The sequence below is a fragment of the Engystomops pustulosus genome, chromosome 11 (assembly GCF_040894005.1).
Source record: "Engystomops pustulosus chromosome 11, aEngPut4.maternal, whole genome shotgun sequence".
Classification (NCBI taxonomy): domain Eukaryota; kingdom Metazoa; phylum Chordata; class Amphibia; order Anura; family Leptodactylidae; genus Engystomops; species Engystomops pustulosus.
In genome coordinates this window covers 50,414,146-50,475,093 of record NC_092421.1, presented here as the reverse complement: position 1 = coordinate 50,475,093, position 60,948 = coordinate 50,414,146, and the positions used below count along the sequence as shown (strand labels likewise).

At 43.6% G+C, this 60,948-nt stretch overlaps 1 protein-coding gene and 1 long non-coding RNA gene across 2 annotated transcripts; both read left to right on the top strand.

Annotated features, from left to right (window-relative positions):
• The first annotated feature begins 443 nt into the window (after positions 1 to 443).
• Positions 444 to 15,874, top strand: LOC140106728 (uncharacterized). The gene is made up of 3 exons (XR_011850843.1): positions 444 to 549; positions 4,695 to 4,837; positions 15,706 to 15,874. It is a non-coding gene; the product is annotated as an uncharacterized lncRNA (long non-coding RNA).
• Positions 15,875 to 17,658: 1,784 nt separating this feature from the next.
• On the top strand, positions 17,659 to 41,505 carry HTRA1 (HtrA serine peptidase 1). Its single transcript, XM_072129463.1, has 10 exons — positions 17,659 to 17,833; positions 18,677 to 19,134; positions 28,371 to 28,470; positions 29,864 to 30,071; positions 34,626 to 34,820; positions 36,269 to 36,301; positions 37,483 to 37,597; positions 40,307 to 40,364; positions 40,452 to 40,547; positions 41,066 to 41,505. The coding sequence occupies exons 2-10, from the start codon at positions 18,732 to 18,734 to the stop codon at positions 41,232 to 41,234; spliced, it is 1,377 nt and encodes a 458-aa protein (XP_071985564.1). The 5' UTR covers positions 17,659 to 17,833; positions 18,677 to 18,731; the 3' UTR covers positions 41,235 to 41,505.
• Positions 41,506 to 60,948: the final 19,443 nt, after the last annotated feature.

The window sequence follows — 60,948 nt, the reverse complement described above, 5'->3', positions numbered from 1 at the left end:
TTGCATATGGCACTGTATGTGTGTGTATATGCTGTGTGTGCACATGACTGTATTTAGATGTGATTGTAACTCGCATGTGTGAGTATACTAATATGTATATTTTTTCTCTCCTAGTTACGCCACTGCATAAAAGAACAACATAATGTATAAAAATGGAGTAATATATATTCAAATTATATTGGGACAATCCTGTACATAGTTATATGAAGCAGAAGTTAAATATTTTACAGGGTCTCCAGAGACTTCACCCTTTAATGGAACATAAGTCTTTATGTATCTGAATTTATGATGGGAACCTTTTTGTTCTCTTCTTGTGCTTTCTTTTGATCTGAGTGTGAGTCTTCTACTTTAATTTACTGATAAAAGCTAAGGCTTTAATTTTCACATTTTTTTACTTTTTTGGTCTAAAGTGAGTAAATATTGAGATGTTTTCCCAGAATGCCCCGGCAACAGGACAGGTGGGAGCAGCCAGCCTCTCATGGACATTTGGCAAACCTTCTCATTTTTGTGTGGAAACGCAAGCGGAATAAAAAAAGAAAAAAGACAGAGGTGAGAAGCTTTTTAACTATTTAGGACCCTTCATTGCAGAGACGAAAAATACTTTGGTGCTATAGTCAATAGAAACCACAAAATGTTTTTGAAATAATAACATAATACTATGTATATAATAATATAATAAGCTTATAATCTTATTTGGGGTGTGTCTAACCAAGTTTTTGTATATTGCCCCTATACTGAGCTTTAGTTTAACATGATAACATAATACAGAAGGTCTCGCAAAACAAGCCCTTATATTGATAAAGGGATTTTAAAAATGAAAATCTTTAGAATGTGACAATGATTTTGTGATGACCTCAGGAGCCATTGCTAATGACTTTCACCCCTGCTGTGGATACGAGGAACAGCTCAGGGATATGTGCAGGAATCCTGCATCCACCTCTCACAGTAAGGCTTCCAGTTGGTATGAGTTAATGCCGTCCACCCAAGATAGCAAGGGCTTCTTAGGAATCTTAGGAATTATCACCAATGGAATTCATGGGATTAGCTGGCAAGCCAACTCCAGCAACCCAAAGACCCAATTTACAACATTTATGGGAAAATGTGATACAACACCGTGTGGAAATACTCCACACCCAACAATATCTATAGTCAGCCTAGTGGAGACCCAGTGGAACACTATACCTTCCACTGATGGGTGGAGAGTCTTCACACGCCATTCATTTCTATGGAAGCATGCTAATCCTACCGCGCCACACGTTAAAAAGAACAGGAACACCATTCTCATGATCCACAGGAAGATGATTGGAGGGGGTCTGACTCCTGGGATCCCCACCGATCATCCTGCAATTCCCTATTCTGAAAATGGGGAAAACTTCCTTAACCCAAAAACACAACAAATGAATCCTACTGTTCCATATGACTGTTTGTACTCTGCAATGCAATATTATGGGGGAGATTTATCATAAGTCTCTTAGAGCAGAACTGTTCTAGTTGCCCATGGCAACCAATCAGAGCTCAGTTTTCATTTTCCCACAGATGTTTATAAAATTAAAGCTGAGCTCTGATTGGTTTCCATGGGCAACTAGAACAGTTTTACCTCAGAAACTTGATGATAAATCTCCTCCTATATTTGTATATGTCCCCTATGATTTGTAAAGCGCTATGGAATATAATGTCGCTATATAATTAAAGATTATTATTATGTACAGAATTCTACATCTTGTAGTGTGTTATTTAGGCTGAATTTACACTGCCGTATGGGGGACGTATACACGCGCACCATGTTCCTCTATAGAGATGGGCGGGGGTGAGCAGCGATGTGTGCCCGCTGTTTCCCGGTGCCACTGTGTGCCCACCGTGCTACGATATGGCGGGCAACAGCAATATGAATGTAGCCTTAGTGTCTATAGGTTTGGTTTTGAGATACTAATTTTCATCACCCATCCTTAGGATAAGTCATCAATATTAGAATGAGAAGGATCAGACATGTAGCACCCCCACAGATCGGCAGTTCAGTCTCAAAGGTTGGCGAGAGATCTTTGGTCTCTCAATATCATAAACCCAATATCAGTAGCACTTTCCTTGTGTTTTTGGGCCATTAATGGTTACATGTATGAGCCATCTATAATTTGGTATTAATGGAGATTTACTGCCTCTTTGTCAACAGTCTAATAGTTTCCCCAATGTCCACCATAAATCTGTCACTTCCTGCAGTTATGTGGAAACTGAAACCTTTGATATATTCATAATATTCCAATCTAGACTTTCCACCATAACCAGGTCTTTCAGATGTATGTTATATGTCTTCATGTGTTCAGATTTGTTCCAGTCGAAAATAAATGGGCACTTTAGATGATGGAAACGATAGCTCAATATTAATGACCTCAGCTCTCACGTGGTGGACGCTTTCTGTATGTTTTGACAGCTAAATCTTCCTGACCGTAAACAGAGTCCTGCATTCACATTAATGACTTACAGTATTAAATTGTCCGTATGACCCTGCCCTTTCCTGTGTACTTTGTCCAAGTTATCACTTTGGTCTGGTGAACTTCTTCTTCTCCGCCTTGAACACATCCAGGTGTTTTCTTGTGTTTTTCCAAAATACTTGGAAATCAATGCACTAAGATCTCACTTGTAGTGTACATATATGTAAGGTGGCCAAATGGTGAAGATCAAACTGGTCCCTCTTTTTGGTGTAGATCATGGGTTGGGAACCTTTTTTGGCTGAGAGAGCCATGAAGCCACATATTTTAAAATGTAATTCCTTGAGAGACATGCAATGTGCACATGCCCCTCAGTAGAGCGGCATCCACAACACATGCCCTCCCAGTAGATAGGCAGTCACAGCACATGATCCCCAAGCGATAGGCAGTCACAGCACATGACCACCAAGAGATAGGTAGCCTCAGCACATGATCCCCAAGCGATAGGTATCAACAGCACATGCCCCCGCGGTTGATAGGTAGCCACATCACATGACCCCCAAGAGATAGGTAACCACAGCACATGACCCCCAAGAGATAGGTAACCACAGCACATGAACCCCACAAGAGAGAGGTGGTCACAGCACATGACCCCCAGTAGATAGGTGGCCACAGGACACGCCCCACTGTGTCTTACAAAGTGATCAGCGCTATGTGTCTTAGACGCACACAACGCTGATCGCTATTTATTAAAGATTTGTCTACAAGCCAAAGGCAGCCATCAAAAGAGCCACATCAGGCTCCCAAGCCATAGGTTCCCTACCCCTGAATTAGAGAAAATCTAGCGCCCAATATAGCCATTGCATAATTGCTCAATGGAGACATGGTATTCTGAAAAATTTCTTCACATGGCAGTCACTTTTGCTGAGAAATAAACCACAGTGCAATTAAAAACCGGTTGCACAATGCACTCCACCAAATTATATTGCTGATCACCAAGTCCAAGTGCAAGATTTTTTAAATGAAGATTTACTGAAGATTTAATGAAGATTTACGGCAGTTTTTCTAATATGCCAATGAGTATAGATGAGTTATATTCTGAAGAGAAGAGTCATGTTTTCTCCAGGCTGCCAGTGTACCACGCCTCCTTTTGAATTACAGCTCAGTGTCTCTTCAAATTTCAACCTGGGCAGATCGGAAGTGCTCTCCCTATCCTTACCAGAATGGCGTCGCTCCCATTACATGGTGAATTTAGCAGTGAGCACTGTGTGCGAAAACTGCAGATCTTCTCACCATTTCAGGCACTCTATGCTAGGCGGAGCCTGGCGGCACTGGGCGGAGCCAACATAGACCAAAGGCAGAAAAAGACTGTGCACTTTGCTTCTAGTGCACTATGTACTGTATTATATTTATCATTACTCACTGATGGCTGCGCTCAGAAATACAAATAACTAATGCATTACTATGAGAATACAGGCGGTCCCCTACTTAAAAGACACCTGTCATCAGGTCTCTGCCACTAGTCCTGTCACCTCTACCTGTTGGAGCAACTCACAAGGATCCATCCCAGCCTTTATCTAGTTATTTCATACATTATTCATTGTAAAATCATCTATTCTTTATCATGTAAATGAGGCTGGTCACATGGTCAGAGGCAGTGATGTCACCCCCGTTACCCCTCCCCTCTCCTCCCCCTGCTCATGTCTCTGTGTAATGTATAGTAAAGTATTGCTAGTGTGTGTGCTGCATCTGCTGACATGCTGTATCCTCCTAATATACAGGTGAGAGACACAGACATCAGGTACACATGAATCTGACATGTTCTGCTATAACATGGCTGCAGCCTGGAGCTGTTGTATCTCTCCTATACACACAATGAAGGGATAGAGGCAATGCTCTCTAATGGCAAACATATATTTAGTTTAGGGGGGTTATTTTGCATGACTGGTTCTCTTTAAGGACAAACCTGTATAAGGATATGTTTGTAACAAGAAAGAGTATGTGAAGGTTATGTGACATCCAGGAATAGAGCAAGATCCAAAACAAAACCTTGAACATAAGATGATGGAAAGACACAAGAAAGATAATAGTTTATAGTCAGCATGACCCTGAGTGGTGTGTAACAATACTGAATTCATAGAAACTATTAATATTCAGCACAATAAGGACTGTATGAATTCTGCCGTCAATATTATGTAAATAAATAACCAGAACAACATCATCTGCAACATTCTCATTGCCTTTGAGCTTCATGGTGACCTTCTATTTCAGGATCTCTGCTTGCCATCAATGACTGGAACATTCAGGATTTCATCCAGAGCTTGTACTTCTCACATCTGGAATTTTGCTAGAATGTTGTACAGACAATCTTCCCTGAGCTGAATATATCTGAAGCAATAACGCTGTGGGCACAGGTACAGTATTTAATTTTAAATCTTGCACCCAATAATTCTTTTAAACAAATGTGTATAAGCAGTTTAATGTCCCTTTTACTGGAAAATAACTCTTTTTCCATGTATTACCTTCTGTTCCTTCTCCATCTTTTCCATCCAGGTTCCCAAATTGCTTGCTCATATGGATTTGCTGTTCAATCCATATTGAGATTTTCAGTTCATTGAGGGATCAGGTTACACACTGCCCATAGAGGTCTATGGAGAGGGAAGGAAGAGAGCACTAAAAAGAGATAGAAAGCAACACTGACACAGCTGCTGAGGGATATAGATGGCAACTAGAAGAAATGTTAAAGGACACCTGTCATCAGGTCTGTGTCACTAGTCCTGTCACCTCTACCTGTTGGAGCAGCTCTCAAGGATCCCATCCCAGCCTTTATCTAGTTATTTCATACATTATTCATTGTAAAATCACATATTTTTTATCATGTAAATGACGCTCGTCACATGGTCAGAGGCAGTGATGTCACCCCTGTTCCCCCTCCCCTCTCCTCCCCCTGCTCATGTCTGTGTGTAATGTATAGTAAAGCATGGCTAGTGTGTGTACTGCATCTGCTGACATGCTGCATCCTCCTAATACACAGGTGAGAGACACAGACATCAGCTACACATCTGACATGTTCTGCTATAACATGGCTGCCTGGAGCTGTTGTATCTCTCCTAAACACACACACATGCACACACAGGCTGCAGGGGGCGTGGCCACCAGCACCAGGAAGCACATCATTATACAGCCTCACATCATTATACAGGCTGTCAGTCATGCACTGGGGGTGTGGCTGTGCCTCCCACTCATGAATAGAGTGGACAGCTTGAATATGCTAATGCTTCATTGGACATTTCACAGGTCATTTGCATACAGCTTTAGGACCTCATTGCTTAGGTTTACAGGCATGTAGAGGGACAATAAAGGGATAGAGGTAATGCTCTCTAATGGCAGTTTATGAAAATATATTTAGTTTAGGGGGGTTATTTTGCATGACGGGTTCTCTTTAAACTTAAAGCTGTGTTTATCACTCCAATATTGGGAACGTTGGCATAGACCATGCCATGTGGGTCTTATTAGTGTATTGGCACTAATTCTACACCACTTATTCATGGTTTTAAAGACTGTGATCAGGGAACTAAAATTTGGGCATTCAGGACCAAAGAAAAGATGTCCCAAATTTCAGTTACTATTGCAGTCCCCAAAGGGATAATTAAAGTGGACCACATAGTGGCTGCTTTCTTTCATCAACACTGCGGCACCTGTGTATGAGCTGTATACCAGACAGTATAGTACAGACATGGGGATGTTTCTTGAAACATTGCAGGTTTAATCCTGGGGAACCATGATATTGGTTACGTTATCCCTTTAACACATGGGGTCTTCACATATGTGGAGATACTGAACAGAGAGGAAAAACATGGCACACTTCCCTTTAGCTCTGGGTCTAATTAAATACAACGTCTCTACTCATCTGGATTCCAGATGGGCAACGAGAAGGCATTTAGTGGTTGTAGCTGCCCTAGTACAAAGTGCTAAAACACCACCTACAAACATAGTAGAAGCAGTTACTCATGGGCCGAGCTTGTGTGTATTAACATGTCTAATTAATAGGTCAGTCTGTATGGCAGGCAGAAGTATATTACATATATGGGCGGTAGCCCGGGGCCTAAGCCTTCTAGGGGGCCCATGGCCACCCAAACCACCCACCACAGTTTTTACTCAGAAGGACTTTCACCCATAATATCTTCATATATATATATACACTCACCGGCCACTTTATTAGGTACACCTGTCCAACTGCTCGTTAACACTTAATTTCTAATCAGCCAATCACATGGCGGCAACTCAGTGCATTTAGGCATGTAGACATGGTCAAGACAATCTCCTGCAGTTCAAACTGAGCATCAGTATGGGGAAGAAAGGTGATTTGAGTGCCTTTGAACGTGGCATGGTTGTTGGTGCCAGAAGGGCTGGTCTGAGTATTTCAGAAACTGCTGATCTACTGGGATTTTCACGCACAACCATCTCTAGGGTTTACAGTTAATGGTGCGAAATAGAAAAAACATCCAGTGAGCGGCAGTTCTGTGGGCGGAATGCCTTGTTGATGCCGGAGGTCAGAGGAGAATGGGTAGACTGGTTTGAGCTGATAGAAAGGCAACAGTGACTCAAATAGCCACCCGTTACAACCAAGGTAGGCAGAAGAGCATCTCTGAATGCACAGTACGTCGAACTTTGAGGCAGATGGGCTACAGCAGCAGAAGACCACACCGGGTGCCACTCCTTTCAGCTAAGAACAGGAAACTGAGGCTACAATTTGCACAAGCTCATCAAAATTGGACAGTAGAAGATTGGAAAAACGTTGCCTGGTCTGATGAGTCTCGATTTCTGCTGCGACATTCGGATGCCAGTGTCAGAATTTGGCGTCAACAACATGAAAGCATGGATCCATCCTGCCTTGTATCAATGGTTCAGGCTGGTGGTGGTGGTGTCATGGTGTGGGGAATATTTTCTTGGCACTCTTTGGGCCCCTTGGTACCAATTGAGCATCGTTGCAACACCACGGCCTACCTGAGTATTGTTGCTGACCATGTCCATCCCTTTATGACCACAATGTACCCAACATCTGATGGCTACTTTCAGCAGGATAATGCGCCATGTCATAAAGCTGGAATCATCTCAGACTGGTTTCTTGAACATGACAATGAGTTCACTGTACTCAAATGGCCTCCACAGTCACCAGATCTCAGTCCAATAGAGCATCTTTGCGGCATGGTGTACCTAATAAAGTGGCCGGTGAGTGTATATGTTCATTGGATTGTGCGTCACAATGCTAAAGCATTATCAAAGGGCTAAAGAAAAATAATGGTGCATTCTGCAGGGGGCGCCAGATTCATGAGAAGGTGAGACATATCGCATGAATCCATCGCACCCTGCAGACTCTACTAGTTTTGATAAATGTGGACCTTTCTCTCTTTGCTATTCTCTATCCAGTAGTAATTTGTGTCAGTCCCATGCAGCTTGTTTCAACATGTGTGACTGCCTTAGGGCAGGAATGGGCATTAACCTGCTTTTAGTGTGTCATGTGCCAAGCCAGTTGGAAAGTCAATGGAAATAGTCTTATTTTCAGGGGCTTTTTGGGACAATGAACTTACACAACCAGCTTGCATAATGTTTCAGTGTGAAATCTGGAAAAAATTTGCAGCTTGATTCATTGCGATGATGTTCTTATGAAATTGCAATCTGAAGTGTTACATAAGATCTCCGGATAACTACTTACCAGTAGAGCTCTGCTCATCAGGGGAGTAACTAGGAGAGGCAGGGCCCCATAGCAGGCTTCTGAATGGGGCCACCCTTCCCGCAAATATAAATATTTGTATACTCAAACACGCAAGTTACAATCACACATTTATACACTCATATATAGAGCATATATATACACACATACAGTATATACACACACCATATACCGCAGGGCCGGATTATAGGCGGGGCTCCCGGGGCTCGAGCCCCGGGGCCCCCACCATCTTGCCCCCCCCAAGGGGCCCCCACCAGATCGCACCTCCCGCGCCACCCGTCTGAGATGCCCGCCGCTCCCAGACTCAGAGACGCCTCCACGACATCTCCCTTCACGACAGAGACGCCTCCAGCTCCCAGGCCGCCCCCTCAGCACAGGTGACACCGCCTCCACCTCCAAGGCCGCCCCCCTCGGCACAGGTTACCGCCTCCCGCCCGCCCATCCCCAGGCATGTGTGGCCGAGCAACCAACCCCCGCCGGCCCGCCTAAACAAGAAACCCGCTCAATTGCCCCGCCCCCCCGCTCCCGCTCGAACAGGCAGCCACCGCCCCCCCTCCCATCCCCGGCCGAACAAGCGAGCCCCGGCACAGGTGGCCGCCTGCCGGCCCGCCCATCCCCCGCCATTCATGGCCGTGACATCAACCCCCGCGCCAGGACAAGCAAGCCCGCACCCCCTTTTCAAACACGCACCCGCCGCCCCTCCCCTCCTCGGCCCGAACAAGCGACACCCCCCCCCCTCCGCTCCCCGCTTGGAAAAGCACCCGGCGCCCCCCCTGAACAATCGTCACCCCCCTCCGCCCCCCCCGCCCCCCCCCGCTTGAAAAAGCACCCGTCGCCCCCCCTCCCCGTCCGAACAAGCGGCACCCCCCCCCCCGCCACCCCCCCTCTTGAACAAGCACCGCCGACCCCCTACCAGCAGAACAAGAACCAAAAGACCCCCCACCCGCCTGAAGCCACGGCCAGTCACCCTAAGAGGTAAGTATATACATATATATTTATCTGTATGTATATACTTTGTATATACAGTGTATATACTGTGTATATGTGTATATACAGTGTATATACTGTGTATATGTGTATATACAGTGTATATACTGTGTATATGTGTATATACAGTGTATATACTGTGTATATGTGTATATACAGTGTATATACAGTGTATATACTGTGTATATGTGTATATACAGTGTATATACTGTGTATATACTGTGTATATACTGTGTATATACTGTGTATATGTGTATATATTGTTTGTATATTGGTATATACTGTGTATTTATGTGTATATATTGTTTGTATATTGGTATATACTGTGTATTTATGTGTATATACTGTGTATTTATGTGTATATACTGTGTATATGGGTATATACTGTGTATGTATATGTATGTACAGTATATACATACATATACTGTGTATATATGCATGTACAGCGTATAAATGCATCTACTGTGTATATGGGTATATATGCATTACTGTGTACATACTGTGTATATGGGTATATATGCATCTACTGTGTATATACTGTGTATATGGGTTTATATGCATCTCCTGTGTATATACTGTGTATATGGGTATATATGCATCTACTGTGTATATACTGTGTATATGGGTATATATGCATCTCCTGTGTATATACTGTGTATATGGGTATATATGCATCTCCTGTGTATATACTGTGTATATGGGTATATATGCATCTCCTGTGTATATACTGTGTATATGGGTATATATGCATCTCCTGTGTATATACTGTGTTGCATATACTGTATTTATACACTCATATATGCTGTATATACTGAATGTGTGTGTATTTGCTGTATGTGTGTATATACGTTATGAGTTTCTATATACTCTGTATTAGTGTATAAATGTATATGAGTGCATAAATGTGTGTGTGTATATATGGGTGCAAGTATATGCGTGTAGAACTTTATCTGTGTGTATATAAGTATATAAAGGTGTGTATATATCAGTGTGGGGGATGTATACCTGGCCCCAGTATGTAGCTGTGTTACTGGGGATGAGGCGGGTGTATGTAGCTGTGTTACTGGGGATGAGCCGGCTGTATGTAGCTGTATTACTGGGGATGAGGCGTCTGTATGTAGCTGTATTACTGGGGATGAGGCGTCTGTATGTAGCTGTATTACTGGGGATGAGGCGGGTGTATGTAGCTGTATTACTGGGGATGAGCCGGCTGTATGTAGCTGTATTACTGGGGATGAGGCGGCTGTATGTAGCTGTATTACTGGGGATGAGGCGGGTGTATGTAGCTGTATTACTGGGGATGAGCCGGCTGTATGTAGCTGTATTACTGGGGATGAGGCGGTTGTATGTAGCTGTGTTAATAGGGGGCGAGGCTGCTGTATGTAGCTGTGTTACTGGGGTGAGGCGGCTATATGTAGCTGTGTTACTGGGGGCGAGGCGGCTGTATGTAGCTGTGTTACTGGGGATGAGGCGGCTGTATGTAGCTGTGTTCCTGGGGATGAGGCGGGTGTATGTAGCTGTGTTCCTGGGGATGAGGTGGGTGTATGTAGCTGTGTTCCTGGGGATGAGGCGGGTGTATGTAGCTGTGTTCCTGGGGATGAGGCGGCTGTATGTAGCTGTGTTCCTGGGGATGAGGCGGCTGTATGTAGTGGTGTTACTGGGGATAAGGCGGGTGTATGTAGCTGTGTTAATGGGGGGAAGGCGGCTGTATGTAGCTGTGTTACTGGGGATGAAGCGGCTGTATGTAGCTGTGTTACGGGGGGTGAGGCGGTTGTATGTAGTGGTGTTACTGGAGAGGCAGCTGTATGTAGCTGTGTTACTGGGGATGAGGCGGCTGTATGTAGCTGTGTTCCTGGGGATGAGGCGGCTGTATGTAGCTGTGTTACTGGGGATGAGGCGGGTGTATGTAGCTGTGTTACTGGGGTGAGGCGGCTGTATGTAGCTGTGTTACTGGGGATGAAGCGGCTGTATGTAGCTGTGTTACTGGGGGTGAGGCGGCTGTATGTAGTGGTGTTACTGGAGAGGCAGCTGTATGTAGCTGTGTTACTGGGGATGAGGCGGCTGTATGTAGCTGTGTTCCTGGGGATGAGGCGGCTGTATGTAGCTGTGTTACTGGGGATGAGGCGGCTGTATGTAGCTGTGTTACTGGGGATGAGGCGGCTGTATGTAGCTGTGTTCCTGGGGATGAGGCGGCTGTATGTAGCTGTGTTCCTGGGGATGAGGCGGCTGTATGTAGCTGTGTTCCTGGGGATGAGGCGGCTGTATGTAGCTGTGTTACTGGGGTGAGGCGGCTGTATGTAGCTGTGTTACTGGGGATGAGGCGGCTGTATGTAGCTGTGTTCCTGGGGATGAGGCGGCTGTATGTAGCTGTGTTCCTGGGGATGAGGCGGCTGTATGTAACTGTGTTCCTGGGGATGAGGCGGCTGTATGTAGCTGTGTTCCTGGGGATGAGGCGGCTGTATGTAGCTGTGTTCCTGGGGATGAGGCGGCTGTATGTAGCTGTGTTCCTGGGGGTGAGGCGGCTGTATGTAGCTGTGTTCCTGGGGGTGAGGCGGCTGTATGTAGCTGTGTTACTGGGGGTGAGGCGGCTGTATGTAGCTGTGTTACTGGGGGGAAGGCGGCTGTATGTAGCTGTGTTACTGGGGGCGAGGCGGCTGTATGTAGCTGTGTTACTGGGGGTGAGGCGGCTGTATGTAGCTGTGTTACTGGGGATGAGGCAGCTGTATGTAGCTGTGTTACTGGGGTGAGGTGGCTGTATGTAGCTGTGTTACTGGGGATGAGGCGGCTGTATGTAGCTGTGTTCCTGGGGGCGAGGCGGCTGTATGTAGCTGTGTTACTGGGGACTGGGTGGCTGTATGTAGCTGTGTTACTGGGGACGAGGCGGCTGTATGTAGCTGTGTTACTGGGAGCGAGGCGGCTGTATGTAGCTGTGTTACTGGGGACTAGGTGGCTGTATGTAGCTGTGTTACTGGGGACGAGGCGGCTGTATGTAGCTGTGCTACTGGGAGCGAGGCGGCTGTATGTAGCTGTGTTACTGCTGGGATAGTGGAAAGGAAGCAGGAGGATGTGTATGTACGCTACACTCAGTGGGGGCCTCCACCAGATTTTGCGCCCAGGGGCCCCCACCAACCTTAATCCGGCCCTGATATACCGTATACACATACAGTACATACACATCACAGATACAGCATATAAACATCACATATATATTGTATACATATTATGCTGTGCAATGTGCAGCATTATATGTATATAATGGTGCACATCCTCCACACTCTAGTGTTTCAGGTCAAATAATGGGGCTCCCTGACACTGCAAGCCCCATAGCAGCTGCTACCACTGTAGTTACGCCCCTGCTCCTTATAACAAAGCTCACAACATGCAAGAGTTGTGTGATAGGTTGGAAAAGTTGTAATGGTTAACTTTTCATCTACACACAACAGTGACATCTTTTCCTTACGGCATCAATGACTGGTAAGACATATGTTGTGGTTAGTTTAGATTGTAGGTGTTACAATACACTTGCTTGTTCCTGAACAGTTTTTGGGTATGCTTGGTGGTTGCAATGCACTGTAGGTGATCCTGCAAAGATGACCTTCCATAAAGCATACCACATGATTGAATATGACTGATTACTCTAGTCCATAAGAGCAAGTCCATGCTGACAGGGTCGGCGTTAGGGGGTGGCAAACAGGGCATTTGCCGAGGGCCCCCTATCTTAAAGTGGCCCCCTGCATGTGGACTTTTGTGGGCAGAGGATTTATTGCTCTTTTAAGACCCCTGCCTGGGTGAAGATGCTTATCATCTATCTCCTGTCTTTATATCTCTTATCTCTCCTATAATTTGTCTATTTAACCATTTATCTACCTAGTTTTTTGTCTATTTATATATATCTCTTCTATCTGCCTATCTATCCTTATCTAATATATATATATATATATATATATATATATATATATACATCATCTTCCATTTTTATCTTCTATCATCAATCTACATACGGTATCATCTGTCTCCTATAACATTCTCCTACAGTCCCATTACAGATTGTAGTTTACATACAGTAGTATAGTAAGTCAAAGTGTTATTATTGTGCTGGGCTAAAAGAGCCTCTTACTGACTGTGACTATTCATAGAATAGTTTTATTTTGGGGCCCCACTTTTGGCTTTGCCCAGGGCCCCACTTTGTCTAAAACCGGCCCTGTATGTTGACCTCCAGTCCATGGGCACTTCCATAATGGATCTTCCCAGGCCTAACAGTTATCTACTGTACGAGGTCTAACTACACGTCCCTCACATGGTGCCAACTTCTTTCATTGCCGTTTCTCTTGGCTGGTGCAGTGTGTTGGCACAACCTCACTGCCAGCTATGTTATCATCAAGCACTTTCAGAGCCTCCATAGTTACTGGTGCCTTATCTTACAGACCTGGCATGATGGTATTGCCAAGTATCACATCCCAGCATGACCGGGTACACATCAAGCTCAGACTGTGAAACGCACAACGAAAATATTCTTAATGTCATATAGTCATTACGCTTACACTTTACAAGTCTGTGCTATTGAACTATTTAGTGTGGAGATCCGGTCAGTATCTGTTCATAGTTCCTGTTTTATGAATAAATTTACTTCTGTTGAACTTAACTTTGTTTTCCACTGTAGAAAACATATCTAAGTCCATTTGCATACATGCATCAAATACCAGATCAAAAGGGAATCCTGTGAGACCTCTCTTGCCCTGTAACTTTTCTATCAGTCTTACCTATAGTTGCCTTAAACTCTGTCATTTATCAGCTTTCCCTGCCTGCAGGTTCTGTTTCTAATTGTCGGATGAGCCGGACGGATGTAAATAAAGCACTTGGGGTGAGATAGAAGCTGCTGTAGTTAATTAGTAAGTTTCTGTCTCTACCAGTGTCTCTCCTGCCTCTTACCCAGCTCCTCTCTCCGACTGGCTCACAGGTGGTTCCACCACTGGAGCTCAAAGCTAAGTGCTAAGTCCCCTGACTGTACTTCATACAGATACTGGGCATTGAGAATCTCATTTACATTTCTATAATAATAAAGGGTAGATTGAGTCATGGGATCCATGAGCTTCTTCTTACTTCCGGAATCCTGCCTTATTTCGGAGAGAGATGGGCAAGTCACCGCCCACCAATAATTTTATTACATTTAGGGAATGTGTAGACTCCAGTTCCTCAGCGTGGAGACGCTTATTGTGGTACTTAGCGCCAACCATTTGAACTCTTAAAGGGCATATTCCAGATGTACATAGGGCGCTGTGTCCGATGACAGACGCACATTCATGAGTTGGATGACCCCTCTCTATACTTCCACAGTCATATTACAGTATGCAGTTGGCACTGTGTGTGGTGCAGTCCAGCGCAGTCTGTGTACTCTGCTTCCTGGACCGTCCTGCATATCTTGTGGTGTGGTTTGTTCCCGGCAGTGCACTCTTCTTTGTGAGCGATGCTCTTTGTGTTCTGATCTCAAAGGCTCTTTATGCTGTATTCTTGTGCGTCCTATAATACACTGCATTGTATGTAGCCCTCGCTTTGCTCTTGTGCCCAGTTCTCCACCCAGTTATCACTGTGCCAGCTGTGTATTCTCCTTTATAATGAATATGTGCTCCACTATATGACTGCTATGTGGTTTGTATAACGGGATACAACTAAAAGTGCAATAAAACTGTTGCCTCAATGGCCGCTCACCATTATGTATTTTATTGTTGCCTCCTTTATACTTTGCTCCTTTGCTTTATACCTTTGTGCAGTAGTGTATTATAATATAGGTGGTTTGGGCGGTAGCCTGGGGCCCAAACCTTCTAGGTGGCCCATGGGCAACCAAACCACCCACCAAATTTTCACCCATGAAATCCTTGTACATCTGTTCCTGCTCTCAATACACATGTACACAAGAGACATTTCAGGACTTTTGAACCTCATTCCCATAGATAGTGATATCTATGGGAGCAACAAACAGTAGCAAGCTTTTGCTAAGAAGGCGTTAAATTTATTGTGTCTGTAAGTCGCAGTTTTGCAGCATCTTTCCTATGCTGTGACCCCGTCTTCTTGGGTAAATCTGGTCCTGTATCTATGTAGTTGGTTCTACTCCTGGGTGTTACGGGTGCTCCTGCGACCCATATCCCGGGTCGCAGACGCACCCTTGTACCTCCGTGTGTCCCCGCAGCCTCTCCACCGGTGAACTCACCTCTCCTGGCTTCAGCGACGGTCTCTGCGGCTCTCGCGGTGTGGCGTGTGCGACCCTGTCTCGCAAAGATTCAAAGGGCCAGTGTGCCGATAATTGGCGCTGGCCTGCCGCCTTCCCAGATAAATTTCCAGACCCTTCCTGTGTCCCCTGCCGGACAGGCTCCCTAGGGATTATCCTGCGTTCCTGTGTCTCCAGCGTTCCTGTGTATCCTGCGTTCCTGCTCCTGTGGGTACCTCCTCCTGAGTCCTGTGTTGCTGTGTTACCAGAGTCCCTCCGTGTTCCTGTGTTAACAGAGTTTCTCTGTGTTGCTGTGTTCCTGCATTAATAATAATAATAATAATTCTTTATTTATATAGCGCACACAGATTACGCAGCGCTGCACAGGCATTGCGGTGTCCCGTGTGCCTGTGTTCCTGTTCCCATCTGCCTGGACCTCCCATTGCTGACCCCGAATTGGACTTGACATTGCATCTCTGCCGCCTGCCCTGACCCTGTGCCTGGACCTGACTACGAGACAGTCTACCGCTAAGGTACTTTGACCTCAGCTGCCACCACGGGCTAGTCACACCGGTGGAATGACCTGGTGGTACCTTGCCGCAGCAAGTCCATCCCGCTTTGCTGCAGGCTCTGGTGAAGTCCAGGTGCCACTTAGACTCCGGTCCCAGGTGTCGGCTAGTACCACCTCCCGCCATGGTCCAGTGGATTCATGCATCCCGAATCCTGACACTGGGGCTCCACAAAATTTTCCAGTTTGGGAAGCCATAAATTCCTTGTACTTGTCTAAAGTGCTGTTTAATAGTAGTAGTAGTAGTAACAGTGTGAGTAGGTTCTACTAGCTTGTATTATATACTCTGCTGTCTGAGTGCTGTGCAGTACTGTGTGTATTGTGCAGTATTGTACCCAGTGCTGTGTAATGTATGTTTTCCTGTATGTATAGCGTGCTCTACTGTGTTGTACCTAGTGCTGTGTAATGTATGTTTTCCTGTATGTATAGCATGCTCTACTGTGTTGTACCTAGTGCTGTGTAATGTATGTTTTCCTGTATGTATAGCGTGCTCTACTGTGTTGTACCTAGTGCTGTGTAATGTATGTTTTCGTGTATGTATAGCATGCTCTACTGTGTTGTACCTAGTGCTGTGTAATGTATGTTTTCCTGTATGTATAGCGTGCTCTACTGTGTTGTACCAAATGCTGTGTAATGTATGTTTTCCTGTATGTATAGCGTGCTCTACTGTGTTGTACCAAATGCTGTGTAATGTATGTTTTCCTGTATGTATAGCGTGCTCTACTGTGTTGTACCAAGTGCTGTGTAATGTATGTTTTCCTGTATGTATAGCATGCTCTACTGTTTTGTACCAAGTGCTGTGTAATGCATGTTTTCCTGTATGTATAGCGTGCTCTACTGTGTTGTACCTAGTGCTGTGTAATGTATGTTTTCCTGTATGTATAGCGTGCTCTACTGTGTTGTACCAAATGCTGTGTAATGTATGTTTTCCTGTATGTATAGCGTGCTCTACTGTGTTGTACCCAGTGCTGTGTAATGTATGTTTTGCTGTATGTATAGCATGCTCTACTGTGTTGTACCAAGTGCTGTGTAATGTATGTTTTCCTGTATGTATAGCATGCTCTACTGTGTTGTACCAAGTGCTGTGTAATGTATGTTTTCCTGTATGTATAACGTGCTCTACTGTGTTGTACCAAGTGCTGTGTAATGCATGTTTTCCTGTATGTATAGCGTGCTCTACTGTGTTGTACCAAGTGCTGTGTAATGTATGTTTTCCTGTATGTATAGCGTGCTCTACTGTGTTGTACCTAGTGCTGTGTAATGTATGTTTTCTTGTATGTATAGCGTGCTCTACTGTGTTGTACCAAATGCTGTGTAATGTATGTTTTCCTGTATGTATAGCGTGCTCTACTGTGTTGTACCTAGTGCTGTGTAATGTATGTTTTCCTGTATGTATAGCGTGCTCTACTGTGTTGTACCTAGTGCTGTGTAATGTATGTTTTCCTGTATGTATAGCGTGCTCTACTGTGTTGTACCAAATGCTGTGTAATGTATGTTTTCCTGTATGTATAGCATGCTCTACTGTGTTGTACCTAGTGCTGTGTAATGTATGTTTTCCTGTATGTATAGCGTGCTCTACTGTGTTGTACCAAGTGCTGTGTAATGTATGTTTTGTTGTACATATAGATTGCTGTGTAATTTATGCTTTGCTGTATGTATTGAGTGCTGTATTCTGGCTGGCTGCCCTGCTCTCTCACATGAGTTGTGGGGGTGGAGTAATTCTCTGTTTTGGGGCTTTTCCAAATAAAAGAAGCTGAATCAGTGCAGGGCTGTGAGGACAGGGAGCCGGGCCGGTATAACAAACAGCAGACATCTAAGCTCCTGGGACCTGGAAGATCATCACTACTGCTGGGGGAGATAACGGAGCAGCATCTCATTGGAATCTGCTCCAGGATACACCGGACGCAAGCAGCCATAGGGTGTGTATGTATATACTGGGTGTATGTTACACGCAGGGAAACCTTCTAAAGAGACAACCAGCCAAAATTGCAGTGGAAAAGGATGCCCTAAGGGAGTAGCCCAATAAAACCAGATGTTAGAGGTTTTTAAGAATCAAAACCTTCCTAGATAGAGGGAGATCTTCTCAGTGAGGTGGTCTTCTGCAGATGTTATTTTTTGGGGGGGATGGCAGTAGATTTTGAGTGTTCAAGAAAATGCAAATCATTTTATAATAGATAGGTGTGTAATAGTGAACTTATTTAGTGTGGACCCAATGGGGATAACCAGTCTGCAAGAAGTGGGATCCTTAAAAATTAAAGTGCACAATGTGGCTATTCCTCTACTGTGTAATTGGGCACAAAGTCAGGATATTAATAAGTGGACACAATGTTAAGATCATAGGTAAGGTAAGTATTAATAGTGTGTGAAAACTACTAGGTTAGTTTTCATTGAGAGGGAATTCTACTAGGTGTTCACAAAGTGGGGATCATACCAGGTAAGTTGTAATAGAAGGTATGGTGTGCAAAAAGCAAGTGTATATAAAGTGGAGTCCTAGAAGGTAAGTGTTTATAGAGAGGGAATCTATCTAAAACATGTGCATAATGTAGAGCTACTAGTATATAAGTGCATACAGTAGGGATATTAGTAGATAATAGAGGGGATACTAGTAAATGATTGTTCATCAGGTCAGGATGGGAGCAGACAACTGTACATAAGGTATATCTCTTACAGCGTGAATTGTGTGTATGTGGCATGTGTTCAGGTGATTGCTGTCTTTTGTAGAGCTTTCAGTAATGGATAATTTCTCCTTGGTCTTCCCCTAGGAGTAATTGGGTATCATCGGTGGGGCGCCATCTAGTGCAGAGTACCAGTATTACCATGCTGTGGATAGTGCTGCTCCTGTCCTATGCGGTACCCGCTGCTTTGTTGCCATCATTCAGATGCCCATCACGCTGTGACCCATCCTCCTGCCCACCCGCACCCACAAACTGCCCATCAGGAGAGACTGCCCTGCGCTGTGGGTGCTGCACCGTGTGCGCTGCTGCTGAAGGGGAGAGATGCGGGGAAGGAGCTGCCGATCCCATATGTGCCTCTGCCCTGAGCTGTGTGAAGAGTCCAGTAGGTGGTGCCAGGACCTGCCAGTGTCCTTCATCCCAACCAGTGTGTGGAAGTGATGGCAAGACATACAGCAACCTGTGTAAGCTTCAGGCAGAGAGTAAAGCAGTGCAGAGCCAGGGGTCTGCAGCCATCATCCCCATCCAGAGGGGGGACTGCCAGCAGGGTAAGGACTACTGCACTTACTAGACAATCTCTTAAAGAGTAACTTAAAAGGAACCTATCATCAGGATACACATTTTCACCTAGTGACAGGTTCCCATAGCCTTTAATTTAATACTAATTTCAAGTCTGCTTTTATAATTTACATGACTGTTTCATAATTTAAAGTATACCTGTAATTCCTGCTTCATTATTGGTGGAAGCCATTTTCAAGTCTCTCCAGAGATGCTCAATTGGGTTAAGGTCAGGGCTCTGGCTGGGCCAGTCAGGAATGGTTGTTCTGAAGCCTCTGCCTTGTTGGACTGGTGAATCCAGTCTGAGCTCCAGACCCACTGGAAGAGGTTATCATCCAGGATATCTCTGTACTTGGCCATATTCATCTTTTCTTCCCAGTGGTCCTGTCCCTGCCCCCCATAGCATGATGCTGCCACCACTATGTGTAACTGTTGGGATTGTATTTGGCAGGTGATGAGCAGCGCCAGGTTTTCTCCATACATACCGCTTAGAATTAACACCAAAAAATTCAATTTTTGTCTCATCAGAACAGAGAATCTTTTTTTTTATATTCTTAGTTTTTTTTGCACACTATATGCAGCTTTCATATGTCTTGTACTGAGGAGATGCTTCTGTCGGCAAACTCTGCCATAAAGCCCTGACCGGTGGAGGCCGCAGTAATCGGTGACTTTGTGGAACTTTTTCCCATTTCCCTATTGCATCTCTGGAGCTTAGCCACAGTGATATTGGGGTTTTTCTTGACCTCTCTCACCAAGGCTCTTCTCCCACGATTCCTTAGTTTGGCTGGACAGCCAGGTTGTGGAACAGTTGTGGTAGTCACAAACTTCTTTCATTTAAGGATTATGGAGGCCACTTTGCTATTAGGAATTTAAGTGCTGCAGAAATTCTTTTGTAACTTTGGCCAGATCTGTGTCTTGCCACAATTCTCTCTGAGTCTCTGGGCTCCTTGGGCAGTTCCTTAGACCTCATGATTCTCATGTGCTCAGACATGCACTGTGATGTCTTGTATAGACAGGTGTGTTCCTTTCCTAATCAAGTCCAGTTTAATTAAACACAGCTGGACTCCAATGAAGGAGTAGAACTATCTCAAGAAAGATTAGAAGGAAATGTGAGTTAAATATGAGTGCCACAGCAAAGGGTCTGAATACTTATGACCATGTGATATTTCAGTTTTTCTAGTTTAATAAATTAACCCCTTAGCGCAGTGACTTAGCGCTCAGTGGCGGATATATCCGCCACAGAGCTGATGGCGGCTCGGCTCTGGATCAGAGCCGAACCGGTATCAGGAAACACGGGGTGCCGGCTGTAACATATAGCCGGCACCCCAGTGTAACACCCGCGATCGGAGTGAGCTCTGTAATGGCGTGTAACCCGTTAAATGCCTCTGGGGGGTCTTCCCCCCACGATCGCCCCCCCCAACAGTTTTCGGGGGGCCGCGATCGCTGCTATAGCTATAGACAGTAAGATGGCATCTGTGAAGTCATCTTGCTGGCACAGTGCCAGCCTATGCAAGTGCATAGGCTGACACTGCTAATACCCTGCAATACATGAGTATTGCAGAGTATTATCATGAACAAGTAATCAGATGATTGCTTGTTCATGCCCCATGGTGGAAAAAGTGAAAAAGTAAAAAAAAAAATATTATTCAATAAAAAATAAAGTAATAAATCAATAAAAATGCCCATAAGCCCCATAACATATAAAGAGACATATAACCCAAAAAATGTTTTTAAATAATAACAAAAACTCCACATATATAGTATCGCCGCGTCTGTAACAACCCGTAGAATAAAAGTAAATCATTATTGAACCCATACGATGAACGCCGTTAAAAAAAACTGTTGAAAACCCACCAAAAATTATCAATTTTACCTATTCAATCTTACAAAAAATGCAATAAAAAGTGATCAATAAAACATGTACAACATGTCCCGCAAAACACAAGCCATCAACCAGCTCCGTAGCCAAAACAGTAAAAATGTAATGCCACTTGGAAGACAGCGATACAAAAATGATAGATTTTTCCCCACATTACGGTTTTATTTGACAAATTTAGTAAAATGTAAGAAAAAATATTCATGTATAGTATCCCTGTAATCGTATCGACCCATAGAATAAAGATAACATGATTTTTAGGCTAAACAGTGAACACGAAAAAAAAAAAAGTAAAAAATCCAGTACAGAATTGATGCTTTTCTACTCCTGCTCTAAAATACGAGTTCCTAAATTTTCAACAATTGGTAATACCAACCCCAAAATGGCAACACTGGAAAAAGCATCTCATCCTGCAAAAAAAATGCCGTCACATGGCCCCAATAACGGAAAAGCAAAAATTTTATAGCCTACAAAAGGGGACAATGAGGAAACTAAAATCCTGGCAGCTGCAGGATGCTCCTTCCATTCTGCGCCTCACTGTGCACCCATAAAACAAGTAACGTCCACATGTGGGGAGTCTCTGTACTCGGGAAAAACTGCTGAACAAATTTTATGGTGGGTTTTCTATTTTTATCTTTTGGAAATGTGTAAATTTTAGGGCTAAATGAACATATAACCGGCACAATTTGACCATTCTAAATTTCACCGCCATTTTGATTCAATTACTATGAAGATCTCAAGGGGTTAACGATCTTCCTAAAAGCTGTTTCTGATAGTTTGAGGGGTGCAGATTTGAAAATGGGTTGATTTAGGGGTTTTGATGCTAAATATGTAAAATTTCATTCAAAACAGTATTTATCCACAAAAGAGTAAATTCTGAAAATACGGAAAATCGCTATTCGATTTGTAAGCCGCAAAATAAATTATCCTGAAAATTTAATGATTTCGAATTTCAAAAAGGTCCTTAACCCCTTAAGGACGGAGGGTTTTTCGGCTAATTTCTCGCTCTCCAACTTCAAAAATCCATAACTTTTTCATTTTTACATGTACAGACCTGTGTGAGGGCTTATTTTGTGCGTAACAAATTTTACTTTCCCGTAATGTTATTTATTTTAACATGCCGTGTACTGCGAAGCTGAAAAAAAATTCCAAATGTGGAAAAATTGAAAAAAACCCGCACGTGCGTCACGTTCTTGTGGGCTCAGTTTTTACGACTTTCACTCTTCGCTCCAAATAACACGCCTACTTTATTCTTTGGTTCGGTGCGATCACGGTGATACCAAATTTATATAGGTTTTATTGTGTTTTAATACATTTTCAAAAATTAAACGAATGTGTACAAAAAAGAAAAAAAATTTTTTGCCATCTTCTGACGCTAATAACTTTTTCATACTTTGGCGCACGGAAATGTGGGGTCATTTTTTGCGAAATGAGGCGACGTTTTCATTGCTACCATTTTGAGGTCTGTGCGACATTTTGATCATTTTTTATTTCATTTTTTATGTTATGTAAAAAGGTGTAAAAGTCGCATTTTGGACATTTGGGCGCCATTTCCCGCCTCGGAGGTCACCGCCGGCCGTAACCGTTTTTATATTTTGATAGATCGGGCATTTTGGGACGCGGCGATACCTAATATGTCTGTGATTTTTACTGTTTGTTATGTTTTATATCCGTTCTAGGGAAAGGGGGGTGATTTGAACTTTTAATATTTTATTAATTTTTTTTATTTTTTAAACTTTTTTTTTTTTTTTTTTTTCACTATTTTTTAGACCATCTAGGGTACATTAACCCTAGATGATCAGATCGCTCCTACCATATACTACAATACTACAGTATTGCAATATATGGCGTTTTTGCAGGTCTTACATTACAATGAGCCACTGGCTCATTGTAACGAACCTGCATAAACCATGTAGCCTCGTGTCAAGAGGCTACAGGCTCTACAGTAGGGATGGGCTGCACCTCAATGGGGAGGGTGCAGCTGTTTTAGGGGAAAAAATGGCTAGAAGGTTGGAGGAGAGCTAACTAGTCTTGTAAGGAAAGCAATAAGCGAGAAAGATAAAGCATTTAAGGTGCTAAAACGTGAATGTAGTGATGAGGCATTACAGGATTATAGAGAGAAAAATAAATCCTGTAAAAAGCAGATAAAGGCCGCAAAAATAGAGACTGAGAGAAATATTGCCAGGGAGAGCAAAAATAATCCCAAATTATTTTTCAAGTATATAAATGATAAGAAACTAAAAACAGAGAGTGTGGGTCCCCTTAGAAATAACATGGGGGTCATGGTGGAAGGAGATGAGGAAAGGGCCGATCTACTGAATGTCGCCTTCTCAACTGTCTTTACCCAGGAAAATCCCCTGGTGGAAGACACAATGAGGAATAATGTTAATTCTTTTTATAATGTCAACAGTTTAACCCAGGAAGAGGTACGGCGCCGCCTCGCAACCACTAAGATAGATAAATCACCGGGGCCAGATGGCATACACCCCCGGGTTCTGCATGAATTATGTACCGTGATAGACAGACCGTTATTTTTAATATTTGAAGATTCACTGAGGACTGGTTATGTTCCACAGGAATGGCGCATAGCAAATGTGGTACCAATATACAAAAAAGGATCAAATAGCGATCCTGGAAACTACAGACCCGTAAGTCTAACTGCTGTGGTGGGGAAAATATTTGAGGGGTTTATTAGAGATGCTATCCTGGAGTATCTCACTGTGCACAACCTTATAACCCAGCGTCAGCATGGGTTTATGAGAGATCGGTCCTGTCAGACTAATCTGATTGGTTTCTACGAGGAGGTAAGTTCAAGACTGGATCTGGGGGACGCTGTGGATGTTGTATATCTGGACTTCTCAAAGGCATTTGACACCGTGCCACATAAAAGGTTGGTATATAAAATGAGACTGCTGGGAATAGGAGAAAATCTGTGTATCTGGGTAAGTAATTGGCTTAGTGATAGAAAACAGAGGGTGGTCATTAATGGCACATTCTCAGATTGGGTTGATGTTACCAGTGGAGTGCCACAGGGGTCAGTATTGGGGCCACTTCTTTTTAATATTTTTATTAATGACCTTGTAGTGGGTTTACACAGTCAAGTTTCAATATTTGCAGATGATACTAAGCTGTGTAAAGTAATAAATACTGAGGTCGATAGTTTAGCATTACAGAGGGATTTGTGGAAGCTTGAGGGATGGGCAGAGAAATGGTTGATGAGGTTTAATGTAGATAAATGTAAAGTTATGCACTTGGGCCATGGAAACAAAAAGTATAATTATGTTCTAAACGGTCAATTACTTAGTAAAACTGAAGCTGAAAAGGACTTGGGCGTATTGGTGGATGGTAAACTTAATTTTAGTGACCAGAGCCAGGCGGCTGCTGCTAAAGCAAATAAAATAATGGGATGTATCAAGAGAGGAATAGATTCTCATGATAAAGACATAGTTTTGCCCTTATACAAATCCCTGGTCAGACCACACATGGAATATTGTGTACAGTTTTGGGCACCAGTGTATAAAAAGGATATAGTAGAGCTGGAACGGGTGCAGAGGAGAGCAACCAGGATTATTAGGGGAATGGGGGGATTAGAATACACTGACAGATTACAAAATTTGGGATTATTCAGTTTAGAAAAAAGACGACTGAGGGGAGACCTCATTACAATGTACAAATACCTGAACGGACAGTACAAGGATCTCTCCAAAGATCTTTTTATACCTAGGCCTGTGACCAGGACAAGGGGGCATCCTCTACGCCTAGAGGAGAGGCGATTTTACCATCACCATAGACAAAGGTTCTTTACTGTAAGAGCAGTGAGACTATGGAACTCTCTGCCGCAGGAGGTTGTTATGGCCGACTCTATGTACATGTTCAAGAGAGGCCTGGATGACTTTCTGGAGAGAAAAAATATCACGGGTTATGGGGATAAAACATTTATTTAATTTTTGAAGGTTGGACTTGATGGACTTGCGTCTCCTTCCAGCCTTATATACTATACTATACTAAAAAAAGTGCAATTTTTTCAAAAAATTAATAATTTTTTTTTTTTGGAAAATAAACACAAAACTTATCAGCCAACTTTTACAACTAAAATGAAGTACAACATGTGGGGAAAAAAACAATCTCAGAATTGTGTTCAAAAGTTATAACCATATAAAGCGACGCAAGTCAGAATCCAAAAAATGGGGCTGAGCCTTAAGCTGTAAAATGGCTGCGTCCTTAAGGGGTTAAAGGGACAAAGGTTAAACCAAGCACACTGACATACTGGTATGTGCCCCCTCTGGCATAATCTGCTCTTTCTTTAGCTTTTCAGGCCCTAGTTTTGACAAAAAAAGCTTTTAAAAACATGGCCGCCGGAGCAGCGCTAGACTCAGTTTCCGGCCGCCCGTGGCCTGGCACGCCTATCTGTCCCTATACACAGCATTGTGTATGGGGGTCGGAAGGTTGTCGGGTCCAGCTGGAAGCTGAGTCCAGCGCTGCTCCGGCGGCCATGTTTGTTTACATGGCGCCCGGACCGGAGTGACAGCAGCACTGGATACCGGAGGGCACCAGAAGGTAATTAGGACTTTATTTTTTTTAAGCAGCCCTCTCCCGGCCACTTTTAGTTTTTTTCAAGAACTCGGACAACCCCTTTAATGGAACCTGGAGCCCTTAAGGCTCATTTGCATGATTTTAAAGATTTTTTTTTTTATAAAAACAAGGTCATAAGAAGCTTAAAGGACATCTACCAGGATGAAGGATTGTAAACCAAACACACTTACATGCTGGTGTATGCCCCTTCTGGCAGGATCTGCTCTTATTTTAGCTTCTTATGCCCTGGTTGTTAAGAAAAAAAGTATTTACAAATTGTGCAAATGAGCCTGTGGGGCCTCAGGCTCCATTAACACCTATGGAGCCCTCAGGGTAATTTGCATAATTTTAAAAAGCCTTTAAAAAAACAGGCCATGAGAAGCAAAAAGAAGAGCAGATCCTGCCAGAGGGGGCACACACCAGTATGTCAGTGTGCTTGGTTTACAATCCTTCATCTTGGTGGTAGATTTACTTTAACAAAAATATATACATTTGTTTTTTTTCTGTCAAGATGGGGGATCTTACCAATTGGCTGCAATGAAACAAAGAGTGAGAAATGTAAGGGGGTCTGAATACTTTCCGTACCCTCTATGCCCACCCTTGCTATTTTTTCAGACAGTTTTGCCTGTCTTCAGAATGCAAGTGAAGTCCAAAATGGTGCAGTTCTGCAGTAAATTTTTTAGTATCCTTTCTTTGTTTGTCGCTAACCTATAAAATGTAGGACTGTGTACTCAACTGTGTCTGCACTAGAGGTTGTGGTGGCTATTATAGTCAATGGGTCCTTCATGTCATGGAAGTCGGAATTATTATTATTATTATTATTAAAGATGAAAGGTGGAAATCACAAGTACAAATATGAACAGGGCCTAAGCTAGTAAGATGTCAAGTAAGATCATATTACGTACGTTATTTATAGGACTGTGGGATAGCACCAGATATACAGAGATACTTTACCTTGAATGTAATTAAATTTTGTGATTAGTAAAATTTTACAGATTGGCATTGATATGAAAATTTTGGGAAGGTTAACAGTGTATTCCACTTCCTCTACCCAGTCCTCTGGTGTCATCTCCATCAGTCATGTGTGCTGCTTGCAGAAGTGGCTACTTTGCTGCCCTCCTTGACACCAGGCCTTGCTCCAAGAGTCTCCGCCTCACAGTGCATGCAGATGCACTCACACCTGCCTGCTGCCATTCCTGAGAAAGCTCTGCACTGCCTGGCGCTTGCTGGTCCTTCTTGGGCGCCCTGGACCCTTTTTGGCAACAATGGAACCTCTCTCCTTGAATTCCTTGGTGATGCGATAGATTGGTGACTGAGGTGCAATCTTTCTAGCTGCGATACTCTTCCCTGTTAAGTCAGTTTTGTGCAGTGCAATGATGACTGCATGTGTTTCTTTAGAGATAACCATGGTTAACAGAAGGGAAACAATGATGCCAAGCACCAGCCTCCTTTTAAAGTGTCCAGTGGTGTGATTCTTACTTAATCATGACAGATTGATCTCCAGCCCTGTCCTCATCAACACCCACACCTGTGTTACTGGAGCAAGCACTGAAACGATGTTAGCTGCTCCTTGTAAGGCAGGCCTGCAATGAAGTTGAAATATGTTTTGGGGGAAAAAGTTCATTTTCTAGGCAAATATTGACTTTTCAATTAATTGCTGTTAAGCTGATCACTCTTTATAACATTCTGGAGTATATGCAAATTGCCATTATAAACCACTATGATCACTATCTCTCATGATCTCACAGTCAAGCAGTAGAGAGGATAACAGGGCGGGAGAACAACTCCCCTCAAAACCAAAAACATTAGGCCTGTCACCTTCCTCCAACATCTGCCTGAAAAGATTACCCTCCATAGGGAGTAGAAGGTTGGGCACCAAAATTGATAGGTTTGTCTGCCAATAATCACATGCTTCTGGGCAGCAGGATGAGGACAACGCTATCTAAGGTTGTTATGGCGGACTCTATGTACATGTTCAAGAGAGGCCTGGATGCCTTTCTGGAGAGAAAAAATATCACGGGTTATGGGGATAAAACATTTATTTAATTCTTAAAGGTTGGACTTGATGGACTTGCGTCTCCTTCCAGCCTTATATACTATGATACCTCTGGACCAACACGCAGTTATTTGGAAAATAATAGCTTAATATCACTAATGATTTTTTAATCATTTTTATCTTTTTAAAATTTTATTGCATTTTTTAGGTGATTCCTTGAAGGTCCTACATCCAGAACCCCCATAGCAGACAGCTCCATTCTCTGCATCGGATCATTGGACGGCCCGCCTACCCCTAAGCTCCCCCCCCCCCCACGGCCCGATTGCCCCAAAATCCAATTGCGCGCAACACAATCCCCTTCTAAATAGATGTTACAGCAGTGCAAATCACAAAAATTCTGATGAAAGTGTGTTCAGCGGACCCTTAGTAAATAAGCCCCAATATGTATTATTGGCTCAGAACCCCCCCCCCCCCCCTCATGAAGTTACAAGTTCTTTCTGAAAAAAATTCTTCGAGCACATCCACTGATATCCTGAACAAGTTTTTAGGATTTTCAGGTGTATGGAATTTTACATTATGAACACATGTAACTAATACAGATGGTATTTATGGAGTACAAGGAATGTGCAGGCCACATAAAAGCTGATGGATGACTATAGAAGGTCCTAGGGTTTCCAAAAGATCATGTATAGCTAGTGAAGGAAATATTTCTCTAAGTTCAACCACCAAACCCACAACATAACATGTATCTCGTAATTCACTCACTAATTTCTCACTTACAGGACAGAAGGACCCTGATAGTCCTCGCTATAAATACAACTTTATAGCTGATGTGGTGGAGAAGATCGCACCAGCTGTTGTGCACATTGAGCTATATCGCATGTAAGTTCCAGTAGTGAAAGGAGTAAAGTATGGTTCATATGGGGACGTATAATTAGTAATGACAGGCCGGACATATTCATGTTAGTCTCCAGATGGAATAGGTTAACCTTATGTTTGACATAGTTCATATGTTGTGTTTAAAGTTAGTGTGACATAACAGTGCATAGTATGTTGAGAAAAGGGTAAAAGTACTGCCATAGCAAGGAAAAACTAAAAATCTTCTATGATGTTAAAGGAAATCTACTATATGCTTTCATGCATTATGAACCAATCCTACCTTGAGGCTGTAGCTACACTGATGCAGAAACATATCTTGTTTAATCCCTGAACTGAGTGGTTTTGATGAAAAAATAATTATACAATTATGATAATGAGGCTCTGGCACTCCTGTGGCTGCCAGGGTAACCCTCTGCTTACCCAAATTATGTACTGCTCCAGCCTTGTCCTGCCCAGCATAAGCCAAGACACATAATCACTGTGTTGTCCCTAACAGGCAGAAGTAATCAATCTCCGCACCATCCCCCAGCTGCTGTGTATGAGTGATCCAGCTCAGGTTGATTAGTCCTGTCTGAACAGTTCAGGCAGCTCTTTTATGTACACCAGCCAGTCTGCCCCCAGCTTTCCCAAGGTCCTCAATTTATAATTGTTTTTTGAGCAAAACCACTCGGATGAGTGATTAAACAACATATGTTTCTGCATCAATGTCGCTACAGCATTCTCAAGGTATGTTCGGTTCCCAATGCATAAAACAAATGGTCAATTTTCTTTAATTACTTTTGTGAACTACAAAAGTGCTTAAGGACTGATACCTTTATTAGCTAACCAGAATAAACATTTTTTGCCAGCTTTCAGGGCACACAGGCCCCTTCATCCTGCAAGAATACAATTGAAGTACTGAGAGAAAAACACAACATTTTAGAGATGTTGCACTAAGATAACAAGTACATACAGCGAGACATTATTAAGATAAGCTGGGGCAATAAAACAGGAGTTTATGTTACACAAGAACATTTCAGCCATCGGCTGGGGCCTACGTTATCTGCTGTGTTGTGAAGCTGAGCAGTTTTTTCCGATTTATCTATCCATTTAGTATCATTTCGATTTTGAGTTCAAATCTAGAGCCCTAACATACAACATACACCATACACCATCCATGTTTTCAGTCAGCTGGGGTTTAGGGTCCCAAACCTTTTTACCTGACCCATATTGGTGGCCCATTCTCAGGTGGTAAGGACAGCAGGGATTCGGTAACCTGAGTGTGAGACAGACACAGCACATGTGAGCAGTAATGTAATGTGTACTGACATTGGTTTCATGTGTAGAGGGCATGAGGTTGGGGACTCAAGTCACCCGTAGTTTTTGCTGCTATCTCACAACCATCTCTTGTTTTTAGGTTCTCCTTCTTTGGAAAACGAGAAATTCCAGCAGCGAGTGGCTCCGGTTTCATTGTCTCAGAAGATGGTTTGATTCTAACCAATGCCCATGTCGTCACAAACAAGCAAAGATTAAAAGTGGAGCGCAGCGACGGGTCCACTTATGATGCCAAAATCATAGATGTGGATGAAAAAGCGGATATTGCCTTAATCAAAATCAAAGCAAAGGTATGGAGCTATCATTTATGGCTTTGTGGTGTCCTGGAGTTCACATTTGGGTCTCTCTATAAAATTCTGTTAATGCACATCCTTTTACTATTGAGTTCCTCTCATATCCTTTTGGACATAAATAATACCAATTTATCTTATTTTTGCCTAGTTAAATGAGTGCTGAATTCCACAATCGGGTCCCAGTCTTGTTTGTAAGATACTTAATTTACCGCACAGTGTCATGTTCGGTCCTCATAGCACTTCTGAATTATGTCCATTCTGCATATGTTTCATATTTGCGTGTTAGATTCAGTTTTGGAGCCCGGGCCATAGTGACTTTCCATCACAGTATGAGATTTTGGTCTAGTTCTTCTAAGAGTCCACAGTTCAGCCATTGAGATAGATATCTCTGCGTGCACTTCACACTTTGTTTAGTTAGATCCCATTCATACTCCTGCCTATACAGATCAAATTAATAACTCAAAGTAAGGGAAACTAGAGTCAGCCTCTCAAGCCGTCCATATATAAATGACTGTCCACAATATTATACCGGGTGTTCAGCACCATCTGAGAGATTATGGGTTTAGTATTCCTGAATCATGTCTATGACACATAGTTAGCGGTGTGCACTGGACTTGAGCCAGAGAGTAGAACTCATTGGACCTCTCTGGAAATGAATGACAACACAATCCTGTTGCTGTAAACAGCGCTGTGTACTACAAGACTGTGCGTGTCTCATTCCTTCATAAATCATAATCACCAATATTTAATATAGTTAATTTACTGCCCAGATCTGATAAAGGGGACATGCTGTGTAGAAGATATTGACTAACTGAAAAGTTACCCTACAAGTCTGCACAACACTCCTCATTCTTCTGCTGAATGGGTCGTGGATTTTTTTTATCCCTTTAATGTCTCTGAACGCGCAGGGCTTTGCTCAAGATTTTCCGACACTCCCTTAGTATTGAATGGAATGACAGAACGCATGGTGGAACGGGACCCCCAGATCACCAATCAAAGTGTTATGCCCTATAAATTATTTCCACTCTGCTGTAATATAAATCATTGTAGGTTAGCAGCCAACCCGTACTGTGTGGGACACATTACTGGGGGTAACTGTTTGTGTGGGGCACATTACTGGGGGTAACTGTGAGGAAATTACTGGGGTTAACTGTGAGGAAATTACTGGGGTTAACTGTGTGTGTGGCACATTACTGGAGGTAACTGTGTGTGGCACATTACTGGAGGTAACTGTGTGTGGCACATTACTGGAGGTAACTGTGTGTGGCACATTACTGGGGGTAACTGTGTGTGGCACATTACTGGGGGTAACTGTGTGGGGCACATTACTGGGGGTAACTGTGTGGGGCACATTACTGGGGGTAACTGTGTGGGGCACATTAATAGAGGTAACTGTGGGGAACATTACTGGGTTAACTGTGGGGAACATTACTGGAGTTGACTGTGTGTGGCACATTACTGGGGGGATGTGTGAGGACATTACTGGGGGTAACTGTGTGTTTGGAACATTACTGGGGGTAACTGTGTGTTTGGAACATTACTGGGGGCAACTGTGTGGGGCAGATTACTGGGGTTAACTGTGGGGAACATTACTGGGGGATGTGTGAGGACATTGCTGGGGGCTGTGGGGACATTTCTTGGGACGCATTCACATATGGCACTAGGACGGTCATCGGTTTAATCGCATGTGCGTTCCTACTGAATCGCATGCAGTCAATAACGAGCTCCTGGTGTCTTCTATTGTTTAAATGCAAGACAAACGAGTGAACGCAGCCTTACAGTATTTGGGGAGGGTGTTAGGGGCAGCACCAGGTTAACACTGTCAGGAAACTAAAATGTACAGGAGCGAACATTACTGGAAGTGCGGTACATATGCATTGGGGCCCGTGCCCCGGATCTTTTATCACCCTAACAACGCCCCTAATTATGGTATAATGTTGGTAAATGGGGGTTTGTAGCAGTTTCCTGTACAGCTGTCAGCGAGGAGACCTACTATGCTAAGAAAACCTTGACACATTAATTTTTTATTTTTTTTAGGATTAGTAGGGGGCCCCAGATGTTAGTTGTACACGTGAAGGAGATCTACCACCAGGATCAAGGATTGTAAACCCAGCACACTGACATACTTTTGTGTGCACCCTCTGGCAAGATCTTCCCTTCTTTTGCCCTGGTTTTTAGTAAAAAAGGGCTTTTAAAATTATGCAAATGAGCCTGAGGGGTTCTGGGTATATAGGTGTTAATGTTAAAGTCTTTTTTTTCTTCTTAAAAACAAGGGCATAGGAACATTACCGGAGTGCTGATCCTGCCAGAGGCGCACACCAGTATGTCAGTTTGCTTGGTTTACAACCCTTGATGCTGGTGGTAGATACCGAGGGATAGAAAGCAAGGCTGCTATCTTATTAAGAATATGCTATAATTTATTGAGCAGCAGGGAATATGGGCCCCACAATTATTCTTTACTGTTTGCCCATAAAGAGCAGTGCTCCCGGGAACTCAAGGGACAGAACCTGGTCCTCAGGGAACAGCACATGCATCTTTCATATATGGGACATGACAATAATATCTGACTGCTACCCAAGAATCAGTGGTGGTCCTTGGGTTTGCCCCTGGCTGCTCATAAAGTGATTGTGTAGACTAGCAATATGTTATCACTAACGGAAATGGAAACATCACATTCATTTCTATGAATTCTGCAATAATGGTAGAAGACAGGGCACATCTGTTCTTCCCACCTATATAAACCTTGTTTTCTAGCGAGGGCTGTAACCTTTTAGCTAGAGCTTAGATGACCGCATCTGAAAGTTTACACTCCATAAAATGTTAAGGATGCTTGAAAGGTTACCCTCATGCTGTGCTTTTATCCCATTGGCATGTAATGGTATAGGCGTGGACGGTACTAAATACATTTAGTAATTGGGTATATAAAGTATACAGTTTCAGAGGGTAAACAAACTATGGATTTGGATTGTGCCTTAATCCACATGTTTCTGATGGGCGACATCCAAAAAATGTGTCTCCGTCTCGAGGCAGTTAGTAAATATACAGAAACTAAGCATGCGGTGGCTGGCTGGCTTACAACTTGTCAGAGCCTGTCACAGTACGATACCATGAAAAAGCCACCCATATAGGTAAGAAGGAATCTTCTGCTTGTTGATGTTGCAATAAATCAGCCAAAAATATAAAAGCATCTCCATATTGATGTATGAAGAGACTGGCACCAAGTCATAGCCAGGTGCCACAGCCCATTAGGATTACACATAGCCTACAGTAAATCTTCCCTACATTTAGACGTCAGATCTCTGTGTGACTCATGTGCAGCTGTTTTTGGCTGAAGACAATGGCAGCACTTGGAGGACGGAGAATGACTACAAGTCCTAAGATTTGGAACAGGACTGTGCTCTTGTTCTTGGGAAAGTTAGTTAAAAAGGGATGGGAGTTATTAGAACAATATGTCTATGGAGGACATTTTTCTTATTTATGTCAGTGCTTTTGAACTGTATTTTTTAATTAGATACCCATCACCCACTCGTAAGTTTTTGGCCCTCTAACCCTTTATCCACTCTACATAATGAATTGCAGCCTGGGAAAGCATTACAAATTACTGTCACTCATCTGCTACAAATTACATCCAAAAATCTCTCTTTTTCTCCCCATCTCTATGCTAATTTAAAGGAACACTCCAAGCAGGACTGATACATGGAGGGAGATTTATCAGAAGTGTCTGAACACCATCATGAGGGAGATTTATAAGAGGAGTCTGAAGTAAATCTGTTCTAGTTGCCCATGGCAACCAATCAGAGCTCAGCTTTCATTTTCCAACAGCTGTTTAAAACATTACAGTTGAGCTCTGATTTGTTTCCATGACCAACAAGAACAGATTTACTTCAGACTCTTCTGATAAATCTCCCTCATGATGGTTCAACCTCAAGGTTACAACCATAGAGGGCACAAATAAAAGTGCTATAAAGTTGTTACGAAACACCATCACTATGGCCAAATAATAGAGATATATTGTAGTATGCTACAAAAAGTGGTATCTAGGCATTGTGTGACTGTATTTTTTGGATGTTATATAACAGTTCTATGGTCCAACCTCTGTGCATCTTTCTAAGCAGTGTAGTGAGCCCAATTCTCCTTTCAGTACTGTGTATCATCAGCGGCAGATTTGATATTTGACTAGGCTCCTATAAAAGTTATGTCTGGGGGACCCCCTAAATGTACATTTCCACTTTGGGTGGCAGCACAGGGAGTCTAATGAACATAATTGGTTTCAGAATTCCTCTCATGCTTTAAACTGTATTAGCATCTACAGGGTGCTATCGTAGTTTAAAGCATGAGAGGAATTCTGAACACCAATTATGTTTTAGCTCTTTTTGTTTAATTGATCTGGGTGTATGGCCTTCATCCTAGCACTATGTGAGCCCCCTGATCCCAAGGGCCACAAAAACTACGGTATGTTATTTTCCACGGAATCTCATTAACACAATCAGCAGAAATTAACTTCACGCATCAGGCTTTATATATGGAATTCCATGTCCCTCTGTTTTGCAGAGTAAGTTGCCGGTCCTGCTTTTAGGCCGGTCTGAAGACCTGCGTCCAGGAGAGTTTGTTGTCGCCATTGGAAGTCCATTCTCACTCCAGAATACAGTCACAACAGGTATCGTGAGCACCGCACAACGTGGCGGGAAGGAACTGGGCCTGAAGAACTCTGACATGGAATACATTCAGACAGACGCCATCATCAATGTAAGTCGCCAATGAATCCTCTATGGGACTTTACAGGCACCCGATACAGATGGTATAGGTTTATACTGTAACGTAATAAGATTGAATTAAACCCTATATCAATAATGACTCATAAGAAATCACTAGGCCATAGTAAGGCTGTGTAGTGTTTGGGATAATCAAGTCGGACTGATGTGGGTTTGTGGGTTGTGGATTTAGCCTCTTCCCTGATCTCAGACAGTATTTTATGGGTAAACTGAACTAAACTGCACCACTAAAGCATAACTCTTACTTTCTAATTCTAGCAGAGGGAAAACACTGTGACCGGTTCACCCAAATTAGATGCAGCCTACAAGTTTATCAATGGACCTTTATTACCGAGGAAAAGTTAATCACATGTGAATAGTAATATTATCATTTTCAGGGATTTGTGGGTAAAAGTTTAATCACTCTTTCATTTAGTTTTTCTATGTTCAAGTCATATTCAAGTATGACGGATCTACCCGTCTACCCTTAACTGATAAGGAAATATTTCAGGGTTTAGACAAGATGTATACTTTGCTATTCCTGCCATGGAAAACGAATGAACCAGTTTTATAGGAAGAGCAGAACATTGTCAATCGTGGGGAGAGGATCTTAAAACATGGGTGGGTGCACCAGACCCTGCAGTCACACCCACAGTGCACTTTAATTCTAATTTGCATAGGAATATAAATTCAAATTTCTCTACATCCAGCCCATGTATTTCCCCAAGAAAATACTCAAATGTTTCATTGATTTGTGGTACAGCAGATCCCAGTTATAGTTTAAACTTATTTTACCAAATTTGATTGCTATGCCCTATCTGATAGGTGCTTGTAATCACTTCAATCCCTACTGATCACAAGGATGTGGCTCCCACAAGCAGTTAATGAGGCAGTGGTAGGTTGAGCATGGGTCGACCCCATTCAATACTATGGGGCTATCAGAAATTGCTGAGCACTATGCTCTTGTATCTCTACTACGAACTTGTAGGGTATTGTATCTGATCGCCATGCTCTGCAATTTCCACCAAATACAGTGGTAGGACACAGAGTCCACCTGCCTCTCCTGCGATTAGTTAGACATACATCCTGTTTCTCATCTTTGGTGGGGGTCCTAACAGTCAAACACCCACCTATCACATTGTTATGAGCTAACAATCAATCTCGGTACCAGGCAGAAGCCTTGTTTAGACAACTTACTTAGGTAGGTACAAAGTCTTTGGTGGATCATGTACCCATTAAATGGTATCACACTGTGAGCTTTGGGAGTGGAGTGGTGGGGAGAAGGATTTCATGGACTCACATAACCGATCGATTAAAACCTCTAGTTTGGACCAGTGTAGCTTTGAGCACAAGTATGAACATAAATTATTGAAACTTCTATGATATTTGTTCTGCTGGTTATAAATGAGAATATTAGTAATAAGGACTTTGCTTGTTTTACAGTATGGAAATTCTGGAGGACCACTTGTCAATCTGGTAAGAGACCCTGCCCTCCATTCCCTCAGGTATTGGTTATATAGGTCAGTTCATAAGGTGTTGTCAGAACATGTTACTGGATCGAGAGTGGGAAGAAGCTTGTGTGTTCGCGGTAAATGATTACATGGCTCAGATATGTATGGTTGGCACAACAAGCCCTGGGTGGTGATGTTATGGGCTGACTAACAATCTACACATCTACAGACAACTTGTTTTTCCTTAAGATCTGAAAATAACTTTAGCCAGCCTTTAAAGCAGCGGTTCTCAACCTGTTATATACATTTATACGCTTACACAGATCTGTCCCAGTAGCTACTGACCACATGGGGGAAATATATGGCAGGAATTGCCAGGAATCTAAAATATTGGCGGGGATATGGAACATTAGCAGGAATAGAGGCAGCACGGTGACTTAGTGGTTAGCATTACAGCCTTGCAGTGCTGGGGACCTGGGTTCAAGTCCCAGGGTCAACATCTGCAAAGAGATTCTATGTTCTCTCCGTGTTTGCGTGGGTTTCCTCCGGGTACTCCAATTTCCTCCCAAACTCCAAAAACATACTAATAGGTTGATTACATTGTGAGCCCCATGGGGACAGGGACCAATTTTGCAAACTCTATGCAGCTGTCTGCACTATATAAATAAAGGAATTATTTATTATTATTAATTATTATTATTATTATTATTTAGAGATCCCTAGTGCTTTCATAATGCTGTCTCCTCCTTCTTCCCTGACATTTCATGTGGAAGATGTGCACTGTATACACAGATTATTCTGTACAGTGTGCAGCATAATATGTATATAATGGTGCACATCCTCCATTCTTTAGTGTGGCAGGTCTGATGCCAGGGCCCCTTGACACTGCGGGCCCCATAGCAGCTGCTGTGGCTGTAGTTACGACCCTGCTGGGGCACAATCTGCATATATACTCTTTTTAGAAACTCAACTTGAAGAAAAAAAACTTAAAAGAAAAAAATTGTAAACACTTTAAAAACTATAACTGAACGTCATGAGAAAAAAGATACTCAACACTCGCAGCCTCACAGCTCATTTCTCAGAAGTTAAAAGGCTTGCAAATTGTTATGTAGAAAACCTAAATGTTGTTTCCACCATGCAGTGTAGTATTTTTCTTGGACTTGTGGACGGCTCCTTCTAACCAGCGTTTTCTATTTCACCCCGCAGGATGGTGAAGTGATCGGGATAAACACTCTAAAGGTCACTGCTGGCATCTCTTTTGCTATTCCATCAGATAAAATCCGCAAGTTTCTTGCCGAGTCACACGGCAGACAGTCCGCAGGTGATTTTGCAACCTCTGTCCTTTCATGGGTAAACTTGCAATGAATAGCAACCATTTATTACCACTGATAACAAATACGGGGCAGTGGATGCCAACCTACACACTTACAAGGTTGGAGTTTGAAGGAAAATAAACATGAAATATATGGTTTTGTAGATGAAAGTGGAGGGAATGACACAGGGCAGAGCTGTGCAGGCCCACACATGAGTATGCTCCAAACCAAGTGTTTATTAGGGATTATCTGACTTGGCTACTAGTGTGTGGTCCACTGCATGGACCTGGATGAGTGACCTCATTACCAAACAGATTGTGACCTCTGTTACACAATCCCAAAGTATATACACCCATTTGGAGGTGACAGGAGCAATCACTATACACAGTGAGATATTTTTCGTGAAATAGTTCACAAAATATTATATTATTATTACAGTCCCCGGGTTACAAGATAGGTTCCATAGGTTTGTTCTTAAGTTGACTTTGCATGTAAGTCGAAATAATTGCAGTTCCAGACAAATTTGGAAATTACAGACACCTTACAGCTGATCATTGCAGTCTGGGACTATAGTTAAGCACTCAGAGAGCTTCACCAGAGGTCACAGTGGGCAGAGGGGTCCGTCTGTAAGTCGGTGTTCTTAAGTAGGTGTTCTTAAGTCGGTGTTCTTAATTCCTGCCTATATTATATTATTAGCTCTAATTGATATTATATTAACCATGGAGAAACACAAGACTATAATATAGTGTAAATTCACAACACCACCAGGTGCTAGGCCCATGGTACCCTAGTTTGACCCCACTTTTCACAGCATGAGCTGAATTGGCCATTTCTAAAACTCTTCTTCATCTTCTTGAGAGAGATGGTTCTGTACTCATCTTGTTGTATAGTGAAAAGCAGTGATTTTGGGCACCAAGATAAGGCCAAGAGCATGTGGAGATCTTTCCATCATATCTAAACAAAGTTTTTCAATATCTAATTCCTGGGAATTATTGTGGACTAGAATTTTGTAGCTGCAACGTCTTTGGCTAGAATTTACACAAAATGTGGGATTGTATTTGTAGGAATTTTTCTCATCGAATTAAATGAGCATTTGTCAGATACTGAATTAGAAAATCTGGCATGCAATAAGAGTTTATATTCCAAAGGCTTTGGATGATAAGGTCAGAATATTTAAGTTCCTTCCCCAGACCTTTGACAAACCCAGAATCATTAAAGGAAATCTACCACCAGGATGAAAGATTGTAAACCAGGCACACTTACATGCTGGTGTGCGCCCCCTCTGCAGGATATGCTCTTCTTTAGGCTTCTTATGCCCTTGATTTAAAGAGAAAAAAAATCTTTAAAATTATGCAAATGAGCCTAAGGGGCTCCAGACTCCATTAACACCTCATTTGCAGTCTTTACAGCTTTTTTGTGAAAACCAGGGCATTAAAAGCTAAATGAAGAGCAGATCATGCCAGAGGGGGCACACACCAGCATGTAAGTATGCTTAGTTTACAATCCTTGATCCTGGTGGTAGAGAGGGCAAAATAGGAAAATACTTATTCGCTCCAAAAACATGTTGCCACTGATCCAGACACTAATGGTGGCACCATATCAGTTTGTTCTTGGCATTGCAGATATTCAATATGCTTAAAACCACAATTTATCTCCAGCCTCAAGCACAGACTTGGGGGTTTCAATTCCATCATAGATGGCTATTGAAAATCTTCCGTGGGAAACCACCTAGCAGGACACCAAACCAGTCTGACCAAACTAAAGAAAAGTAATCAGTAATACTAACCACCAGATTCTCCTATCCACAAATTCACTACCAACAAAGACCTCCATTACACCATGACATACAGGACCCTCAGGGTCGTAACTAGGAGAAGCAAACTTCTGAATGGGACCTTCTTTCCACAATAAAAACCATATAGGTACCATATACCATATTCACATCACATATACACACAGATATAGACCATATACAGACATACAGCATATACACTCCCTATACATCAGATACCAGGACCCCCTGACACTGTGGGCCCCATAGCATGGCTGCTACCCCTGTAGTTACGCCCCTGTGGACCCTTCTTTCGCCTGTCCTTCAGCTGCCAGTGATCAGACACATTCATTGCACTGGGGTTGGGTAACGGATATATTATTTTTAGGTTGCATTGACTTGTAATTTTGCCATTGGGGGCTGCAGTTGACTTTCACATCCGCAGACTCAGAGCTATCGATCTGTTTACTATTTAACAAGGACGAATAGAGAACATGCTCATGTCTGCTCCTCATGGGAAAGCCAGAAGCAAAATATAGAATATTTACTACATTTTACTTAAAAGGAAACTTAACAGAATAAAAGGGATTTTTACAGGACTAAAGGACGAATAACCTGTCCCAAGGATAGGCAATCAAATATCAGAACAGTGGTGATCAAACAGCTAGCAACACCAGAGCTGTTTGTGGTAAATGCAGTAATGAATATTTCAGCCTCTTCACTGAGCACCAAGCACAGCGCTTTACAGTGTGTAGTGGCTGTTCTAAGAATTGCAGCTCAACTACATTCACTTGAACAGGTCGAAGCTGCAAACAGGCAATGAGACCAGTGCTGCCACTTTGAAAAGTCTAAGACTGCGGGTGTCAGATGTGGAATCTCAAACAGTCTTTTTATGTAACTGTGTATGGGCTTTATATAACCCAGAATTCTAACTTTTATTCTTTAGGCCAAGGAATTAAGAAGAAACGATACTTGGGAATAAGGATGCTGTCCATCAACTCAGCGTAAGACCCCCACACATCCTTAAGCTAAGGTCTTTATTATAACACTTACTGATCTAGTAGAAATAAAACTGTGTTTTATCATTGCAGCAAAGTCAAGGAACTGAGGGAACAATTAAAGGATTTCCCTGATGTGTCCTCTGGAGCTTATATTGTAGAAGTGCTGCCAGATACTCCAGCAGAAGAGTAAGTCAAGCTAAATAAAAATTAAAATGTTTATTATTTCACTTCAATATTTTCCTGGTAAAAATGGGATCTTCCTTGTTTCTTTGTATCAAAACCTTTTATACCTTATAACAGTGGTGGCAAACCCAAATGATACAGAACAGTGATATCAAGTAAAATGTGACAATGAAGGTTACAGATTGTGGTTAGCCATGAAGCTTTTAGCACTAGGGACTTCCTTGCACTTCTGACTACTGATGGTCTTAAGTTCATTCATTTAGTCCCTGGAGCGGACTCAGTTTTGTATTAGGGCTATGTAGGCCCACCTGATAAAACTATTCTGGGCCCATTTTTCATCCTACTTATAGGAAAAAGACACAGGTTCTATCTAAATTGGGTTGTCTTCTGCTGTGTTTCTGGGGCTCCCTATTGGGTTAGAGCTTGGGCCCACTGTAGGATCCTCTGGTACTCTATGGTGGGCCAGTCCGACATTGTGTGGACCGATCACTGTTTATTCATAACTTCTGTCTTTATTTCAGGGCCGGACTTAGGGAAAATGATGTGATAATCAGCATTGGCAGTCACACGGTGACTTCCAGCAATGATGTGAGTGAAGCCATAAAGCAGGAAGGACCAATACGTATGGTAGTACGCCGTGGAAACGAAGATATCGCCATTACAGTGACACCAAAGGAAATCGATTTATAATGGAAGAGATGAGCTGGTTTCATAGGTCTTCCAAGCTATAGATCCCAAACATTGACACTGCACTTGTGAGGACACTGTGTATAAGCACTGACTATAAATGACCCCCACCACCAAAGAGACCCCCTTTAGCTTTTGACTACAGATCCTTTTGCCTGTTCAGCAAAGGTGCGCACCCTTCTCAAAGTAACATGCTGGTTTACGTGTCTTAACTGGAGGAGATGTAGGAGTGGTACAATAATAAAGACCCTATCGGTCCAACAACTATATTTTATATTCATTGTCTTGTGACTTTTATTGTTCAATACCGCGTTTTATGCACTTTAGTGCAGACGTTGAGTCATACAAATTCCAGGCAGCACTTGGTACATATGACATAGAAGACAGGTATTTTCCCAGCACCACGACGGCACCCAACCAGAGAGAGGGATCCGCCCCCAGGGACAGGAAACCTGAGCATAAAAGAGGTGCTCCTCCTATCCTGCCTCAGTGGTTTCCTGTCCCTGGAGGGGACCTGAGCAGAGCTTAACACTTAAAACCTCCCGCCAAAGCTCTATTCACTGCTTCACACTCCTCCAGGATGGCAGAAAGACGTGAAGCTCCTGAGCCTTTGAGAACTCCAACTCCTGTAATCTGGGTATGGTGAGTGTGTTTGGAGCTTATTCTTACATGTATACTGATGGTGGTTTTCTAACAAAATTTAGGGAGAAGGTACTCCCAAAATGGCTACTAAAAAGACTCACCACAGAGAATGCAGAATCTGTAGAAGAAAACTACAAATCAATAATGATTTCTGAAGAATCCTCTTCTTTGCTTGAATACCTTTGTTCTATAATTAGGGAGGAGGTTCAGATGACTGTTAAAAAATCAATTGAACCAGGGCCATTTTCAGTAGAGAAAGATTTCCCGGGCCCTTCCTCAGCGGTTAACCCTGTGGCAGAACTTTCTGCCTCTGAAGAAGAGGGAGAAAGAGGAGAAGAATTAATCTCTTCGGCCTCGGGAGAGAAATTGACGGGATGTCCTCTATTCCAAAAAGAGGATACTGAGAGTTTGTTAAGATTGGTTAGATCTTCCTTGGATATAGAAGAGAAGAAACCACCCAAATCAGTACAGGATATAATGTTTGAGGGTCTGGCTGAAAGGAGAAGATGCACTTTCCCTCTACATAATACTATAACAGCCTTAATTAATAAAGAGTGGCAGAGCCCCGATAAAAAATCTTATACTACCAGGGCAGTAAAAAGAAAATACCCCTTTGAGGAGAATCTTACTTCAACGTGGGGCCCCCCACCTAAGGTAGATGCCTCTATTATGAAGATGTCCCAGGGTTCTTCTCTTCCTTTTGAGGATATAAACTTTTTAAAGGATCCCATGGATAGGAAGGCGGAAGGATTTCTTAAGAAGTCTTGGGAGTCGTCTACCACCTCCTTTAGGCCAGCAGTAGCAGCGGCTTGTGTAGCTAGATCAGTCCTATTATGGTTGGACCAATTAGAAGGAGACATTCAAAATAAAGTACCCAGGGAGACCCTAAGATCATCAGTCACAAAAATCCTGAAAAAGGGGCCGCCCTCCTAGCAGATGCATCAGTGGACGTTTTAAGACTCTTGGCTAGATCTGCTGCCCTGTCCAATTCGGCCAGAAGAGTGGCTTAAAAATTGGTCAGGGGATGTGGCTTCTAGAAGCAGACTCTGTGGCATACCTTGTGACGGGAATTTCCTGTTCGGTCCCGTACTAGATGATTTACTAGAAAAGGCGGGAGACAAGAAGAGAGGTTTCCCCTTTCCTTCTACCCCTTATAGATCCAAGTCGTTTCGGGCCTTTCGGAGGACAAGGTTCCAGAGGAGAGAGAGAGAGAGAACCAAGAACAGGCTCCTCCAGACCACCTCAGTCAATAGAGGTTACCTGTTCGGCCAACAACATACTCTTTCCAGTGGGTTGTCCCACTTCTTCCCTGCCTGGAAACAAATTTCAAACAGAAATTGGATCCTGAGATCCATTCAACAAGGGATAACACTGGACTCCATAAATACCCCTCCCCAGAAGTTCAGGATAACAAAGATTCCTGCAGGAGAAGGGAGCAGTGCCAGGATGTCAGAGATAATGGGGCTACTGTCCAAAAAGGTACTGTGTCCAGTCCCATTAGAAGAAAGAGGTCAAGGGTTTTATTCAACTCCTTTTTGGGTAAAAAAAAAACAAGCGGGGCCTTGAGGACCATAATAAATCTAAAACAGTTAAACAGATTCCTCAAAATACCAGGCTTCAAAATGGAAACGCTAAGGTCTGCAGTAAACTTGTTATTTCCAGGTTGTTTATGGCATCAATAGATTTAGAAGATGCCTACTGTCACATAGCTATACACCCAGAGTATCAAAAATACCCAAGATTTGCGTTGCAGGTAGGACAAGAGATTGTCCATTTCCAATACAGGGCTCTTCCCCTTGGCATAGCGATCGCACCAAGGGTATTTACAAAGATTGTATCAGAAATAGCAGCCTTTATAAGACTGGAACCAGGCCTGTTTATACCCTATCTAGACGACTTCCTTTTGGTAGGCCCATCAGAATGAAGGCTCATTCAGGTAGTCAGGATACACAAAATTCTAAGTTTCCTGGGGTGGATAGTAAATGTGGAAAAATCAGAGATAATTCCTTCCCGTGTTTCTAGGGGTTCTACGTGACACGGATTGTCAAAAATCTTTTCTTCCTTTAGAAAAACAAAAGAAAATAAGGGAAAGCATATCCAAATTAAAAACATCCCCCCAAATCTCAGTCAGGGGAGCCATGTCATTACTGGGGAGCATTCAGGCAGTTCCCTGGGCACAGTGTCACTTAAGGATGTTACAAAATTTTCTTCTACAGTCCTGGGACAAAGATCCAACCTCCCTAGACAGAGAGATCTTAATTCCAGAAGGAGTGTTACGTTCCCTGGACTGGTGGCTAGTTCAACAGAATCTGGGAAGGGGTCTCCCCTGGGTATCAAATCCAGAAAAGATAATCACTACAGACGCCAGTCCCTGGGGTTGGGGAGCACATGTAGAGGACAGAGAGTTTCAGGTACCGTAGAATCCTCAGGAGAAAAGACTTTCTTCCAACGGCAAAGAGTTGTTGGCCATTCTAAAAGGATTAAAGGAAGCACTTCCGCTTCTAAAAGGTTAAAATATTTTAGTAAGATCAGACAACACCACAGCTATTGCCTATATAAACAAGGAAAGGGAGTACAAGGGGTCCACATCTCCTAAACACAGCCATGCAGATTTTTCGGGTGGCAGAGGAAAATTTAATATCCCTAAAGGGGGGCATAGAAGCGGGACAAATCGGGGACATGGACGCAAAACAGTATCTCTTAGCATAAGGTAAATAAATCATCACATATTAATGACATATTAATTGGTCAGGAACCCAATGAAAGCCAGGAATCTGAGAAATGCATGAAAATATATAATAATGACAATCAATACTAATTGGTCCAAAAGATGTGAAGTTGTAACAATTTGCGGGGAAGGAACCACGAAAAGTCATGAAGGAGATGATAATTCCAGAATCGAGATGTTTCTTCACTTGAGGGTAATATGACATCCATGAAGAGCCGAATAAACGGGACAGGAAAGAATCACGGATCAAGACAAGAGGAGCAGAAGGCGGAAGCACAGGTAAGCGCAAGGATGGTTAAACAGCTGTAATGTATTAGACATATGGTTAATGGAATCGAATGAAATAAATAAAAGCCAAACATTGAACATTAAGCCAAAACAAAACAAAAACAGCTGTAAAGTGAAGAGTGAAGTGAGAAGGAGAGAAGAGTGCATAGGAGAAGGGAAAGGGGGGGTGATGGATTTGTGGTAATAAGGGGACCGGGGTGCAAAAAAGGGGGTCCCAATAAATGCTGGTGAAGATGTGATAAACTGTGTGACGAAAAAAAGGTGTGTGAAGTGAAGGTGGTACCCAAGGGAAATGGAGGGGAAAGGGGGGGGGGTTGTTGTAATCCCACATAGAAGTGTGTGTGCACTGAAATATACCAACCTGATTGTGAAGATAGAATATCCAATTGGTTAAAGGTGAGTATGAACACTAAAAAATAGTTTTTTTTGCATGTTAAGGATAGGACAAACAGCAGAACAAATTCGTGACACATGTGAACAAGTGATGACTGAACTAAAACATCAAATTCAAAAAGGTAAAAGAGTAAGTATTCAGGGGAGACTTACCCCAGTATGGGCCTCTTTTTTCTTTTCTCTGTCTTCTTTTACAGACTGATCCCTCATTGTTAATAAAATTCATTAAAGAGGAGGTCTTCATTTAGGCCCTTTGGGGCCAAACAATCAAGTTTAAAAATCCATCGCGCTTCGCTCCTAACCAAAGCTGGAGTGATGTTACCCCCCCTGGGGTTTCTCCTCACTAAGTCTAAGCCTACTATTTTAGTGCCATTTGTTCTCCCCTGGTGGTGTAGCCTGTAATGTGCAGCTACCGTGGATAATTGTTTTTCTCTTCCAAAGTGAATTTCAGCATTTGTAATTGTAGACAAGTGCTGCTGTACACGTTTCTGCAGCTCTTGCGACGCTTGTCCAACATAGAGTTTATTGCATGGACATTTTAAGGCATAAATTACATTTTTCGTTCTGCAGTTGATGTCATTGTATAGTCTGTGCTCATTGCCAGATGCAGGGTCATGGAAGGTGCTACCAGTCTGAATTAACGGGCAAACTGAACAGTTACCACAAGGGTAAGTACCCCTGATTCTTTCCCCCCTTCCTGTGGGACCTCGGAGACATTGAAAATGGCTATGTGTTAAGTAGTCTTTCAAATTCTTTGCCCGTCTGGCAACCAAATGGGGATTAGGGGAGATAAAAGGGACCAATCTCTCATTGCTTAAGAGAATATTCCAATTTTTTTTAAGGAGATGACATACCTCGTCCCACTGGTTGTTGTAAGTCACAATTAATTTAGGGGTGTCAGACGGGGGGGTTATACTAGAGAAGAAGGGCTTGTCCAGTCAAGTTATTACAACTCTTCAGAAGAGTAGAAAGCCAGTTACATATAGGATCTATTTAAGAACGTGGAAGGCTTTTTGTCATTTATGGGCCAAAAAGACATTGATATGCAAAACCCAGAATTCAGTAGTATTCTAGAATTTTTACAGTTGGGCCTAGAAAAAGGGTTAAAACCAGCTACATTAAAGGTCCAAGTATCTGCTCTTTTTGACCAAGCTATAGCTAGTCACCCATGGTTATCTAGATTTATTAAGGCATCTAAAAGACTTCACCCTTCCATTAGGTCTAGATGTCCCCCTTGGGATCTATCCCTTGTTTTAGGGTCTCTATCAGATCAACCCTTCGACCCTATAGCTAACATATCCTTAAAACTCCTCACATTTAAAACCGCATTCCTAGTAGCCATTACCTCGGCCAGGAGAGTTGCTGAAATGGCCGCGCTATCTTGTAGACCTCCATATTTCACTTTATGTGAAGATAAAATCATTTTGAAACCCGACCCGGAGTTTCTACCGAAAGTAGTTTCAGGTTTTCATAGGTCTCGGGAGATAATCCTTCCATCTTTTTGTACAAATCCAAAGTCAGAAAGGGAAACATCGTTCCATAATCTAGATGTTAGGCGTTGTGTAATCCAGTATTTAGAAGTTTCAAAATCCTTCCGTAAGACAGATAGTCTGTTTGTTCTTTTTTCAGGAAGGAACAAAGGGAAAAAGGTATCCTCAACATCCATTGCTAGATGGATTAGGGCTACTATCCGGTTGTCCTATGAAGTAGTCAAGAAATCTGTCCTAGAAAGCATTCATGCCCATTCAACACGTGCTATGGCCACTTCATGGGCTGAGTTTAGACATGCCTCTCTAGATCAGATATGTCAGGTGGCATGTTGGTCTACTCCCCACACCTTCTTTAAGCACTACCGGTTAGATGTGGCGGGTTCTCTTGACCTTTCTTTTGGGAGAAGAGTACGCTCTTCCATTATCCCTCCCTAAATATAATTTTTTCTTCTTTGAAAATCTCTCTGGTTGGGTGCCGTCGTGGTGCAGGGGAGAACAGTAGTTACTTACCGGTAATGATGTTTCCTCGTACCACGACGGCACCTGGTATATTCCCACCCTGGTGTATTTTTCCTACTTCTATCTTGGTGACGGTCATATGGGTGTCGCAAAAAAGAAAAAAAAAAATGTATGTATGTATATACATGTTAGGCTTACATGGAAATATTTCTGATGTATTAATGAAAAGTCTCTTCCAAGTCTCTGTAAACCACTGAGGCAGGATAGAAGGAGCATGTTTTTTATGCTCAGGTTTCCTGTCCCTGGGGGCGGATCCCTCTCTCTGGTTGGGTGCCGATCCCTCTCTTTGGTTGGGTGCCGTCGTGGTACGAGGAAACATCATTACCAGTAAGTAACTACTGTTTTTAGCAAAATACTTCACAGGAAAGCAGAGGCATCGAAAAAAAAGCAGACCACAGTAACATGTATTAGATCACTATAGAAGTGATCAATACACTGAGGACCACTCTTTAAAATATAGTGTTGCATAGCACTTGTTATAGGGCAAAAAGGAACCCATTCCCAGCATTTTCAACACTAAATTAAATGCACCTATGAAATAGCCTTTCTCTACAACTATGTCAGAAAACAATATCCTAGTGTTATTTTGAAGTAGATGTTCTGATCTTTAAAATGATACCAAAAGTATTGTTTTAAGTGGTATGGAGTCAAAGATATGGGGATCTGAAGTGACAATCCCCTGCCAACTTCTCAGATAAATTTGGAGGTCAAAAGTGACTTTACTGGTAAAAGTGCATTTGCATATATTTTATACAAATGTAAATATATTTTGGAGGCTATTTTACCATATATGAGGAGAGGCAAAAATAGAATATTTTATACCCTACCTAGGATGCGGGTAGATTATTGGCAGAAATGCTGGTGACAGGTCTAGTTGTCGGCTTGGAGGAAACATAGTGGAGCCACTATCTACATCGGACCTATGAGGTCCTTATGCTACGAGTATAATCCTTTTATAACATGTTGGCAGAATTATCACATAAAATTCGTCCCCTCTTTCAACCTTGAAAGTACATATCAATATTGAAGCAGAATTTTGCTAAGGTGGTTGAATAATTACTAATCTGACGGCAATCATCTGTTGTAACAATAGATGATCAATTAAAAATAAATGGTGGAATACCCCTTACACGTTTGTTACCATGTAGCCATCTAGGTTAAATGGAACCTGTCAGCAGAAAGGGACCTAATAATCCAGTACCAGTATGTTGCCAAGCAACTGAAGACCTTCAAAATTATGTTACTTTCATGAAAATCCAGAAAATCAACTTTGAATTAAGATGTAAATTGATTGTATAAAGTCAAGGAAGCGGAGATTTTAACACTGAAGTCAAGCTCTCTCTTCCTCAGAAAGTCCCCTTCACTGTGATTGATGGTCCTGCATCCAGAGACAATACTAACCAGATCTCCTGAAGTCCAATGCATGATGTCAATCACAGGGGTTCAGGGGTTCAGAGCTCTCTACCTTGACTTCAGTGTAAAACTCTCCTTCTTGACGTTGTGCAAACAATTTACATCTCACTTCAAAGTTGATTTTCTGGTTGATGCTATCACACTTGATCATGAAGCAACAAAAACTAGTAGGTATAGGAGCAGGGTCGGACTGGGGTACCTGGGGCCCACCAGTGAAATTCATTTTGGCTAAATACTGGGGAGGCTGTGACCAATGCATTTTCCACCCTCGGCTTATACTCGAGTCAATAGGTTTTCCCAGTTTTTTTGTGGTAAAATTAGGGGCCTCGGCTTATACTCAGGTTCGGCTTATACTCGAGTATATACGGTAAGTATGATACAGAGTAAAATTTTATGTTGGCTTACCTATTAATACATGTTATGTACGTTTTTTATACCATGCTATGATATCATGCAATGTTTTATCTCCATCGCCCTAACACTCTATTGGCATTTTTATACGGATTGCTTTTATTTTTTATTTTCAATTAATTTTCTTGTCCTTTATCTACACACATTGTACCTATATGTTCTTTTAGCCTCTCCTCACTTGAAAAAGGAATCGTCGCTGATTCCGAAGCGCGTTGCGTTACCGAGACACCAATAAACAGATTTGTTGTGAAGTACTCTCCGAATCACTTTTGACTACCAGTGTGCGCCATAGTGACAATCACCCCATCATCCCAAAAACTAGTAGGTGTTATACAGTTTGACAATATACTGGTAGTGGTTTATTAGACTGATTGCTGATGACAGGTTCCCTTTCAGTTTTAGCACCAATTGGGTGTAGGTCTTTATAGACCTCTGTACTGACTACCGCTGAAACTTTATATTTTTGGACAACAATGATCACATAATATACTGATCGTAGGTGTATTTTCTGTAAAATTTCAGGAAACATATACTCAGCTCCTAATGTTTTATTGGTTTGTTTATTGACATTACTATAATCAAGTTACTTTAAAATGGAGAAGCGAAAGTTTTTCAGTTCCACTTTGTAAGGTTAAATTCACAGGAACGTATGCCACCCGGCCGTAGCCATATCAAACATGGTAGGTGGTTCGGATTGCCATGGGCCCACATAGGTCTTGGGCCTCAGGCCACTCAATCTGCCCTTATGATAATAGATTACTGTGAACTGTCAACGTTTATGTTTTTCACAAAGTGGGCAGAGCTAGCATAAAAAAGGGTGCATTATGGGTTGCATTGTGGGAGGAGGCTTAAAACTGTCATGCAAATAGAGGGGACTTTCTCATGTGAAATTGACCAGTGTTGTATTTGGGTTCTGAAGGAAAATGTAAAGCTTCAGATAGGGAGCTGGCAAGTATGTCCTGTTGTTGGTAGAGGTCCAGACTTTGAGGAGAGCATTGGATTTCTTACATAAAAAATATACTAAAATCAGAGGCAACAAATCATCTACAGCCTTAAAAATAGAAAAGTGCCACAATTAATGGAAATAAAGCCTCTACATTCTACAAGATAGGATGATGGCCAATCATCTATAATGCTTAGATCGCATCCCTAGATGATCTTGTCTACAAAAGGTCTGGAGTTCATAGGTCCCCTAATAAAAATGATTCTGAGGATGTGCCATCGCCACAACTGTGTTAGAGACTGGGCCTATAGTACTAAGCATATACATATGCTCAGGGTCGGTCTGGCCCGCTGGGGGGGGTGGGGCGAATCCCCCGGTGGGCCCCAGACTCCTGTCACTATGGCAGGGGCCTCCGTTCGGATCTATGGGAGGCCCCTGCCAGTGGCTACAATAAAATATGCCGGGCCGTGCGTTCCCGGCAGCATGCGTTGCGAGTGTGATGCGAGTGCATCGCATCACACTCGCAAGTGTGGAACGGGTCTTACACTATCCCTAACCACAGCCCAGCCACCAGTAGAAAGCCCTGGAAACCAGGGGTAACTCTTATACTATCCCTAACCACAGCCCAGCCACCAGCAGAAAGCCCGGGAAACCAGGGGTAACTTTTATACTATCCCTAACCACAGCCCAGCCCAGCCACCAGTAGAAGCCCGGGAAACCAGGGGTAACTCTTATACTATCCCTAACCACAGCCCAGCCACCAGCAGAAGCTCGGGAAACCAAGGTAACTCTTATACTATCCCTAACATTAGTGCCCTGTGATAATGTCACCCCTGTAGTTTCTGTACACAAACCAAGAGCAGAGCACTAGCAGAGAGGGAGGGAGAAAGGGATTAGCTTATCCTTTGTTTCACTGCCTCCGCTAGTACTTAGAAATTCCCTTATCCCAGAATATTTCTATGTAGTATTAGTTGGGCCCCAGGTACCCCAGTCCAACCCTGCATATGCTGCAGAAATTTCTGTGAAAATCTATAGACTCACCTCAACCCCATTGAGATGAATGGGACTAAAAGACAACAAGTCAACAGGAGCCCCCTCCTATCCAGGGGCATAACTACAGCAACTGCTACAGTGTTGTTTCCTGGGCTGTAGTTATGCCCCTGGATGTATTCGGCAGAGCAGCGCAGCGGTACGCGGGTTAATTCAGGGGCGGCACCTCCCTCTCCCTCCTTGCAGCAGCCTCCTCCTGTGTAAGAGAGGGAGGGGAGGAGACTGTCTGCCTGCAGCCAATCCCTGCGCTGGGTGTAGCAGTGTGTGGGAGATTCAGACAGAGGAGACCAGAGCTGCATACTCCAGAGACATCCACCACCTGGGGAGAAGGAGTCAGCAGCCGGGAATTAGCCAGAGATAAGTGCTCCCTCCCCCCAGTGTATCCTCACACTGCCTTAACCCCTCAGTGTCCTGGGAGCAGCTATGAAGCTCCTAAGTGTCCCTTACAGACCCCTCTGCATCATCCCCTCATATCTCCCCCCACCACTGCATTTCTACATTAATGTGAGGTTCTGCAGCAGCTGAGACACGTAATAGCTAGGACTCAAGACAAAATTGTGGTGCACTTCAGTAATAAATGTGGCGCACGGTACGACTAAGCAGTAACAGCCCCTTTAGGTGCAGATTTTTCTGTCTTGTGGGACACAGAGCAGCCGCCACACAAAAATGGTGCAGACACATTATAAATACATGTACAAGCTCCAAAGATGTTCTATCCAGTGCAAAGTCACCAGAAAACTGGAGCAGACACTATAATAAATGTGCATTGGGAGGTTCTGCAGTGGCTGGCGTGTGTATTGGGATGTTCTGCCGCGGCTGGCGCAGGTATTGGGATGTTCTGCCGCGGCTGGCGCATGAATGGGGATGTTCTGCAGTGGCTGGCGCATGTATTGGGATGTTCTGCAGTGGTTGGCATGTGTAATGGGATGTTCTACAGCAGTTGGTGTGTGCATTGGGAGGTTCTGCAGTGGTTGGCGTGTGCATTGGGAGGTTCTGCAGTGGTTGGCATGTGCATTGGGAGGTTCTGCAGTGGTTGGCGTGTGTATTAGGATGTTCTGCAGTGGTTGGCATGTGTAATGGGATGTTCTACAGCAGTTGGTGTGTGCATTGGGAGGTTCTGCAGTGGTTAGCGTGTGCATTGGGAGGTTCTGCAGTGGTTGGCGTGTGTATTGGGATGTTCTGCAGTGGTTGGTGAGTGCATTAGGAGGTTCTGTGACGGCTGGCGCATGTATGGGGATGTTCTGCAGCGGTTGCCGTGTGTATTGGGATGTTCTACAGTGGATGGCGTGTGTATTGGGAGGCTCTGCGACGGCTGGCGAATGTATTGGGATGTTCTGCAGTGGTTGGTATGTGTATTGGGAGGTTCTGCGACCGCTGGCGCATTTATTTGGATGTTCTGCAGTGGTTGGTGTGTGCATTGGGAGGTTCTGTGACCGCTGGCGCATGTATGGGGATGTTCTGCAGCGGTTGCCGTGTGTATTGGGATGTTCTGCAGTGGCTGGCGTGTGTATTGGGAGGTTCTGCGACGGCTGGCGCATGTATTGGGATGTTCTGCAGTGGTTGGTGTGTGTATTGGGAGGTTCTGTGACGGCTGGCGCATGTATGGGGATGTTCTGCAGCGGTTGCCGTGTGTATTGGGATGTTCTGCAGTGGCTGGCGCATGTATGGGGATGTTCTGCAGTGGTTGATGTGTGTATTGGGAGGTTCTGCGACGGGTGGCGCATGTATTGGGATGTTCCGCAGTGGTTGGTTTGTGCATTGGGATGTTCTGCAGCGCCTGGCGCATGTATGGGGATGTTCTGCAGTGGTTGGTGTGTGCATTGGGATGTTCTGCAGCGGCTGGCGCATGTATGGGGATGTTCTGCAGCGGCTGGCGCATGTATGGGGATGTTCTACAGCGGCTGGCGCATGTATGGGGATGTTCTGCAGCGGCTGGCGCATGTATGGAGATGTTCTGCAGTGGCTGGCGCATGTATTGGGATGTTCTGCAGTGGTTGGCATGTGTAATGGGATGTTCTGCAGCGGTTGGTGTGTGCATTAGTAGGTTCTGTGACGGCTGGCGCATGTATGGGGAGGTTCTGCAGCGGTTGCAGTGTGTATTGGGATGTTCTGTAACGGCTGGCGCATGTATGGGGATGTTCTGCAGCGGTTGCCGTGTGTATTGGGACGTTCTGCAGTGGATGGTGCGTGTATTGGAGGGTTCTGCGGCTGGCGTTTATATTGGAAAGTTCAGCGGCGGGTGGTGCATGTATTAGCATGTTCAGCGGGAGATGGCGCGTGTATTTGGGGGGTTCTGCAGCGGCTGCCACGTGTATTCTGCAGCTCCTGGTTCTGCTTATCAGTGATTTTAGTAAATTGAAGCTACAAGTTCCCTATGGGACTGTGCACCCTATTTTTTGTTTACTTTATTTAAGACCAACACTTTTTAAAGGGCCACTGAGAGAAAAATTGCTCCACCAGTCATTAGTACAGCAAGGAGTGTTCCAGCCACCACTGGATCGAAACAATCTTGTCCAGCACTCTGGCGTCTTTCTTCTGCGCAGGCCTAAAAGGGGGCATCTCTCATCATCAGGTGGGAATAATGCCAGCTTCCAGTCACACACATTAAAAAGAAGCCAGAGTGCTGGACGGCATGTCATGCATCGCAAACTCCAATGTAAATGATCTATTTTTTTATAGGAAATTACCATTTTTTTGGTCCAGTGGTGGCTTAGTACAGGGGGGAGGGACACTCCTTGCTGTACTAATGACTGCTGGAGCCATTGTTCTGTCAGTCTCCCTTTAAATATTGTACGGCTCTCGCAGAATGATATTTTAAAATATGTGGGGCTTATGGCTCTCTCAGCCAAAAAGGTTCCTGACCCCTGCTCTATACACTGACCACTATCTTTATATAGCGCCGTCATATTCTATAGCGCTTTACAAATCATAAGGACCTAAGACTTTAGAGAGAAATAACGCAGAGTCATATGGAACAATAGGAGAGAAGGCCCTGCTCGCAAGAGCTTATAGTCTGTGAGGATGAAGAGGGTGACACAAGGGGTATAAGCAGGGGCGTAACTTGGGGTGCAGAGGGTCCGGTCGTAACCGGGCCCAAGAGGCTTAGGGGGCCCATAAGATAGCACTTTCCCATATGAGAAGACCAGTAATATAAACCATACATTATAGTCAGGGGCCTGGCACAGACTTTGCACTGAGGCCCATCAGCTTCTAGATACCCCACTGTGTATAAGGTTCCTGCCATTCCTTATAAGGTGTAACAGGGTGTCTGGAGAAGTGGTAGATGGGGTGTATGTTTGCCCAAGGTATATCACTTCTGCCTGTTACTAAAATGCAACCAGGATGCGTTCATTCTTTTGCAGACGTCTCTGCATTGTTTTTTTCTGAAACTTACTAGGAACTTCTGAAACAACCTGTGTTGCTGGAGTGGGGAAGTGAGGATGGACCCCACTCCATCCGGACAGTGCGGGTTTTGGGCTGTCCGTACTATCAGCCTACAGCTGTGCTAGGCTGATATGAGCTGATCAGTACTGACCCACCGGGCTCACTCTGCACCTGGGGAATAGAACCGTGAGTTTTTTGCTGTGTGTTGTTTTTGAGGCCGTGCAGTAGGAGCAGTCTCCGATAGGTATTCTGATAGACACAAACGAACTGTGTCATTGCTGTGTCTCGCAAAAGTACCCATCTACCCCAGGAGACGAAAGGAAAAGGAAGAAAGGAACAGAAAGGCTTTAGTTGATCTACACAAGAGTTCACAATAAATCCCAAGATATGTATAATACTGCTCGAAGGGGTGCACACTGAAGGAGGTTGTTCATGACTTGTCTTAAATAGGACTTGTCACCTATAAAAACGCCACTAGGAGCTACTTACTAAAGTAAGCAGCTCCTAGTGCTACAACAGTGTCAGCAGTGTTCCACAAACACTGCCGTGCTGTCCACTAGAAACGCTGCTGGCCTATGGAGTGGTTGGGGCGGTCTGGGAAAGTGGCAGCGCCCCGGACCGCCCCCTCATGGATACGCCCGAATGCTCTCAAAAGAGAAAAGCCACCAGAACCCATGAGCAGAGTATTACCGTATATATTATGATAATTGTAAGTTGTGATACTATAATTCATATAGTTCATTAACAATTGCCCCTGACCCACTTGCCCCTGACTATTTATGTAAAAATCTCCAGACGGCACTAACACCTGTTGAAAAGACTCCCAAAATGGTAGGTGTGTGGTAACCCGGCCATGGGTCAAATGAAATAAAAAATAAAGACCATTATGGGATAAATGCACTACCAGACTCTAGTGTATCTAAAAGTATAAATTATGTTTAGTATGTATTCTAGTTTGTATTTTTAAGGTTGGATTTCAACAGTATTTACAATAAATGTATACTTTTAGATAGATAAAGCTATAGTGATTTTACCAAAATTACCCTTTTCTTTCCAAAGTTATGGCATTTTCTGGAAAGTGCTGGGGATGTGTCGGCCGCCCCCCTTATGAATACTGCCGACTGCCACCACACCAGATATAGGATCCCACCTCTTATTTAGTAAGAGGTCAGATCGATTTAAATCAATTTACTGCACATAAAATTAAAAAAAAAATGGCTAGGGAGAAAGGGGCTGGGGGGAGGATTATGGGGGGCACATTTGGTGGGTGCAGACATCGCTATAACGCCTATGACTCATGCAGAGGCTCATTTACTCTCCAAAAAAACCACCAAGCGTATTTATATTAATTTATTTAATTAATTAATTTAATTGTGTAAGCGCTGTATTGCTCTCGGCAGTAGCGATATGCAGCTGCCGCCTGCTAGTGTGTAAGGGACAGAGCGGGCAGCGGAGCACAGACAGAGAGCAGTCACGTGCACTGCAGACGGACCCACTACACTGCAGATGTATCTGCTCCTCCCCCGCAGAAGAGGAGCTCAGGCCACGCCCCTCAGCATGGAGCAGTCACTGTCTTTTCCCAGCTGTTCTGTGTCCAGTGTCACTAGCATATAGAGAGCAGCAGAAGAATCGCATTACACAAAAGAGGGGCGGGTCCTGTGCCTTCTGTGGGGGTCCTGTGCCTGCTGTGGTGGTCTCACAGGTTTGTGTGACTGACCTATTCCCAGGAAGTTCAATTGATAAATAGTGGATACCTGAGCCTGACATAAGATGTATTCAAAAGTACAAAATAGTTTTGATTGAGGTTCTATGCATGGTTGGACTGCATGGGACACAGGAAGGGACAGTGCTTGTACAATGGTCACAAGAGCTTACAATCTAAGAGGAGGGGACAGTGCTTGAACAATGGCCACAAGAGCTTACAATCTATGAGGAGGAGGCACAGGAGGTGACAGTGTTTGTACAATGGTCACAAGAGCTTACAGTCTATGAGGAGGATGACACAGGGTGACAATGCTTGTAATCTGTGAGGAGGGGAGGACACAGGAGGTGACAGTGCTTGTACAATGGTAACAAGAGCTTACAATCTATAAGAAGGAAGGGACAAAGGAGGTGACAGTTCTTATACAATGGTCACAGGAGCTTACAATCTATGAGGAGGTGGAGATACAGGAGGTGACAGTGCTTGTACAATGCTCACAAGAGCTTACAATCTATGAGAAGGAGGGGACACAGGAGGTGACAGTGCTTGTACTATGGTCACAGGAGCTTACAATCTATGAAGAGGAGGGGACACAGGAGGTGACAGTGCTTGTACAATGGACACAGCTTACAATCTATGAGAAGGAGGACACAGGAGGTGACAGTGCTTGTACAATGGTCACAAGAGCTTACAATCTATGAGGAGGGGAGGACACAGGAGGTGACAGTGCTTGTAAAATGGTCACAGGAGCTTACAATCTATGAGGAGGGGCGGACATAGGAGGTGACAGTCCTTATACAATGGTCACAGGAGCTTACAATCTTTGAGGAAGAAGAGGACACAGGAGGTGACAGTGCTTGTACAATGGTGACAGGAGCTTACAATCTATGAGGAGGGGAGGACACAGGAGGTGACAGTGCTTGTACAATGGTCACAGGAGCTTACAATCTATGAGGAGGGCGGACATAGGAGGTGACAGGGCTTGTACAATGGTCACAGGGGCTTACAATTTATGAGGAGGGGAGGACACAGGAGGTGACAGTGCTTGTACAATGGTCACAGGAGCTTACAATCTATGCGGAGGGGAGGACACAGGAGGTGACAGTGCTTGTAAAATGGTCACAAGAGCTTACAATCTATAAGAAGGAGGGGACACAGGAGGTGACAGTCCTTATACAATGGTCACAGGAGCTTACAATCTATGAGGGGAGGATTACACAGGAGGTGACAGTGCTTGTACAATGGTCACAAGAGCTTACAATCTATGAGGAGGTGGAGATACAGAAGGTGACCGTGCTTGTACAATGGTCACAAGAGCTTACAATCTATGAGAAGGAGGGGGCACAGGAGGTGACAGTGCTTGTACTATGGTCACAGGAGCTTACAATCTGTGAGGAGGTGGAGATACAGGAGGTGACAGTGCTTGTACAATGGTCACAAGAGCTTACAATCTATGAGAAGGAGGGGACACAGGAGGTGACAGTGCTTGTACTATGGTCACAGGAGCTTACAATCTATAAAGAGGAGGACACAGGAGGTGACAGTGCTTGTACAATGGTCACAATGCTTACAATCTATGAGGAGGAGGACGACGACACAGGAGGTGACAGTGCTTGTACAATGGTCACAAGAGTTGACAATCTATGAAGAGGAGGGGACACAGGAGGTGACAGTGCTTGTACAATGGTCACAAGAGCTCACAATCTATGATGAGGAGGGGACGCAGGAGGTGACAGTGCTTGTACAATGGTCACAATGCTTACAATCTATGAGGAGGAGGAGGACGACACAGGAGGTGACAGTGCTTGTACAATGGTCACAAGAGTTCACAATCTATGAAGAGGAGGGGACGCAGGAGGTGACAGTGCTTGTACAATGGTCACAAGAGCTTACAATCTATGAGGAGGAGGGGACGCAGGAGGTGACAGTGCTTGTACAATGGTCACAAGAGCTTACAATCTATGAGGAGGAGGGGACGCAGGAGGTGACAGTTCTTGTACAATGGTCACAAGAGCTTACAATCTATGAGGAGGAGAGGACACAGGAGGTGACAGTGCTTGTAGAATGGTCACAAGAGCTTACAATCTATGAAGAGGAGGGGACGCAGGAGGTGACAGTGCTTGTAAAATGGTCACAAGAGTTCACAATCTATGAAGAGGAGGGGACGCAGGAGGTGACAGTGCTTGTACAATGGTCACAAGAGCTTACAATCTATGAGGAGGAGGGGACGCAGGAGGTGACAGTGCTTGTACAATGGTCACAAGAGCTTACAATCTATGAGGAGGAGGGGACGCAGGAGGTGACAGTGCTTGTACAATGGTCACAAGAGCTTACAATCTATGAGGAGGAGAGGACACAGGAGGTGACAGTGCTTGTAGAATGGTCACAAGAGCTTACAATCTATGAGGAGGAGGGGACGCAGGAGGTGACAGTGCTTGTACAATGGTCACAAGAGCTTACAATCTATGAGGAGGAGGGGACGCAGGAGGTGACAGTGCTTGTACAATGGTCACAAGAGCTTACAATCTATGAAGAGGAGGGGACGCAGGAGGTGACAGTGCTTGTACAATGGTCACAAGAGCTTACAATCTATGAGGAGGAGGGGACGCAGGAGGTGACAGTGCTTGTACAATGATCCAGGCATGTCAAGTAAGGTATAAAATAAATACCCCCAAGACCCTAAGGCTGTGTTCACATTGCATTGAAACTCATTCTATTGAACAAAATCCTCCCCGAACCAAAACACTTGTGCTCAGTAAGTAGCAACTTTATTGCGGCCAAACACATCTTGCAAGTTATTGAACACAAGTGCATTGGTCAGAAGGCTTATGTTTTTGGGAAGGTCTATCGCCCGATACACTTTAGTAAAAAATTAACAGTGTTATGACCTCAACACCCCAAAAATAAATTTAGAGGAGGCACCCCCAGCCTGCTCAGTGTGGGAAGATAGGGGGTTTGGAGCTGGCTATTAACAATGTATATGACTAGGAGTTATATATTTGTATTACTGAAAATTCCATACTTTTCCTCGGCTAAAAATGCTTCTCAAAAATGGTGAGAGGAGTATTATTACCCTTCTGGAAAAATGTTAGTGCAACCTCTGGGTTGGTGGGTGGGTCTTTCCGGGGTAAGCGGTTCTCTCTAATTAAAGGGTTAAAAAAGGGTTAATAGCTTACCTGCACAGAGCTGATGCTGCTGATGACAAGGTGGGGGAAGGGAACAGCATGAGGAGGGGAGAAAGTCATAGAAAGTTCTGTAAAACTATAGACCGGGATGGAGGGACTGATAGGGAACAGGGAAAATTGCTAAATTGTGCAATGATGTAAGGACATCAGTGTCAGAAATGGCAGCCCTAGCGGATCCTGCTTTCCCTAACAGCCGGGGGAGCAGAGCAGCTAGTAGTAGGGTGGATGGGAGTGCAGGTAAGCCAAGGGGACTCTATAATCAGGAAGAAGGATAGAATAATTTGTCGCCAAGACCGCCTCAACCCAATGGTTTACTGTCTTCCTGGTGCCAGGGTTCGGCATGTAGTGGAAAGGGTGGATATAATACTGGGAGGAGCTGGGGATGACCCAGCTGTCGTGGTCCATGTTGGTACCAATGACAGAATAGATGGTAGGTGGAGGAGCCTGAAGAATAATTTTAAAGAACTAGGTTCAAAGCTTAAAGAAAGGACCTCCAAGGTAGTATTCTCCGGAAAATTCTACCAGTGCCATGCGCTACACAGAGCAGACAGCGGGAGCTCAGGGAGTTAAATGCATGGCTCAGATCCTGGTGTAGAGCAAGAGGGATTTGGGTTCCTAGAGCACTGGGCTGACTTTTCATTGGGATACAAGCTGTTTTCCGCAGATAACTTGCACCTAAATGGAAGGGGGGCTGCTGTGCTGGGGGAGAAGATCCTAGCAGGGGTGGAGGAGTATTTAAACTAGGATCAGGGGAGGAGGAAAAGGAAGACACTGAAGGGGTATACAGGTCAGAGAGGGGACAGGTTATGTTGGTGGGTGGTGAGGTGGGCAGTGTATATGAGACCAAGGCAGTGGATAAGGAGATCTTTTTTATTCCTCTTTTATCTCTTTTATTGATCTAAATGTATTCCAATAGGTAACAAGTATAGACTGGCTAGATTACACCCAGTGTGGCTTAAAGCTACAGTTAAAAGGGGAAATAATGAGAAAAAGAGGGCATTTAAAAAATATAAATCTGACGGGTCACCTGAGGCTTTCAATACTTACAAAAAACTTACCAAAATCTGTAAAAAAGAAATCAAATCAGCCAAAATACAAAATGAAAGACAGGTAGCTAAAGATAGCAAAACAAATCCCAATACATTTTTTAAGTATTCTGAAAATGGGGCATCTGTGACTGGAGACCAAGAGAAGGCGGAGATACTTAATAGGTTTTTTAGCTCCGTTTATACGATAGAAGAAAGAACTTCTGGCGTGGGTGGTGCCAGTGCGGGTCATGCATCCTGTAATATACTAGACTGGCTGAATGTAGACATGATCCAATCTTAGCTCAATAAAATCAATGTGTACAAGGCCCAAGATGGGTTAATCTGGTCCAGGAGCTCAGTTCTGTTATTGCTGTACCGCTGTCTAAAATCTTCAGGGATTCCATAATGTCTGGTGTGGTGCCAAGTGACTGGTGCAAGGCAAATGTGGTGCCAATATATAAAAAGGGCTCTAGAACTTCGCCAGGCAATTGCAGGCCTGTAAGCTTAACTTCCATTGTGGGGAAAATATTGTAAGGGTTAG

Excerpts from the sequence above, each read along its gene's own strand:
- HTRA1 (XM_072129463.1), top strand. The coding sequence starts at position 18,732 with ATGCTGTGGATAGTGCTGCTCCTGTCCTATGCGGTACCCGCTGCTTTG. Across the intron at positions 28,471-29,863 it reads CACATTGAGCTATATCGCAT|GTTCTCCTTCTTTGGAAAAC; the intron begins GTAAGTTCCAGT and ends TCTTGTTTTTAG. Across the intron at positions 40,548-41,065 it reads CCAGATACTCCAGCAGAAGA|GGCCGGACTTAGGGAAAATG; the intron begins GTAAGTCAAGCT and ends TCTTTATTTCAG.